Source organism: Mytilus trossulus, chromosome 13 (genome assembly GCF_036588685.1).
Source record: "Mytilus trossulus isolate FHL-02 chromosome 13, PNRI_Mtr1.1.1.hap1, whole genome shotgun sequence".
Lineage (NCBI taxonomy): Eukaryota > Metazoa > Mollusca > Bivalvia > Mytilida > Mytilidae > Mytilus > Mytilus trossulus.
The window spans coordinates 47721227-47793315 of NC_086385.1; the positions used below are offsets into that span (position 1 = coordinate 47721227).

General features: G+C 31.5%; 4 protein-coding genes across 8 annotated transcripts in view; 3 read left to right on the forward strand and 1 right to left on the reverse strand.

Annotated features, from left to right (window-relative positions):
- The window catches only part of LOC134695174 (cell division cycle protein 27 homolog), a 23937-nt gene extending 9700 nt beyond the window's left edge, over positions 1–14237 (forward strand). Inside the window, exons 7-20 of the mRNA XM_063556378.1 lie at positions 318–502; positions 1772–1889; positions 2758–2852; positions 3510–3582; positions 4418–4613; positions 6830–7002; positions 7616–7768; positions 8175–8255; positions 8568–8695; positions 9419–9536; positions 10571–10699; positions 11357–11431; positions 12002–12158; positions 13338–14237. Coding sequence (XP_063412448.1) covers positions 318–502; positions 1772–1889; positions 2758–2852; positions 3510–3582; positions 4418–4613; positions 6830–7002; positions 7616–7768; positions 8175–8255; positions 8568–8695; positions 9419–9536; positions 10571–10699; positions 11357–11431; positions 12002–12158; positions 13338–13426 — 1770 coding nt within the window. The 3' untranslated portion in view covers positions 13427–14237. The remainder of the gene's footprint in view (positions 1–317; positions 503–1771; positions 1890–2757; positions 2853–3509; positions 3583–4417; positions 4614–6829; positions 7003–7615; positions 7769–8174; positions 8256–8567; positions 8696–9418; positions 9537–10570; positions 10700–11356; positions 11432–12001; positions 12159–13337) is intronic.
- Positions 14238–21548: 7311 nt separating this feature from the next.
- LOC134695070 (uncharacterized) lies at positions 21549–31312 on the reverse strand. 2 transcript variants are annotated; one of them, XM_063556241.1, is made up of 8 exons: positions 31197–31312; positions 28975–29102; positions 28328–28492; positions 26459–26578; positions 26140–26278; positions 25143–25351; positions 24741–24839; positions 21549–22516 (listed from the first exon to the last, which is right to left on the reverse strand). In XM_063556241.1, the coding sequence occupies exons 2-8, from the start codon at positions 29086–29088 to the stop codon at positions 22346–22348; spliced, it is 1017 nt and encodes a 338-aa protein (XP_063412311.1). In that variant the 5' UTR covers positions 29089–29102; positions 31197–31312; the 3' UTR covers positions 21549–22345. The 2 variants fall into 2 exon arrangements, with proteins under 2 accessions (XP_063412311.1, XP_063412312.1); XM_063556242.1 differs by having other exon boundaries at positions 28975–29110; positions 31197–31301.
- Positions 31313–39360: 8048 nt separating this feature from the next.
- LOC134695069 (2',5'-phosphodiesterase 12-like) lies at positions 39361–56612 on the forward strand. Its single transcript, XM_063556240.1, has 8 exons — positions 39361–39889; positions 42444–43045; positions 44509–44648; positions 45224–45386; positions 51096–51228; positions 52809–52964; positions 55445–55559; positions 56295–56612. The coding sequence occupies exons 1-8, from the start codon at positions 39686–39688 to the stop codon at positions 56561–56563; spliced, it is 1782 nt and encodes a 593-aa protein (XP_063412310.1). The 5' UTR covers positions 39361–39685; the 3' UTR covers positions 56564–56612.
- Positions 56613–69003: 12391 nt separating this feature from the next.
- The window catches only part of LOC134694749 (uncharacterized), an 8877-nt gene continuing 5791 nt past the window's right edge, over positions 69004–72089 (forward strand). Inside the window, exons 1-2 of one of the 4 annotated variants that reach the window (XM_063555799.1) lie at positions 69004–69104; positions 72053–72089. The exon at positions 72053–72089 is cut by the window's right edge and continues 608 nt beyond it. In XM_063555799.1, the coding sequence (XP_063411869.1) occupies positions 72086–72089 (4 nt within the window). In that variant the 5' untranslated portion in view covers positions 69004–69104; positions 72053–72085. Of the gene's footprint in view, positions 69105–71002; positions 71080–71183; positions 71301–72052 lie in introns of those variants that run through there. The other 3 variants (XM_063555801.1, XM_063555800.1, XM_063555798.1) reach the window with 3 other exon arrangements.

Genomic DNA, 72089 nt, shown 5'->3' on the forward strand with positions numbered 1-72089 from the left:
TACATAAAAAAAAAACAAGAAACAAGAAACACTTATGAACCACATCAACAAAAAAAACACTGAACATTAGATTCTTGACTTAGGAAATTTGGAAACAATTGTTTTCTTGACTTTTGTATAGAATTGTTGTATAAATACATGTATATATGTGGTCAGCAGCTTGACATTGAGAAGTTGTAAATTCAAATCACTATTCAGAACTGTCAAACAATTAGTAGTATTTGATAATCTTTTGAATATTTTAGTATTTTGGATGAATTTTAAAAACAAATTGAATTACCAGGATAAAATAATTCATGCTTTGTTCTTTTTTTCAGACACCACAACCTTTGATACAGAATAGTACCATGTCACATACACCAGAAAACTTCCCAGAAGCTACACAAATTAATGAAAAGTGTCCACGTGTAAGACGTGGATCTCGCTTGAAAGATATTCCAGAACGATCAGACATTACCAAAAATATAATCAAACCATTGTTTCTTAGTCCTTTAACACCAAGGTAAATACATTTGTTGTCTCCCCTGTCAGACATCCAGGCAAAGGTGATTTTAGCAGGGGCCCACTCGCTAATTAATGGTCCCTAAATTGGTGGGGGTATACTTTAATTTCTGCTTTTTTTATTATAGAACTTTTTATATTGGCTAAAAAAATTAAGCAGTGGGTTACAATCCTTGACTATTCTAATTCAACGCGCTAAGCATTATGATTATAAATAATAAATCTTAAGGAGGAGGAAGGTTTGCAGATTGACTATTTATTTTCATGCCTATATATTTTGCTGAGTGAAATATTTATTCACTTTTGTGCACAATTATTTCCTGCATTTTGTGTTGCACTTATTTATTGTATTTTGAACGAATGTACTGTTCCTCAATAGGTAGCTCAGTATAATTTTGTTTAAACTCTCCAATCCTTCAGAGAATCGACAAGATGAATAGTATAACTGAAGTTTATAAATATTTGCTGTAGTCTTCATACCCGTAGCCAGGGGGGTTCGGACAAACCCCCCCCTTGAAAACGGATAAGCACCGTTAAAGTCAATGTTCTGTTGGAATTGTGACTGTTAAAGTCGAGTTTGTGAGTCCATCGAACCCCCCTTTGGAAATTCCTGGCTACAAGCCTGTTCTTCATATATAGAAATTAGAACAAAAGCCCAAACTTAACTATAAAACTGTAAAATAATGAGATATATGCATTTTTTTGTTGATCAATACCAGAATGATATGCTATGTAAAACAATACATAAGGCTTACATTATTTTTAAACACAAAAAAAGAATAATGGGAACAATATATGACAATATTTTACATTATAATAGATAAAAAAAATATAAAACGTACTAAAAAAACAAAATATGAGTTATTTTTGCAGCATCATTACTGATTTTTGGAAAATACATTTACTGATTGTCATGAATTCAGTGGTTAACTTTATTTACGATCCGAAGATTATATTAGGAACTATTGTTAATAACAAAAAAAGAACAGGTTGGTTTAGGGGTTACATATTTGTTTAAAATAAATAAGGCTGTTATTTTTCTCATTTGAATTGTTTTATATTGTCATTTCGGGGCCTTTTACAGCTGACTATGCGGTATTGGCTTTGATCATTGTTGAAGGCCGTATGGTGACCTATAAATGTTAATTTCTGTGTCATTTTGGTCTCTTGTGGAGAGTTGTCTCATTGGCAATCATACCACAGCTTCTTTTTTATATGAACATCAGACGCCAATTATTATATTTACATGCTAAATGTTCCTACATTTCAGTTTTGGGTTTTTACCTCTGGACACACCCAGTCCAGGTGGACCTGGGAACATTCCATATGATACACCTTCACCAATGATGGAGAACACACTCAGAGCTCCAGGAGCACCAAGAAGAACAGTAAGTACTAGTCCAGGAGAAATACAGATCTGTAGCACATAGACAACTAGGCTGAGAGTTGTAAATATTGGCACCTCAAAATTTTCTTATACTGTGGATTCATTAATATTTGTTGGATACCAATTTTCGTGGATTTCGTGGGTACTGGAGAACCACGTATTCAAATGTTCAACGAATAACAAATTTTCTAAAGGAATGAGTGTAGATTTTGTTAAAACCACGAAATTAAATATCCAGGAATATGTAAGTTTTCCTAAAACCACGAAAATTGGTACCCTCGAAAATAAATGAATCCACAGTAATAGCAAAAGAGATACTGTAAACCAACTAATGTTTGCAAGTGTTTAATTCTGTGACTTTTGCAAGTAAAACATTGTAACTGTCAGGCACATGTAGAACATGTATCTTTCCTTATATAAATACAGAAAGTTAAAAAAATGTCTGCAAAATTCTCAAGAGAGGGATTAACGTGAAAAATGTTTGGGTACAGTATTTTGTCTTTACAGAGACCTTTCTTGTTTTAATAGTACAACAAACTTTAGGTTTCTGTATTTGAGATCTCATCTGAATAGTAGACAATGTTGGCCTTTACCACCAGCTTAATTAAAAGTTATATGGACACTTTACAAATGGAATAAATTCCAAACAATCATGACAATAGAAGCACCTTGTCAAACATTTAGGTATAGCAAGAGTGTGTTAGTTCACCTTTTCATAATCTAAAACATTCTTGGAAATACTTTCAAAAGCAGATACAAGTGAGTCATAACTTATGGCCAATAAGAAACAAATATGTTTTGTTTAATTTAATCCATGTTTATAGCTGCTTTCATGCAAATTTTATGTATGACAATATTTCTATTTTTAGGTTTCTGTGAGAGGATCCCAGAATCACCCTGTTCCTCCACCAGTGTTAAATTTTTCGGGAAATAATACAAATACCAGAGAAAATCAACCAGCTGGGTAACAATTTAAACTCTGTTAATTATTTCGAAAAGATACATTCAGAATGTGACTATAATGGATATCTTATTTCATTGTCTATGAATCGTATATATTAAAATTTTAACAAATATTGGTTTTTTCTTCAAAATCCATGATGCTAGTTAAAGGTATAATGATATACTAGATAATTTTTTTTGGTGAATATTGCCCTTATTTCAGGAAAGATTCAAGTCATATGTGGATATATAGTATTGTATTGTGAAGAAATATAATGCCATTTAGATGTGTAAAGTATTTACTTATAAATGTTAAAGAGTCCTGTTCATCACAAGTGCACATAACATGCATGAAGGAGGAAAATAAAAAGCCTGATCTTATATGATTTTGAACTAGTATTATTTGTATTCTAAAACAAATATATATATATATTTCTAGAATTATTTTTTAAAATCAAAATCACTAGAATCTGTTCTGGATTAAATGCGTTGGAGAAATTTTCTTTAGACCTCGACCAGCCATGTTATGAAATAGAATAAAGAACATTAGTACTTCAGATTAAAAAAAAAATATATATGATAAATGTCTTATTTCGTGAAAAAAAAATGAAATTCACAGTTTAGAGAATTGTACATGTATTAAAAAAAAATATAAAAATGACCTTCTTTTGTTTTTTAGCATTCAGAACAACCCCCCTCCAGTTAGGAGAAGTTCACGTTTGTTTGGTAGTAATAACTCAAGTTCTGTGAAGGTTTGTATAGTTTATTTTATATATACTGAATTGCTTTAGTGACAGTATTCTGATCTTAAATAGATTTAAAATTTCTATCACACAATAGCCCTTTCAGGGTTCTCGCTAAGGATTTTTGAAGGTGAGTCCAGGAACTCGTCACTTTTGGCGGTGGTGAGTCCAACAGCAAGAAGAATATCTTTTATGGCAATATAATGATATATTTTAGTCTCCATGGCCTAACAGAGCAATGAAATAACATTAAATTCAGATTACTTTTAAACTTTTGCTATAAAATGATGATATTTGTGTTTAACTGTGTTCAGTTTATACAAAATATTTCAATCTTGATGCATCTGTGGACTCACCAGTTTTGAAAATGGTGAGTCCAGACAGATTTTGATGAGTCCAGGACTCATGGACTCGCCTTAGCAAGAACCCTGCCTTTCTTATGTACATGATGGTAAATGAGTCATCATAAAAATCCGGAAAAAGTGCATTTGTTCATTCTTTATTTATTTTTTTCTCAAATTATACAATCTTTGACAAAATTGACAAGAAATTAATTCATTCAATTGTTGTTTTTTTTAGAAAGACAGCTCAGGCTATGAACCTTGTTTTCTCCTTCTAGCCTATTTCAAATATATGTACAACATGTACAAACACAAAGTTTGTGTATTGCTGTTTTTGTCAATAAAATGTGTATTGTTTCTATATTTTACAATGCGGTTGTTAGAAATCATACATATTTGTATTTAACTTTTTCAATATTTTCAACATATTTTTTTTAATACTTGCTCCATGAGAAAATAATCATTATTGTTTTATCATTTTTTGTAATTTTCTCAATTTTTAGGAAAATAACAAAAGTCATGGAACCAAGACACGTCTCCAGAGTCCAAAGGCTTTAGGCAGGAAGTCCAAAACCAGAAGCAGTAAATCTCAACAGGAACTCAATAAAATAAATAAGTCAGAACCTTCCTTAGATTCTAAACCTGTTCCCCAGGTGCCAACACAAACTCAGATCTTACAAATGCAACAACAGTCTCTCAGTAAGTACATTATCTTTTTGTAAAAAATAGAAAAATAAGGTGATGTGGTAGAATTGACCATTATATTGATTTTTAATGAACTATGCACCAAATTATGTGGATTTAAGTATTTATAGGTCACCATTTCGCCTTAAAAAAGAGAATAACCCATTCAATATAGATAACTGTAAAAGACCTAGACGTAAACAAATTGAATTAATTCAAAGGAGAAAACAAATGCCAGATTCATACCAATACAATTTACAAAATAACAAATGTGCCAGACATTAACCAATAGAAACCACTATCTTACAGTTTCCTGACTCAGGACAGGCACATACAGAATGTATGTACACTATAGCTGAATGATGTTTTATCATTTTCCACTGCTCATATTGGAAGTGAACTCAGAATGGACAAAAATTTTATATTGTCCCCTGCAAACTTGAAATGTTTTGCATAATTTTAACATATTGCCTATCTGATGTGCACTATCATGATTATACTATCAAAATTGCATAAGATGAGATATATTCCTGCGTAAATATTTTATTTTAATTCAATATTATCTCTAAATTTAATGTTTAATTGAAGTGGATTATAAAGGACAGATGGAAACAGAAAAGAAAAACTGTTAAAAATGTTTTCAGGATGATTAAAAGGAATATTACATTGGTGTAGTTGATGGATGATTAAAAGGAATATAACATTGGTGTAGTTGATGGATGATTAAAAGGAATATTACATTGGTGTAGTTGATGGATGATTAAAAGGAATATTACATTGGTGTAGTTGATGGATGATTAAAAGGAATATTACATTGGTGTAGTTGATGGATGATTAAAAGGAATATTACATTGGTGTAGTTGATGGATGATTAAAAGGAATATTACATTGGTGTAGTTGATGGATGATTAAAAGGAATATTACATTGGTGTAGTTGATGGATGATTAAAAGGAATATTACATTGGTGTAGTTGATGGATGATTAAAAGGAATATTACATTGGTGTAGTTGATGGATGATTAAAAGGAATATTACATTGGTGTAGTTGATGGATGATTAAAAGGAATATTACATTGGTGTAGTTGATGGGTGATTAAAAGGAATATTACATTGGTGTAGTTGATGGATGATTAAAAGGAATATTACATTGGTGTAGTTGATGGATGATTAAAAGGAATATTACATTGGTGTAGTTGATGGATGATTAAAAGGAATATTACATTGGTGTAGTTGATGGATGATTAAAAGGAATATTACATAGGTGTAGTTGATGGATGATTAAAAGGAATATTACATAGGTGTAGTTGATGGATGATTAAAAGGAATATTACATTGGTGTAGTTGATGGATGATTAAAAGGAATATTACATTGGTGTAGTTGATGGATGATTAAAAGGAATATTACATTGGTGTAGTTGATGGATGATTAAAAGGAATATTACATTGGTGTAGTTGATGGATGATTAAAAGGAATATTACATAGGTGTAGTTGATGGATGATTAAAAGGAATATTACATAGGTGTAGTTGATGGATGATTAAAAGGAATATTACATTGGTGTAGTTTATGGATGATTAAAAGGAATATTACATTGGTGTAGTTGATGGATGATTAAAAGGAATATTACATTGGTGTAGTTGATGGATGATTAAAAGGAATATTACATTGGTGTAGTTGATGGATGATTAAAAGGAATATTACATTGGTGTAGTTGATGGATGATTAAAAGGAATATTACATTGGTGTAGTTGATGGATGATTAAAAGGAATATTACATAGGTGTAGTTGATGGATGATTAAAAGGAATATTACATAGGTGTAGTTGATGGATGATTAAAAGGAATATTACATTGGTGTAGTTTATGGATGATTAAAAGGAATATTACATTGGTGTAGTTGATGGATGATTAAAAGGAATATTACATTGGTGTAGTTGATGGATGATTAAAAGGAATATTACATTGGTGTAGTTGATGGATGATTAAAAGGAATATTACATTGGTGTAGTTGATGGATGATTAAAAGGAATATTACATTGGTGTAGTTAAGATTTGTAGTCTACTCAAAGTCAAATGACACAAAATTAATTGTTTAAATAATGTTTTGAAATAACTATAAAATATTTCAGTTTTTGTGGTGAAACTAAGAGTTGGTCAGGAGAAAGAAAACAATCATACATTTTTAGCGGCCTTAAACACAGTTATTAATTTAATGTGTATATTTATTTTTAGCTGGTATTTTACATCTCCTACAATGTATTGGTAAAGCTTACCAAGCCCTGTCACAATATGATTGTAAAAAGGCTATAGAAATGTATGAAGATCTTCCCATACACCAGTATAATACGGCATATGTCCTTTGTCAGCTAGGCAGGGCATACTTTGAATTATCGGAATATCAAAATGTAAGTACAAGTCTAATAACAAAACCTATTTACTCTAATGTGCAAAATTACAAGATACATAATAGACTTGAGAAGATTTTGTTTAAGTGCCAACATTTGCCAATGAGATAAATATCCCTCCAAATTAACATATATTATAATCTATTGATTTTGTGTGATTTCATTGTACACCAAGATGATAATAACATTAAACCATTGGTTGGAAATCCATTGTGAAGAAAAAATTTAACCAACTGCATGAATTTTTGTTTACCTTTGAAAATGTTATTTATAATGCATAATAGATTCTGTCATGGTGAATTAGACAAGCTAAATTTACTGCTTAATTTTGATGTATACTGTAAATTCAGAAAAGTATTGCTTACATTACTTTCGTCATTTTCGTAGATTTTGTCACGTTTGTAGAATGAATAAAATATGAGATTAACTTTTTCTATTCAAGGAAATATATATATATTGATCACAAAACTCATGAAAAAACAGGCAATTATTTCTGAATTTTCATTATTTAGAAAACTATTGCAGAATTGCTGAAACTTATGAATAGCAAATAATATAACTGTTAAACGTATCATTTAAGTTTATTTCATGAAGAAATATTTTTATTTTTAAGGCTGAAAGGTTATTTGGTGAGGCCAGAAGTTTAGAACCTTATCATTTAGAAGGCATGGAAATATTCAGTACAACTTTGTGGCATTTACAACGGGAAGTAGAGTTATCTGCTCTTGCTCAAGAATTAACAGATATGGAAAAAAATTCCCCTGAGGTGAGATATAATCGTTGAAGTGAGAACAAATCAAAATTGAGAAATCTAGTTCATGTCTAGGATAAATTTGAATTATTACTAAAGAAGATCCCTTATCCCTTTTTAGCCAACTTAACAGAAACTTATTTTCATAATTTTCTAATAATCCTTGTACAATGTATGGTTTTACATATTTGAAAAACCTAAATTTACATGTTCAATGCAAATTTTCTTCTCAGGGAAAAACCAAATGTATCGGCGTTATAAATTAACTGGTTCACAGTGCTGAAAAATCTTTTGAAACATCCTTGTACATATTGTATGGGAATAATCTATGAGAAGCTAGTGAAAAAAAGAGTTTTTTTTGCATCTTATTGAAGGTATTATTTCATCTTTTATTTCTACATTTCTTTATGATTATCCATAGGCATGGTGTGCTACAGGGAACTGTTTTAGTTTACAAAAAGAACATGATACTGCCATTAAATTCTTCCAAAGAGCTATTCAGGTATAGTAACATACAAAAAAATAATTGATTTTATATTTATTAGTGTACAGTATTTGTTTCATTACTCATGTTACTGTTAACCTTGGTTAGAAACCAGGATTTAATACTAATCACTCTATGTTTTGTATGAAACTTCTATATACATAAAATTGTAATCACTAAAAAAAATATTGAAGAATTTTGCCTCTTAAAATAAAATCAGATATTTACTTACTACATGCAAATCAGTTAGTTCCTAGTATTATTGGGTTTTTTTTCTTCAGCAATTTTATTAATATATATATTAAAATTGTTTTGTGTTTTTTTTGTCAGGTTGATCCTAATTTTGCATATGCTTTTACATTACTTGGGCATGAGTATGTGTTCACTGAGGAATTAGATAAAGCTATGTCGTGTTTTAGAAATGCTATACGGGTGGACCCACGTCATTTTAATGCATGGTGAGTAAATGATCATTAATGAAGATAAAAGAGTATACCTATAGTTATGTTTTTGTTGTGTTTGTTTGACCATCTGTTATTTTTGTTCCCTAGCACGTGTATACAGAAATAAAGAAATTTGGAATGATTTTAAATTAGACAACTATTCAACTTTTCACCTATTACCAAAGAAAAAGGACTTAAACAACTACATGTCACTCAACAAGATCCTTAATCTCTTTGGAAGTTTTACTGCATTGGTAATCTTCTGATTGCGTGTTCACCTCCAGTTGGGGAGGTCATGAGTTCAAACCCTTGTCAAACAATAGATTTTAAAGATGGTATTTGCTTCTCTGCTAAACATGCAGCATTTAGGAGTAAAAGCCAAGGCTGGTCAGAATAATGTGTCTGGGTAGAGTGATGTGTCTGTATATTTCAAAGCAGGATAAATATTCATATTACATTAATATGTTCTCGTCCTGAATATGCATATTATTTTGCTGCTGGAACTTAAGGAGACATCCATCATCATCTTAAGACATTTCTGATAACCATAGCTCATATGTCCATTAAAACTACTTTTTTTTATAGGAACTTGAATTGTTAAACAAACAGAAATTGATTATATGTAGTGTAATTTAAAGTGTTAAAAAAAGAAGAGAAATTAATTGTTCTCCCCACTATATATCTGATGTCATATTTTATGTACAGCAATAAAAATTTGCCAAACATTGTTTATTTCAGGTATGGTGTAGGAATGATTTATTACAAGCAGGAGAAATTTGATTTTGCCGAAGTCCATTTTAGAAAAGCTTTACATATAAATCCTCACAGCGCTGCACTTCTTTGTCACATAGGGGTGGTAAGTTTCATTTAGTTGATTTAATTTCTGAAATCTTTGGAAATAATTAATCTCAAATTTTTGTCTATTGTTCAAAATTTGAAACAATAAAGAGGGGGGATAATACCTTTATCTGGACTCCAGGATCAGGTGTTTTTAATTGAGCTCGCAATTTCGAGATTTACCCCTTTGGGATCCAGGAATTTTTTTTTTTCGAATTTCGGGACCCAGGATTTTTATTTATTTAAATTTCAGGACCTCTGGATTTCTAGTTTTTAAGCCCGGAATTGTTTGTTGAAATGTCTAAATTAATAGTATTAAAATAATATAGGCATTGGAAGATACCTATTTTAAAAGAAATAATCAATTGAATTTTGACTAATGATATAAAGAGATTAAATAAACAACACATTCAATAGCAGAGAAAAAAACTACTCTGTTAGCAAAATATATATCGGTTAAAATAAATAGTTGTAGAAACATAGATTCTACCATTGCATCGGTTTTGATACAATTTCCTCCACTTGAGAAGTTTAGAAAATATTCTTATTTAAAATGTGAAGCTTGCTGAGCTTTTTAAATATTTAAAATCTTAACTATCAAGCATGTCAAGAGGAGAGAAAAATCGTACTGTTAGTGGACTTTGTTTCTAAAAAGAATTTAAAAAATATTTCTTCTTTTCCAATGCTCCTTCATCAGCTATTTTATAGTGACATAACAGAGGAAAGTAGGAAATTTGGTTGAAGACCTAAATTTGAACAAACCACATGTTAAATAAGAATAATCAACAGACCAGGAGAATGATAATTTGGTGTTTGGCAAATCTTTTATGAATTTTGGTCCTCAATGCTCTTCAACTTCATACTTTATTTGGCCTTTTAAACTTTTTTGGATTCGAGCGTCACTGATGAGTCTTTGTAGACGAAACGCGCGTCTGGCGTATGTACTAAATTTAGTTCTGGTATCTATGATGAGTTTATTTGGCTAAGGATTAGAGGAATGTATTTTACCAATACACAAGATAGCGTCACTTCATATTTATTGATACATTTCAGGTACAACACGCCCAACAGAAGTCAGAGAGCGCTTTATCAACCTTAAATAAAGCCATAGCAACAGATCCTAGAAACCCACTTTGTAAATTTCACAGGGCATCTATATTGTTTGCTAGTGATAAACATAATGTAAGTATTTACTTTAATGCTGATTTGTACTCTTAATATGCAAATTTCACTGGGCCTTATATTATTTGTTAGTGGACATCACATAAATGTTGACTGCCGTTGCGTTTGAAAAGAAATGCTATGGTTTATCAATTCATCTTACAAAATCACTTCAAACATGTGAAAATACAAAATCAAAGGAACAGTGCTTTTATTGATGATCTTCACAGTAAAACCTTCAACATATGTTTAAAATTTTAAGCTCAAGAATTTGAATTTTGTATTGGATCCTCAGACAAATTAGAGTGAAGGCTGTATGGTGACCTATTGTTGTTAATGTCTGTGTCATTTTGGTATTTTGTTTATAGTTGTCTCATTGGCAATCATACCACATCTCCTTTTAATAGATATATAAATATATATATTTATATTAAATCACTAAGTAATAGTTTGCAGGGAGATAAGTCTTTCCTATAAAGATGTGTTATTTTTGCTCTGAGCCAATTTGTTTCGTTAGGATATTTTCTGGTAATTGGAAATAGGTAAAGCATATTGATGATGTTACACAACAGTTATGTTTTATGAATGAATTTATGAATGCTTTCTATGCTACTTTATAAAGAACTATTTAAAACATACATTTGATAAATATTATGTCTTTGGTTTGTTTTTTTACAGGAAGCTCTTAAAGAATTAGAAGAATTAAAACAAATAGTTCCTAAAGAATCTCTAGTCTACTTTTTAATTGGAAAGGTGAGGAAGTTAACCAACATTTTTGCTATCTTGGAATTTGAGCAAATTCTGTATTGGCTTCTTAAAATAAAGCTATTCTTTTGAATGGACATAAAAAGGCAGGAAGGGAAATTTTATTTTCGGACAGGGTTCATTGCAAACTTACACCATGAAAGAATGTTGATTGTAAAGAGATTTTTTAAATCAATTTCAACCCTTATGGAAGAACCATAAGCAGTTGTGTGGCTATGGTATCAAACAACATCATTTAATACATTAAAGGAATGAGATATTTTGGGAATAAGATGTATTTACAAAGATTTGGATAAGGCTAGAATGTATATGAAATCAGTAACAGAACTCAAATCTGAAAATGGGAGATAACTCTTTAAAAATGGGAGATAACTGTTGACTCTTCAGATGTAACATCTCCAGGAGTGTGATATCAGGACAAGAACAAAAAGACATGGAATATTATTTCAACAAATTTAAATTTTAAGTTTTAAATTTTCGGATAGGGGAGAGGGCTTTAGTATTATTATGGATTCATTACAAGTGGTTATTTGTAATTACTTGACTCTTCTTTTACAGGTGCATAAAAAATTGGGTAATACACATTTTGCATTGATGAATTTCTCGTGGGCAATGGACTTGGATCCTAAAGGAATTAACAACCAGATTAAAGAAGCTATTGATAAACGTTATGTTACTGAGGATGATGAATCTTTAGCGAGATTAAATGATACAGGTAAGTAGTTGAATATTAATGAAATTGCTATTCCAATGTCTGTACTGTTGTAAGTTTTATAATATGAATGATGGATCAAAAACAAATAACAAATGTAAAAGAACACATTCGAAATAACACAATGGAAAATATGTAAAATTTTGGATATTTAATTTCAGAAATACTGCTAAACTGGTTTAAATGGGTTTACATTAAACTAACTTGACAACCTTAAAACTTTCATTTTGTATTTGTATTATGAAGTTTAAAAAGCCTTAAAGTTCAATCCAGGTCCATTCCCATAATTCTACTTATTCAATAGGTTAAAAGTTAAAATTTTAAAAGATTAATGTCTGGTAGAGAAAAAAATGATTTGTATTTGTGTTTTTTGTTTGTGATGTTTTTTGGTATTTTTGTTGAAGAACTGTGTATCAAAGATCTGAACTGGAACAAGCCAGTTATTAACTAAGAGGCAATATCAATTGTAGTATCTATGTTGTTCAAGCACTTTCTAATCTGGAAATTTTGAATGACTTGAAAACTTATAAAGTAAAGCACATATTGTTTTTGTGCACATGGATGCAGAGATTTAAATAATACTAATAATTTATATTTGGTGCATCAGATTATGCAGTAACCCTCCAATACTATTAAAAGATGGATATGTTCGTCAAAGTTCATATAATTACTCGCCAAAACGTAATACTAAAAATAAATTAAGGACTGAAAGTATATATATCATGTATATACATAATTTTTATGTTATATGAATTTAAGGCGCAATTACTTATACTATATAAGTAAGCCGCCTACCAAAACCAATAACAACAACAACATGCATATCAAAAGACAATATACACAAGAGAGAAAATAATATTAGCAAGATAAAATCTACAAATCAGTCAGCATAGATGAAATTGTCAGTTGTCTTCTCTTAGGAGTTATTGCTCTTAAATGAAAACTTAAAACCATTTTAAAGTCTTTAGTTAAGATTAATAGAAACTGTAAAAGAACACATGATCAGCAATACACAATCAACAAAAGATGAAATTTAAATTTTGTATTTTATTCTAGTCTACAATTTATGACAGCGGATATTGTTGAAGATGTAAATAGACCTAGGTGAGCGACACAGGATTTTTAGAGATTCTACTTTGAAGTTTCTGTTATTCACATGTACAAATATATTCCTATTTTTAGGTCTGGATGATGACATAGGACTAGAAGATGTTGTAGATGGGAATGAAGACTTACAATTACAGGCCATTGAAAGTGATGAAAGCTTGTGATAAAAGTCATGTGATTTTAGATTGTCTGAGTCGGATAAACTCTTTATTCTGTATCAGAAAGATGATTTTATGGAATGAAACTGCAGATGTGATAATGAACTTGTTATATTGAGAAATTATTAGTACATAGATAAATTAATTATGTAGAAGAATTATTTTTTAAAGCTCAATGCATTTTTAATTCTAAATTCTGAAATTACTCAAAAGTCAAATGTGGGGAAAATATCAGCCACAAGGCTTTCTTTTGAATATATTGTAGTATATCTTTTTCTAAAGCTATAAATATATTGTCTAATCAGGAGAAGAAGCATAATTTACTCTTAAAGCATTTTGTCTTTTATATTTTGATATGTGGAATCAGTGTTTGAATATTTCAAGTTATATTTAAATTTCCTACATGAAAGCATATGTTTTTTGAAGAAAAAAAAAACTTTTTGACTTGATGAATTTTAGAATTTCATTTTAAGCTAAAAATATTCAAAAATACTTTCAGAATCTAAAGTACTATTGGTAATTTGATTATTTGTACCTTAGAATGAAAATAATATTGCCATATTGGTTGAATTTCTATTGATTATGGTGTACTTATCCAATCATATCATTTTGGTTTAGGCTTTTGAAAAAATTACCCAGAATGCATTATATTTCTTAAATGGTGAATGTTGAACTAACAAACACATATTCAAGTGCTGATATTAACTTATTGGGTTGTCTCCCATTACAATGTGCAGGAAAACAGACAACATTTGTCTGTTAGGTGTTATCACATTTTATATTTTATTGCTTTTGTTTCATATAAAGTTATTTATTATTTGTTGTGATATAGTATGTGTGAGAAGAGGACCATTTTAAATATTTTCATTGACGGTGCAAGTGTGAGAGAATTTCTGAAGTTTTACAATTCCAGTCAAACAGGCCAGAGAAATTGTGTTGTAATGTTGGCGGCATTTGAAATATTAGCTCTTTTTTCTATATGGTTCTTTATTAAGCTATATGCCAGAGAAATTGTGTTGTAATGTTGGCGGCAATACAAATCTTAGCTCTTTTTTCTATATGGTTCTTTATTAAGCTGCATCCAGATTTATTTTCTCTGTTTTCCTCAGTCATGTCAATTTTGTTTTTAAAATCTATTATTAGAACTATTTTAATGATACTATATGGTACACGAAGTGATAAAAAGTTGTATTTTTATCTAATAACTTTGCTACACACTTCAAAAACGATGCTTCAACCTCATTTCATAAGATAATTAATTGTTTATGTCTAAATTTCTTTCATTAATAATAAAAAGTTGATGTTTCATCAACTTGGTAAAAATTGAAAATGTCCGATGACGGAAGCGACTGAAAGCGAGTATCATAAACAACAGGGCGACTCGTCTTAATTCGCTTTTGGGGGTCGGGATAAGCGAAGTGACGTTCGGGAACGCGACTTCTTCGCCCAAGTCGCCTGGTAGCGTGAGCCCTGATGGTAAATTGTCAATCTTTTCGTTGTTTTTTTTGTGTTTTTTTTTTTGTTTGGCAATCCACAAAAAGTTGTGTGACAGTCATTATCACTTTTTGATCTTAAAGGAAATCAGTCTAGGTCAAGATGTGTCACAAACATTATCAACCAATGAAATGTTTTGAAAGTGTCACAAACATTATCAACCAATGAAATGATTTGAAAACAAGAGAAACATTAGAAAAAATGCGACTAACTATGAAACAGAAAAAAAACTTGGAGCCTTTTGTTTTAATTTCACACATTCTCCCCTTTCTTTCAGTATTTTACACTTAAATCTATCTATACTAACTTATTCATTTGAAATGGAAGATGGAGGGTAGGGGAAAATCCTCCCACAGCCAACGTAATTTCCTTGTGTAATTTGTACATATCAGATGGACATACAACCATTATATGACCCTAAAGCCAATTCCAAAAATTAACTCTATTTTTCCTACCCTCTGACATTTATTTTAATGGAATGGTTTTAATCCTCCTTAATAAATATAAAGGTGCACATGGAATACAATGGACATGTGTACTTTTTAAATTTTATTATCTTGTCAAATCAGAAGAGATTGTGTGATGTGTGTATGTGAACCAAAATGGATTATCAAATGTTTTTGTTATAAGACTAGCTAGGTATGATCAAATTTCTACAAAATAAAAGTGGAAATTTTAACTCTTGTGTTGTTCTTTATACATATTGGAATGTCACTTTTTGTTGTATTCAAAAGGCAGAAGTCTAAGTTAAAGGATTTTAATGAGGAAACATGTTTAACCTTGCGGCAATCCTTGTGCGTGTTTCTCATATTTATTTATTGTTAAGTATAGTTTTGCTTATTTTTTTTGGGTGATTTATGCCGTTGCACTACTATCCAAGGTTATTGGGGAGGTTTTGTGCCAGCAAACATGTGTAACACTGCCACATTCTATATGGGCCTGTCCCAAATCAGGAGCCTGTAATTCCGTGGTTTTTGTTGGTACATGTCTCTTATTTGTTTTTCATAAATTGTTTTTGTTTTAAATTATACCTTTAGATTTCTCAATTGGATGTTTCATATTTTTCAAGTCAGGGCCTTTTATAGCCTATATGGTATGAGTTTCTCATTGTTCATGACTGTTGTATAGTTAAAATTGAGAATGGAAATCGGGAATGTGTCAAAGAGACAACAACCCGACCAAATAAAAAAACAACAGCAGAAGGTCCCCAACAGGTCTTCAATGTAGCGAGAAATTCCCGCACCCGGAGGCGTCCCTCAGCTGGCCCCTAAACAAATATATACTAGTTCAGTGATAATGAACGCCATACTAATTTCCCAATTGTACAGTTGCCTGCAATTGCTTACTGCATATTTTATATTTGTTTTCCCATGATACAATACATTTGTGTCCCCAATGTATCAACCATCTGGAAAGGTTTGACTTGTTACACTGGAGAAAAATAGAGTTGTTTGCTCTATGGTCGGGTGGTTGTCGCTTTGACATATTCACCATTTCCTTTCTCAATTTTATACACACCTTCAATAGGCTACTTGCCAATTCCTGTAATTGACCCTGTAATAAGAGATCCCTCTTTGAGTTGTCTCCCTTATGAGGGACATTAATTTTCATTTATAATAGCGAGCTAGCAGAACGAGCAAATTTACCTGTGCGTAATGTGAGTAATATTTAAGGCTTTCAAAGCTTTTAATTTCATTAATTTGTTGTTAATCAAAATACTTTTGACATTAGAAATTTTTTTTTAAGTAAAATTAGTTAAACTGCTGATACATCACTTTCAATTCATACTTTGCATTGGCAAAAGCCAATTTTGTCCGGTATGGAACCAGTCTACGATTGACAAAGGGAAGTAATTTGTTTAAAAAGTGTGTAATAACTGAATCAAATCGGTAATTGGCAAATGGACTATTCCACATCACATATGATTGAAGACTCACAACAAATACCTTCTAAATATTAGTCCCCTACTGACTAGGTCAAAGGGGACTTTAGGTTTGCACTCCGTCAGTTTGGCAAATCAGTTTTCTACCCTTTTTTTCATGCTTGAAGATATTGGTATCAATATTTGGTGTATTGTTTTATGACCAGTTACAAATCAAGTGGGAAAGTTGTTCCAGTCTGATGACTTTGTGTGCAGAGTTATGGACCTTGAACTTAGATAATTCACTCAAATAATCAGTTTTCCACAATATATTGTCATGATCAAAGATATTGATTGGTACAGTATATAGTTTTATCATGACAAGTTACAGATCAAGTTTATAAAATTCTGTTCTACAATTTTCAACCATAGGGAGACTATGTATTGCCATCAATACTCACAGAATGCTTGCTCTTTTTGATGTTGTTAGATTGGAAAATTAAGACACCACTGATTTCTTTATTTTTGTGGATGGATTGAGGAAAAATTGCATTTGAGTGGTACTGAGTTTTGTGGATGGATTGAGGAAAAATTGAATTTGAGTGTTACTATGTTTTGTGGATTGATAAAGGAAAAATTGCATTTGAGTGTTACTATGTTTTGTGGATTGATAAAGGAAAAATTGCATTTGAGTGTTACTATGTTTTGTGGATTGATAAAGGAAAAATTGCATTTGAGTGGTACTATGTTTTGTGGATTGTTAAAGGAAAAATTGCATTTGAGTGTTACTATGTTTTGTGGATTGATAAAGGAAAAATTGCATTTGAGTGGTACTATGTTTTGTGGATTGATAAAGGAAAAATTGCATTTGAGTGTTACTATGTTTTGTGGATGGATTGTTGAAAAATTGCATTTGAGTGGTATTATGTTTTGTGGATTGATAAAGGGGAAAATTGCATTTGAGTGGTACAATGTTTTGTGGATTGATAAAAATAGTATTTTTGTGGATTTTCTAATGTTCATTCAAGCCTGTAGAAAATTTATACTTCAATGACCTTTTCATTTGTTGTAAATATATACCTATCAAATCTGCAAAAGTTGGTACCCAATCAAATCAACATGGCATGACATAGTTGTCACACAGGTCAAATAAATTTCAGAAAGGTTAAATTTTGTGACAAATAATTCCATTGTTCTATTTTGGCAGGTGTTTTTTTAAAGCAAAAAGAATAAATCTTATATAACAGAAATGGAAAATTTTAATTATATACATTATACAAATCAATATAAAATTGGCTACAAGATTCAAAAAATAAATACACATGTAAACACATGTTAATAGTTACTACTATGTAGAACAATACTACAAGAAACAAAACAGATAAAATACATGTAATAAGTTACTACTGTGTAGAATAAAAATAAAAGAGGATCATAATGCATGTATAAAACTATCATCAAAACAATCTTACAACATTGTCTGGTAAAACTAACAGCCTACAGAGGTTCACAACAAATACATATAGTTTATTTACACACAAATATACACATCATCGATGTAGCATGGTATTGGCCAATTTTAACAAATATTCATAATGTGTACATAATAAATAATGACCATGTATTTTTAAATGTTTAACCAAATGATGAGGATAGAGACAATAATTTGTTAACTTTGTTGCGAAGGATTTATACAATTATTATAACTTATAATTAAGAAAATAACAAGCATTATTTGTTTGAATATTATAGTGTATTACCCGTAAGTACACAAACTAACATCTACATTGCACACTTACTCTAAATCATCTCTACTTTAATTCTGATTAGATAAAACCCTGATAATTTTGAATACCTTATTCTTTATATTATAACATTTCTTAGTGCAAACAGATACAGGTGCCCCTTTTAAAATTGAGGCCATTAATGTTATTTCAATAATGAAAACACATTTGCATTCTATCTGTTTTTACCATAACCAAAAATACTGTTGAGTTCAAAACTTGTATCATGTCCTAAAAATTTCTGTATAAATAAGTTTAAACTAATTACACAGCTAACACTAGATTTAAAAAAAGGTCATTTGTCATAAAATTAATACTTAAATATTTTGGCATTATATAGCAGGATTCTGGACATTGTATAAAACTGCTTCAATATTGCACATTTCTGATATATAGGAAAGTCAATTTTGAAATCAAAATGATTCCTGGGCCTACGGTCCTAAATTTTACTTAATTCTCAGTGTACAAAATTTCTGCCTGAATTGTTAAATCCAGCATTTTGATTGGAGGAATTTTGAGTCTGGTTATGATAATCATACTCTTTTATGACCGCAAGATTTGCTGTTTAAGTGTCATACATTAATAAGACAACATTTAATTGATCTTTACAGTTTAAACATATAGGATCTATTAAATACATACATGTATGTAACCTTTATATAAAAAGAACAAAAAAGTAGAAAATAAAATATAAAATTGACAACAGTAAAAAACTTTTGTATAACAGTATATAGGTATATTAAAAACACAGATGTCATCTTAGCAAACCTCAATTTTAGAGAAAGATCTCAACTTGAGGGAAAATATCTTGGTGGAAAATTTTACCATGACCCTATTTCACATTTTCCACTGGAGAGTTGACATCTTTAATATACTGGTTTATCTAAACAAGTCTATGATTGTATTCAAATATTGCCAGTATCAAATTATTGGTATTCCTTATCTAATACTGTGAAAACTGTTTGATATGGAAAATAAAGTAACTAAACCCTTTCACTAGTAAATAAATCTACTGTTTCGTCAGATGTCTAATTATAAAGCTATACTTTACTCATGATTAATCAGAAGTCCAAAATTAAAGCTATACTTAACTCATCATAAATGTTTATCTTTTAATAAGATTTGATTTGTCTTACATTTCTGAAATAAAAAAATTAAAAGAATTTTGATTGTTTTGCGGTTCCATTAAGCATACATAATACTATGAATACCCATGGATGGTAATTTAAAATTTGGGTAACCAACTGTTGTCAATTTATTGATTAATTGTTAATGTTTAATTGACACTTTCAGATTTATTGGCTATATAACTCCAACCTTAGATGAGGTTAAGAAGTGTCCTCTGGGGGTCCAATGTATGCTTTTATGGTACAGTCTATAGTATATCATTATAACATATTATGGTAAAATGGTCACATTTCTTTATCTTAATTAATTTTGTTTCCTTATCAACAACCAAAATAATAAAATGTACAGTGGTTTAAAAATGTTATGTTCAATACAAATTTTAAAATTATAAAATGTGCAACAGCAGTACAATTTAAATTCACCAGTAAATGTTCTTACAACCAAAACAAATCTTACATCATTTATGGGTATTTTCTTAAAATGGCTTTGGCAGTGGTATTCCATTTAAAAGTATGTTAAAGATTATCTACAACAGAGTTTAGGGCTTTTCTGCAGTGTATTCAATAATAATAAGCTTGCAAGAAATTTTCGTGATATAGCGTTAAATATGGTAAAAAGCTTTGTGCTAAACTAACAAAGGTGGAGAATTGTCGATATATATGTAGGACTCTAAAGTGCGATGGTACTCTAAAGTGCGATGGTCTCGCTAAAGTACTATCTTCTACTCTAAAGTGCGATGGCGTATCACGCTAAAGTTCGATGGTTGTTTGTTTGCTAAAGTACGATGGTATATCACGCTAAAGTGCGATGGACCAATATGATAAGGTTCGACGGCTTAAAATTTACATGGATAAAAAAGGAAATTCTTTTTGCAAAAGCTATTATGCTAAAAGAGGACAGAAAGATACCAGAGGGACAGTCAAAACTCATAAATCGAAAATAAACTGACAACGCCATGGCTAAAAATGCAAAAAAAATGTACACATGACATAACATAGAAAACTAATTTAAAGAATAAGCAACACGAACCCCATCAAAAACTGGTGGGATCTCAGATGCTCCGGAAGGTTGAGCAGAACCTGATCCACATGTGGCACCCGTCGTGTTGCTCATGTTGTAACAAATCCGGTATGTTAAGGTAAAACATATGCGATGACTTTATGATTTACCGGTAGACTTAAGTTATAGTTTCTAAATTTAGAAGATCGATCACATTGTCGGAATAAGTAACATTTTTATAAGCCGTTAAGCTTTAATTTAAAATGCGAAAAAAAGGCGATATTTGTCGAGCTTTCTCATGTAATATTTTCCTACGCTTTATAAACTATGTTTTTAGCCGACAATTTATAATTTACGCTAAAAAACATGAACCTTTATTTTACTGACGTTTCTTTTTAAAAAAAATCGATATAATTTTAACGGGGACCGCAAAGTAAACTGCAACTTATACATTTAAATGCATCCGTTTTCTTCAAGTAGAAGCGGGATACACGATACCTATGCGTAATTCTATTTTGTATCTACATAGTAAAATGGTCGACTGCAGAACACACGTTCTTCCAGCATCCGAAATAAATAAACACAGTTGCTTCAGCCAGTGAAGCACGGTTAGGTCTGAAATTAAGTCATGGACATATGGTTTAATTAACAGTTGTCAATCAAATATTCTTTATTTGTCTTCCGGTGTATTCATTTTTGGTTTGTTTTGTAAACGTCATAATCAAACTACAATTAATACGTCTATACTTTCGCGGAACAATTGGACTTTAGCGTATGGAGGCATCGCACTTTAGGGTAGACCATCGCACTTTAGCGTGACCATCGTACTTTAGCGTCCCCATCGCACTTAAGAGTCCTACATATATAATATCAAATATATGTCAATTATATAAGTATTAATAAAAGGAATCATCAGAATGCAACAGAAATGAGGTTTGTAAGTTAAGAGGTTTATGTTGAACAAAATAAACTACAACCATTTTTTATCAGCTGGTCAGCTTTATATAAAAAGTTACAAAAAACACTGAAATGGTTTGAATACATTATGACCTTGAAATAGCTATGAAAGTCACAAGAAACACTGAATTGTTTTGAATACATAATGACCTTCAGGAAGCTTTGAAAGTCACATGAAACACTGAATAGTTTGAATACATGACCTTGAATTAGCTATAAAAGTCACACACATTGAAAAAGTTCTGCTAATGTTATTCCATGAAAGTGTATAAAAACATAAATATTTTTTCAGTAGCACCTTTTGTAAAATGAAAGCACTGTTAGTATTAAGTTAACCATTTTTTGATTCATCAGAAATACTGAATTTACCTCCTACATGGATTATTAAAGGAGAATATAAGTAAAAAAATATGTTTTAGATTGAAAATTATGTTTTGCATGGACCTTAATAATTCCATTGAAAAGTGATTATAAAAAATAGAACAAATTTCTACCAAATGTTTATTAATTAATCGACTTTATTTTCTAAGAAAAATATGTTGATATCTGAAATCAGATACTATATCTTTTCGTATTAAACATATTTAAAAAAAAATGACAAACAAACCACAAATTAAAAATTCAAGTTTTCTGTGTCAGTAAAGAAGGTAGACCAGCTGTTAAAATATTCATAACAATCTAAAAAAAAATATTCTCAGTAACTTATCTAGAACCTAAATTTCCCATAATTTTTTGTTGATAGTCAACAGTCAGCCATATATTGTCCATTCCTCGTAGGGTACGTAAATAGTCGAAGCTATTCTTATGTTCTTGTTTGGTTATACCTAGATTGTTGTACAGCTTGGTAAGACCAATACTTCTAGCTCCTTCAACCTGGAAATATATCATATGTTTTAAAGATCAACTATTGAAGAATAAGCTTGGTGAATAAAAATGTAAGTTTGCTTATTTTTTAGGTAAACTTTGATCTTTTTTATTCAATTAAGGTGGTACCCAACACCTTCACTAAAATTAATTCGGCTCATTTAATTTTCATAAAATTTTAACAAAGTATTTACTTTGACAAAAATATAAAAATTTCAAAACATTTTAAACAATGGTTTTATCAGGAAAACTACACTGGTTATATAGCAGTTTGACACACACTTATTTTGACCATTGAGAAGCTTAATATTCCCTTAACATCACAAAGTAATTAAAACGTTTAGCTGATTACATACCTGCCAACTTTTGAAAATGCACATGGGGGTTTTAGAGCGCGACAACAATTTCAAAGGTTACAGTTCTTTGCGACGACTATTTTGTGTGTGTTTTTTTGTGGGTTAGAAAAAGTGTCATATTTGTAAGATGAGCTTACATGCCTTTTTCTTAAGTTTGTTTGCATGACTCTAGTTATAATATCAGCAGAAAATATGAACATGTGGCTGTAAGACCAGGAATTATTTTCATGTGTAAGGATACTAAATAGTTGTTGACTTTTCCAATTTAAAATTATACACAAAGAAAGACCTTTATCAGGTTGGGAACAACACCTAGGGATACCCCCTCAATGATAGGACATTAAAAACCACTTTTTAAATACAAATGAGCACACATTCATATTATTTGAAGAAACTTTTCCCAAAGAACTATACATCTTATGATCTATCTGGTATTATATGGTCAACACATGTCCAAGAATTTTAATATGTTCTTGGCCTTACATCTTCTTTATTATTCAAAATAATTGGACCCTTCATTAAGAAAAGCTGTTCCAAATATAATGTCAGAATTTCTCATTTTTAAATGATTAAATCTACATTTTTCTTTTTTTCTTACAAGATTAAAATGACCCCTTGACCAAGGGAAGTCCCTCATTTAAGGGATTCCTCATGTCGATGTTTGGGGGGGTTCATGTGAAAAATAATGAATAGTACATTATACTTTAAATGATTTGGTAATTAAATTGAATACATCAATAAGATTATGTTACAGTAAGTGTAATGTCAATAAATTAGTGAATAAACTACTATTTATTATCTTCATGGTAGTACTGCATCATTGAAGTTTGTCAATCAGTCATGCTTTTATTCTTATTCTGTGTAAGAACCTGCTTGCAGTTGAAAAATCATTTGCCATGTTCACGATTTTACAATTCTGACCAACAACATTGAACAAGCAGAGGAATACAACACAAGTTCAATATCTAGCATGTTAAAATAATCTTGAGAGAAAACGTTTTTGATTGGCTGATTAATTTGATCAAGAGAAACATACAATTTGATTGGCTGATCACGATTGTCCTCCATGGGACACAGTTCAAAATCAGGAACAACAATATTTTTCGTGTAGATTTTCACCAAATCGTGTTTTAGAGGGGTTTTCAGGAACACGATCGTGCAATCGTGACAAAGATCGTGCCTAAATCGTGAAAGTTGGCAGGTATGTGATTAACAGCATTATCTCCCTGTAGTGTTAGGTACCACATTAATTGTATTGTGAATATAGTGCATGCTTTACCAATCAGATCAAGGTATACATGTCCGATTATTGTCCTACAGACCAGGGGTTAACATAACTATAACACAACTTCACTTTCATTGGTAAATATTTTTTGAATGTTTTCTTTACAATTCCAGCAACATAACCATGATTCTAATGAAACAGCGTTTGTAACATTCATTTTAATTGGATAACGTCACTTTCTTACATGGCATCAATTGACAGCTGATGTTATGGGACGTACGCGCAAGCGCAGACAGCATAGGACAGATTATAATACATGTTTTAACATTGTTTTCTGTCAGTTTTATTAGAATGAAGATAAAAATATTGTATTTTAAGCTCCGACGGCATCAATTGGGGATTTGATGGTCGCAAATACCTGTTTACTGTCTCCGCTTACGCATTGCCAGTAAACTTAATTTGCGACCATCAAATCCCCAATTCATGCCGTCACAGTTATCTCCTAATTCTACCCATTGAAATGACTAAAACAATCTGCCCTGATCCTGACCATAGCCTCAAGATCTTGGGTTGATTTTTTTCTATGGATCACATTTCACTAAAAATATAGAATGAATCCACAAGATCTATTATATATTGTATATCAACATACCTCAGATGTATAGTTAGCAGCAGCTGTAACATGTAAAAGTCTAGACGTAGATTCTGCTTCCTCACTCAGCTCTAAGGCTTTATTCTTTATTACCCTAACCTGTAAAACATGCATATGAAGTATGGTAAAACTCCAAGGATGACAAAAACTACTCTTCTTATTTCCATTTACCATTAATTGCACATTATTTAAATATCCTTGGCTTTCTTTTTGTAGGTTTTAGGGTTCTTGATGAAAGTTAATCAAGAATTGCACTTTGAAGCAGCATTTATATACATACTTAATCAGGATTTTATATTATGATGGGAAATTCAAAAGTTTGGATGATTCCAACTTCTCCTAAGTATGATGGGGTTAATGAATTGCATAATTTCTGAATTATAGTTTTTTAAGGTTCCATACCTCAAAGTCAGTTTGCTTCCTTACAATCTGAGCTCCCTGTAATAACTTCTCCCTATCTGTTTCTTCCTGTAGAACAAGCTGACGGAGAAATCTTTCCTCTACAGTATGAGGAATTCTGATGCTACCAAGCTGGAAATACTTCACGTCTACGTAGACACCTTTATCGTCATCGTTGCAGATGTCTCTACTCTTACAGTTTAAGGGACAAGCTGTAATTTAATAATCGTAAAAACCGTCAAACTTGTATATCAAATGACAATATATATGTATATATTCGAGTCTAAATTGAAAACTACGTTCAAACCTATTATTGCGTTGGATAAAAACCGCAATTTTTATACGTGTGCTTGTAAAACAAATATTTATATATAAAAGAAGATGTTGTATGATTGCCAATTAGACAACTCTTCAAAAGAGATCAAATGATACAGAAATTAACAACTAGACTTCAAAAAGTTGACGAAGAAATCATTCTTCCACAGTATGAGGGATTCAGATGCTAACGAGTTGGAAATACTTCATGTCTATGTAGACACAGATGTCCCTACCAAGAGACCAAATGACACAGAAATTAACAACTATAGGTCACCGTCTGGCCTTATTAATTAAACAATGAGCAAAGCCCATTCCGCATAGTCAGCATATTGCAAACCTGTACATCAAGGCCACTCTAATGACCAGAGAATACTGACCTTTATAGATAGGTTATATATCACATCTATCAAATAAAACAATAATGTTATCCATATAATATTGTATACTAAGAAGTGTAGCAGTGCTCTTACAAAGTGGTGATAAAAAGATTTTAACCTGGCACCTAAGTCTTGTAAAGTACAATTGTCTGCTCTGTTGTTGTCTCTTTGACACATTCCCCATTTCTATTCTCAATATTTTTGGTGTATGTCAATCGAAATCATAGTGAGAACAAGCGGATGTTCATCAATGAGCACCACAGAAAAAAGATTTTGAGAGTCTGGTATAAACATAATAACCATACCAAATTTCCAGGATTTACAATATTCTTGTGGTGCACAACAAATTCCTCCAAGTCTTTCTCTTATAGCCTTGTAGATAACTTCTTCTATTTCTTTTCTCTTCTTGACAACCTCTCTGGTATTGTACACAGGAATAGCACCCTGTAAATCATAGCAGTTCTTTATCAAAAGTAAGTTTGTAAAGATATAGCAATAATTTTAGCCTTAATTTATACGTGTAAACAGCATTTATGCAATGTTTTTTCCAGCACTTGTTATTTTCATAAAATTTTGAAATGACAAAAACAAGCCAAATAACAAATATTGAATGAAGTTACAAACCTTTAATGCATCTATAGCTTTGGATCTCATCACATCTTCATAATCCATGTTGAATTTGTTGTGGAGATCTGCCAATTCATAGGAACGCAAGAAATACTGAAATGATACTGAAACCTTGACCTGAAATGTACAATGGCAATTATTAATGGAGATCTGCCAATTCATAGGAACGCAAGAAATACTGAAATGATACTGAAACCTTGACCTGAAATGTACAATATAAGATTAAACACATTTTTTCTAGAGGTTATTGATGTGTAAACCGGGGCGATTAACTCACAAACTGAAGTTTGTGAGTTAGAGACCCGGTTTACACATCAATAACCTCTAGAAAAAATGTGTTTAATCCTTATAATTCTTCAGCAAAACATTCGCGATTATTAATTTACATTATTACTTTGATGGCTACTATATGCTTTATTGCATTTTTTTTTATTATTATTATATATGCATCAGAATACAAACAACTGTTATGCAATTGTTTTATAATCTCAACTAGCTGAAAATCCCAATATCCCTGCAAGAATGTGTATCGTGCATGAATAGATTAAGAAAGTAGTTTCGGAAATATGGTTTATCGAAGTGTAAACCAAGAAAAAAATTCTAATTGGACCAATCCAATTCAAGTATTTATAGATATGCAAATGATATAAGAATTATTGGCAAATATTAATGGAAATCTGACAATTCATAGGAACGCAAGAAATACTGAAATGATACTGAAACCTTAACCTGAAATGTACAATAGCATATATTAAGCAAGCCACAAAAAAACATCATGAACAGTATATTGTAATTTTGGAAGCTATTGCATGCATTATTGAACAATTGGCAAACTTTTGAGGTTAAATATAATGATTTGAGGAAATATGGCATAGAAATAATGAATTGGAAAGTCAATAGTTATCAAAGGTACCAGGATTATAATTTAGTACGCCAGACGACGCACGTTTCGTCTACATAAGACTCAGTGACGCTCATATCAAAATATTTATAAAGCCAAACAAGTATGAAGTTGAAGAGCATTGAGGGTCAAGATGCAAGATTTTAATTTAATCATACCCTGTAGGGTTTTTTTTAATCAAAACAGCGTAAAAGTTTCAGGATAACAGTAAACAAAACAAAAAGTAGAAATGATTTGCTGCTGAAATTCATAACTTTTCCATACAGACAATACATATTATTGATTTTTTAGAAATTATTGCAAGGTTGTTAGTAATGCCAATGATGGGACCGGTTGAGTATCCCAATCATAAGAACAAACATTCTGATATAAGATACATGTACGACATTTATATTTGTATCAAGGTTTTCTGAAATTTGCTGTGGCTATTCTTAAATTTTGGTTGGTCATGTCAACATTGCAATGTTATAATACATGTATTATGATCTTGAATTAATTTCTAAATTGACAGTAAATCAATTTTTATTGTGTAGAGGACAGATTACCAGGAGAGAACCACCATTTTAGGTTAGGAAAACTTGCAATCCTAGTCCTTGAAGAAAGGAGTTAAAGCCACCTGTCATTGAAGCTTAATAATGCTTTAATCATGTTAATAGAAATAAGAAGATGTGGTTTGTGTGCCAATGAGACAACTCTCCATCCAAGTTACAATATTGGTTAAATATAGTTAAATATGCTTTACATTTAGGAATTAACACTGTTAACATATATTTGCTTGAGTGTGGTCATAAGTAGCATGCATGTTCCACTATATTGTATTATTTTAAATACAGTTGTTAATATTTGATTTATACATTTTGTACCTTGTATATGTAATATAGAGAGATTTCATAGACAATGATAGACTTTGACAGTTGCCTAATCCTTTTCATATCTTAATGAATAAAATATGTTTAAATACAAACCTCTAGTTTATCGGAAGTAAAGGCTTTAATATTATACAAGTTAACATCATGGCTATCTGCAGGGAAAACTTTAAACTCAAAATCAGGTCCTATCAAGTGCAGTCCACTCTCGTAAGTTTTGTCCAGTTTAACAGTACCTGTACTTTTCTGTCTCTTAAATCCCATCTGTGAAAATAAAGGATATTGCAAGCTATATTTAGAGTTTCTCACTGCTTTTTTCCCTATCGGAATTTTAAAACAAGGAGTAAAATTTAATTTCAGTAGGAGTTATCTTCCTTTGTTCATGATTACACATTTGTAATTTGTTTGAACTTTCAAAGCTCATAAAGGTAGTGATATGGGTTTTGCTCATTGTTGAAGGATACAGCAATCTATATCCAATAGTTGCTTACATCCAGATAATTTTGAATCTTTATTTTTGGATCTGGTTTTCTGCAAGAATTGGCAAATTTCGGACCATGAAAATATGTCAGTTAAAGCGGGATGTTGGAATACTCAGCCCAGGTGTTGGATTATGCAGGTTACAATATAAATACTATTACACATCTTCAAGCAAACATGACTTGTATAAGTATTACCCCTGATTAACTGATACCTTAAACAAGGAACATGTACTACAATCAGATTAAGCAACAATAACCACTTACCTCATAATAATTTATTCCATGGAAACTCATTGGTAGTAAAATAACTAATAAGCCGATACCAACGACAGCTGCACCAGCTACCACTTTAAACAGACAGGCAGAATCGTCAGACATTTTGTTTCACTGTTCTGAAATTCTGAAATTAGAAAAACATACAATTTTTTTTTATCTCCAGATCATCATGTTCATCTTGATTGATTTTAACTAAGGAAAAATTATAGGAGACAAAAGGTTCAGTGGTGGATCTGGGGAAGGGTTCTGGGGATTAGACCCCTTCTTTATTTTGGATAATCAATGCATTTGAATGGGGACATATGGTTAGCAGTTAGAACCCCCCCCCCCCTTTTCATCCTGGGTTAGGAACCCCCCTTTTTGAAAATGACTGGATCCGCCCTTGAAGATATTTTTGAGAATGTTGAGATATCGGGTGTTTGTAATTGTAGGAATTTACGATTGTTTCTTTAAAATGTTTATTGTCAGAATCCAGGAATGATTTTTTCTTTCTCAGGATATCGGGATGACACCCCCTATTCCATCCCTCTTGTCTAATACATGTACCAATCTGCTCAAAAATGAAGTTGATAAAAAAAAAATTAACAAATGGTTGATGGAGAATCTGTTATATCTTTCATTCTTTTTAAACTGTCTACAGTGAAATCTTCCTCCATGGCAGATTCAGGAAAGAGGGGTTCTAGGGCTTGGAACCTCCTGTTACCTCTTAGTCAATCTATGTATTTGAATGGGGACATAAGATTGGAAACCCTCCCCCTTTTTTGTCCTGGTTTTGAAAACCCCTTTTAAAAATGGCTAGATCTGCCCCTTTTCCTCTTGTTCTGTCAGAATTTTCTGTTTAACTGAGTAAAAAATTATTACAGACAAAACTTTTCAAATGCATTCTGGATGATTTACATTCTTGCAGGTAATTTTAGCTTGCTATGGGCAATAATAGTACTTTACAAGTGTGTATCCTTTGCAGTGCATTTTCTGAAATGTCTGAAGACAAGACTATGAACATGTACATGTAGCTGGAGAGCAGAAACTTTGTTACAAAATTGTTTGTCTCCATCAGGACTTGAACCCAGGACCTCTGTGTTGCAAGGCAGCACATTAACAAAATGATTAACCCACTGAAGTAATTTTTTTCTAATTTTTTTAACCGGACCCTCAATGCTCAAGTATATTAATCAAATGGTGTATTTTCCATAAATCTGTTTACATGGTTTAGTAGTAAATGAACTTTCTTGTAGCTTTTTTTTTTTCTTGTCACCATGGTCACTTATATTTTTCTTCTTGTTGCTTTTTGACTCTTCTTGTTGCAAATTAGCGAGCCCATTTGAAAATCCTATTTAGGCTTTAAACAAGGTCTTAGAATAAATAAATAACAAATCCCACCGTAAATTAAAAATATATTTATTGTTATATAGCTGGCAATAATGCATCAAGCAAAATGATTCCATGTGAATTTAAAATCAAATTGGTGTACCTGTATCTTAAAGAATACGGCTACAAAATAAACACAAAATGGAAACTTTTGTCTTGATCATATAAAAAGAACATAGTTGAAAAAACTGTCAAAATAGTAGTCCAAATATTTATGACGTCTTGAAAGGCTATCATTTGGCTATTATAATTTTTTTCTTTGACACCTTACTTCATGTACATGATCACAGGCACTAGACGTTCTGTCAATAGCATGAAAATATTGGCAATGGGAAGAAAATAGTGTCCATATATATTCCCATTGCCAATATTTTCATGCTATTGACAGAACGTCTAGTGCCTGTGACATGATGTACTTCGACAGGCGTCAAAGAAAAAATTATAATAGTCTTTCAAGACGTCATAATTATGACGTCTTGTAAGGCTATTATAATTTTTTTCTTTGACGCAAACAATTATAAAAGCCTTTCAAGACGTCATAATTATTTGGACTATCAAAATAGGTGCAATTTGGGTACGTCACATTAAGCTCTTGTATCCTTTAAAAGTATTTTTATAATAATTATAATAATTATATAGGGGCCAAACCGACATGTGGCTAAAATATTTTGAAATCACTAAGAATTCTAAACATGTAAACCAGAGGCAGAGCTAATTATAAACTTAAGATTCCAAAATATGAGTCTCAGAGACCTCACCCCACTTTCCGTCAGTGTCATGCAAAACGAGTGCTTCACTCTTTACTAAATATTTGGTTAATGTTCTACGGTGTATGCTCTTACCGATTATCCTACGCCAAAACGATAATTTAAGCTGGAAAGTGTTTAGCTGGCATTTGGCAATACTGTTGAGAAGGCAGTGACCGGAAGACAGTTACCTACCCTTTTACGGCATGGCATACGTTAAAATAAAGGCATGCGTCAAAATTTCGCTGTGGACACAATTTGCACATGTAATTATACGTGTAGCACGCCACCTAACAAGGCTTTACTAACGTTAGCAATGTACAATGATGTACAAGCGCAAGTATTTGACCCAAATCCCATCACTAGTCCTCATACCATCAGATACTAGAACAAGAAAGAAGAAGAAGAAGAATTTTGTTATTGAGAAAAACTATACTGGATTTGGAAAAAATAAGGATATAATTTAGTATGAATAATAGCAAATTAATGAATGAAATATCCACATAAGACCACATGAAGAGGTACAGTTTAACATTTAACAAAGAGCAAAACCCATATGCAGCATGATATTATCACAAGTGAATATTATAAAGATGACACAGTTCAAAAGAAATCAAAGTACTGACGGACTGTTCACTCGGATGTACCGCGCGTGCCAGTCGTGAAATAATTATGATGACTCAATGACGAATAAATGCCTGGTAAATTCATGTCCTTATCACATGAGACTGCAAAGAGTTATTTGCATTTGTTTTCTTATGTCTGTAGTGTCAAATGTTTCAACCACATTAAGGACGAATACAAGTTGATACAGGGACTTTCTATATACTAGTTGTATAGAAAGTCCCTGGTTGACGGTAAAACAATTTTATGGGTAAAGCGGACAGACACGGAATGTTGACAGGGACAACTGAAAAGAGAAAGATGCAGGGCAATACTAGTGTATCAAATTCATTGAAATGTTTGCAGTCAGATCGGAAGTGCTTGTGTATATGGGATCGAACTTTATTTCATGATATTTTTTACTCAATTTCGCAACTCTTTGAAGACGTTGTGACTTGCCTATCCAAAACTCTTTTACGTTTTTTTCCCCTTACTTTTAAGTTTTAACACATTGTGTATGTTTTATTTATTTTGAAAGAATAAATAGTCATCAAGTTTGTTACTAAGTTTTTGATAGTTTACTACAGTCTAGTATGGATATGGATATAAAATTGAGTATGGAAACTTGATAATGTAAATTGCGGGGAATATATAATGAAGGTAAAATATTTAAAGAAAGAAATTTTAATATTTCATATAAAACTAAGGAATCTTCTAGGTAATTGTAGAAAATAAGTAATTCTTGTATAAAGCTTTTTGTATAAAAAGATATAATTAGAAAGTCTTTAATATTATGTAACTTTTAATATATAAGTATTAGATGTGAAATTCTTCTTATTTGACACTTAGCGATATAAATAAGGTTTGACAGCTTAAACTCTTAGAAGTATTTCCTTTAGCAAATATAACTAATTCTTTTCTATTGTTCACTTAGAATTCAATCTAACCAAAATAACCCCTAATAGCCGTAAAAACAAAGTATTAAGTAATTAAAAATAGTAACCCCAAATTATGCAAAAATATGAATAATGTAAAAGAGATATAACCAATAGAAACTGTCCTTATAAAAATAAGTTTTCTAAAAGTCATTTTGATTGGTGAATAAAACAAGTCCAACCAACACGTGTTCTTAGGGTTTAAAAAAGGAAACCTTAAGGAATCAAACTCGTATGGTTGGACTAGAAATAAACATATATTGACATCTTTGTTTTATTCACCAGGTTCGATCGTAAACTTAATATAATTTTTGTTAAATGGAAAACTAAAAGAAACCTTAGCAATGTTTTAATGTAAAAATTTTATAACGGAAATCTTTCTTTATTAAAGTTACCGTAAATATCATGATCAACTATTTTTAGTTAATTGATAAATTATTTCGATAATTGTTAATTCAAATTCATTTTAGAATCAAACTCTTTTATTTCATATTATTGTATTTGATTAATTTACTCGTATGGTTGGACTAGAAATAAACATATATTGACATCTTTCTTTTATTCACCAGGAGCCTCGAAAGAACGCAAACGATAGCCCCCCCCCCCCCCCCCCCCCCCCAAATTATCGTAGTTAAATAGAGAATACAAACATGTAAACCAGAGAACAACAACACATTTAACCCTTCAACGGGAAAGGGGAGGCAACTGCCTTACTCTGTGCTTTCCCCCTCTTTCCCGCACAACAGAAATGTCAAAGAGACAACAATCCGACCAAAGAGCAGACAACAACACAGTTACACAGATTGATCGATAAAAGATTAAGAATATAGTACTGAGTATAACAGACAGCGGGTTAACAACCTAGCTAAAAGAATACATTAAAAAGCATAATTTATAGACATGATATTTTGGCAATTCAGAGTTCGAAGTTCGTATATGGTGTTTTACATAGTGATAAAGACAGAGTGTACGAAAAAATAAACAATAAGCAAAATGAAAAAAAGAAATTGAAGAACGCCCTAAATCCCCACCCTCGTATATCATGTAGTAATCTGATTATTGCCAGAGATTTTTTGAAGCTCTCTTTAACAGTCCACGTGGACTATCTATTATACAAAATAAGGTATGGTATGTTTCAATGAGACAACTCTTCACAATGGACCGAATGACACAGAAATTAACAAATATAGGTCACTGTATAGGCTTTAAACAATGAACAAACACAATCTGTATGGCAGTTTACATATAGCCTGCATGACGAAGACGATTTCAGGATTGTGGACACTGCTATGGTGTAACAATTAGACCATACTAAAACAATAATGATAATATGTAAGATGATTATAATTCCTGCATCTCTTAAAATTTATCAATAACTAATAGACATTGCATTTGACCACTGTGTTTTCTAAAAACAGACAGTTTTACGTACAAGATTGCGGTTCGATGATGATGTCATAAAACTTGGTTTATATCATTGTACATTGTCCTCCTCTTATTTAGTTTTTGGAAAGTTTGCTATAGCTTGCTATTGCTACTTTCCATAGCCATCGGCCTCAAACTTATGGTGACAGATTCTCGCCATTAATTCTGATCCGAGATAATTTAGTACTAGTGTTTGAATTCTGATTCTTGGAAGGTTCTTTTAAAATTTTGAGTAACTTCTCATTTGACTGAAAATTTTACAGCATTAATAAAAAAGAATTGAATGTTCACCGACGATTCAGATGAATTTAACTTCATTTTGAAAATGAGTATCTCAAACACTACTTCACGGATCTGCCATACGCTGAAAAGAAAATCACAAGAAATCTACGCCAGATTGCGTCAGTTTCATTCATGAAAATTTCATGAATGAACATTTTCGGCTCTACTTTTACCTGTTTACTATGTACGTACGTAAACGTGGTCAGTAAAAGCCCGAGAGTATCGAAAAAATCGGGAATGAGGTGCAAGCCGTCGGATAATGGTTTTTATAACAAAACACAGGGGATAGAATATAGAATACTCGATAATTTATTGTATGTCTAATGTCTCAGTAGTGGACGAGTACAGGTAAATACGGTACCGGCTTTCATAAAAAAGAATAATTTTAAAATGCATTGTTTTTGTCTAAACATCGATCGAAACTTCAAAGGTTTTGATGCCAAAAATCTTCTAAAACTTTTTGTAATACATCCCAATGTGGATGTAAGGGCCTTCACTCGTTCAGCATTCTCAAGTGGATTAAACTGAGAGCAGACAAACATTGACCAACGTCAATTCTTCTTCAGTCTTCTTCCAATAATTTACATCATACCACCTCTGCCTCTGGTGTATTATCGCAAATGCGTATCATATTGCATCCATATTAAAAGCAACCAGGTTTACCGTTAGCATCTACTTCTTGAATAACATAGCTCAGGGTATGAAGACAAGTGCTGTAGAATTGATTAACGTTCTTGAAATTATGATGATGTTTACCCTTTGGCTTAAATGGCTGCATTTCACCTCAAAAATTTATATAGATTACAGACAAATATGTGCATAGCTTGCCCTATTTAATTACTCGAAATTCAATTGCTTTGTCATCCAAACACAGAGGCAATGATTACCATAATATATCAAACGAATGGCTTAGTAGGCTTACAACAAAAATCTAGCGTATATATAAACCTTTTATTCATGTGGTCATACTGCTGTTGTTATGCTCCCTCCGTATTGACTTTTATCCTTGTTCTTCTGTAAGTATGTACATTCTTCCCTTACTTATAAGTACCTCCGTATATATCCCAAAATTCGTTTCTGTTTTCTTACTTTAGTTTTCCTGAACCAAATTGTATGATTGAAACTGATACGCAATGCTTATAACCACAATTCACAAGTCAAGTTTGAAATTTTGTTGCGTAACTTGTACCATTCTAGCGTTTAATGCGACTTTACAAAAAGAAAAGTGGCTGGAAATTTAAGTTTCTGTTCTCTAATTAGTATAGTTTGTCCTAACCAAATGTTATGAAACTTATACACAATTCTCATTACCACACACACTGATCAAGTTTGAATTTGTGGATTTAGTTTTACTGCTCTAAAGTTATGCTTTGTTACAAATGAAATCAGATGCTCTGCAGGGCACAGCTTTATACGACTGCAGAAGTCGAACCCTGCCTGTTGAACAGTTGGGACAAGTATGGACACAACATTCAGGCTTGATACAGCTCTGAATTTGGATTGCGATCAAATTGTGACGTAACATTGGTTTCTGACACAAAACAAATGTCAAGATCTTACAATTCTATTGCACAATACTGTATAATTAGAATGAATAAACAATGTTTATTAACCAATAATTCAGATCAAGTAAAAATGTTGGTAGTGTCACATTTACAGTTCATGAGTTTATAACGTTAATGCTAGCGAGGGCATCATTTGAGTCCCATGGACATGTTCCCTATTTTTGATAAAAGCCTTTAATATAAATTCACTTTCTTAACAGTTGTATTGATTTAAGTTACTGTAACTGTCTTATTTATAAGTAAGGATGCAGTATTTTTGCAAAGAACCAATGCTATCCAAAAGATTTCAAAGAATGAAAATGTATTAATAACTAGAGGCCACTTTAAAGGTCGTCAATAATGAGAAATATTTGTACCATATACATGTTGAAAGCTTTTAACAGGCCCCGATATGAAACATGTGGAACAATTAATTTACTAAAAACAAATATGAAGGCATTAAACCAATAGAAAAATACTTATTCACAGGCCCTTGAAGTTGAGCATGACATGGGTAATTAAAGAAATTAACAGAGCTTCCTGCAGGTATATTTCATTATTCTAGATCTACAGGCATGGCAGTTTAAGGTTGCAATCATGAGAAAATATCAAAACTTTTTATGATAAACATAAAAAAGAGATTTTTGATAATTACTGACGAGACAATGGTTTAGTTTGAAACATCAAAGCTGTAATGAAATACATATTCGAAATAATACACGTCTATAACCTTTTTTGAATAATACACAGCTAAAGTTGCAAACTTTCCAGATGTGCTATCCAGCACTTTGATTATACATTGCTTTAATTTTGGCCTGGTCAAAATTATGATATAGACTTATATGTGCACTGTGTATCTTGTTCTAACACTGCTTTTGACATGCATATGATACAATTGTATTATATATAATTGTCTTCTATATTTGGTTAATAAATTAACACATGAAACTGTGACAAGAAACTGCACCAATACCTGAACCTATTTTGACACAGTTGTGTATACCTTATTTATTTGAGAAACAAACAAAAGTTTCAATTATGTATTCGAATCAAATATAAAGTTCCACCAATATTTTGTATTACTATACAAATCCTTGGTTCCACAAATTTAATTTTGAACCTGTTTTACTAAACCGATCTCTAAACGACGCAAGATTCTTTCTATTGATATCAAAATTGCACCCATTCATAACTTCATTTCGACAAAAATTGAGCACAAAATCTTTTTAAATTGTTTGTTTTCTAAACATTTTATAATGCATGATTTTACAATGGTCCATGAGTATTGGAAGGGGAACCAATTGTTCAAGATGAAGATGAAGAACATGTGGTAAGTTTTGAAATAACTCTACAAAAACGTTATTTTTATTGAACAAAAAGTTGCCATATTTTTAAATGATTAAATTAATTAACAAATTGATTGGTTTATTCCCATGATTACGATACGCGCGGTGCATTTCGTTTGCGCGCATAACCATTACATTTGCGCGCAAAAATCATTACGTTTGCGCGCAGCTTTTGACTACAATTGCGCGCATTTTTTGGACAGGAAAAACTGAGGTAACATACAGGTAATAATACTGATTTATTTATAATTTGTTGAATTATTTACAAGTATAAGTACTCATTCCATTAGTCTTAATTCCCTTCTCACCAACGATGAGGTGGAAGTGGGATTTCGAGCAAGATAAGTCCGTTTTATTATGCTAGCACTAAATCCTAAAAATATATACAGATGAAAATTTTAAATGTTAAAACATATAGCTATTGTGTTTAATAAAAGAAAAAGTATTGATAAATTCATCACATTACATGTCGGTACGTGCCGAAACTCCATGTTTGTACCTTGGTGTAACTTCACAAACTAATTTAAATTAAAAGTGGAAAGAGTTAATAATAATCAGAACAAAAACAATTAGTCTTTCCACAGAAAAGCGGAAAGACTTAATTAAGAAATGTTTTCAAAATTAATAATATTATTGATAGTCATATTTATTATATGAACATAAAAATAATATGTAGTCAATAACAATTTGATTTAATCTTTATTTATATTTTTACCTGAGTTTACCTGTAAAATTAATGCGCGCAAATGTAAAACATTTTAATCCCCAAATGCGCGCAAACGTAATGCACCCGATACGCGCTACCTATAAACACTTAATTGATCACTTATTTAATCCAATTGAATATACATGTACTAAACGTAAGTGATTCGGTTATCAATAATTATTCAATTATTATTTATCCACTTCAATTGCATTACTACACATGTATATTTTAAGTTCTATTATGTGTATATACTGCAACTTTTAACATTTCTTTTCTTATCTTGCAGGATGGAATAGGCGCTTCACTGGCAAAGCTGGACGGACCCATCTTCACTTGTAAAGGAAAGTGCCCGCCTTCCGTTAAGATTTCAAGACCGTAAAACAAACCCACAGACTCGTTAGTAATATAAGTAGCAAGTTTAGTTTAAACATATTTCATTTGCTGAATTAATTAAAGCAAAATGGATTAGACACAAGTAAATCATACTTATGAAGTCTTTTCCAGCACTGAAGTGCCCGGTACCAACAAGAGAGACCAAGAGACCAATCGCCAAATGCAGGGCCGGTAAACTGGTTGACTTATGGGACCGGCTAGACGCCAACACACTGAAAACCTCAGCGTTCCAAACAGATTGGGTATATGTACGCACCATCTGTTCTTGGTCCAGCACACATACCCGACTCCGACTCCGAGTGAATGATAACTTATCCTGTGTTTATGTACTTTGTGTTTGCCAATCAACATACTATGTCAAATGACTCGAATTTATTGGTTTGTTTGTGTATTCTGTATTGTGTGCTACTGTTGTATATCTTTCTGTTTGTTGCAGTGCTTGATATTGCCAATCATGTAATCATGGTAATCTTATTCTAGTACTTTATCTGATTTGAATGCTCTTGTTATGTATTAGCAGAGACATATAATACAATTATATGTTTCTGGTATTAGTAATTGATGATCATGGAGTGACCAATAAAGATATGAAATATTTGTGTCGTCTTCATCCATGAAATTTGATTTCTTGAACTACTACTGTAATGCAATACCACACGTCTACAGGATACATAAAAGAAAAGAAAAAACGAACAAACAAACAAAACATATTTTCCTTATACTGCATTTTCACTTTCAATTTATACCTTTATTACGAAAGTCAAATAGTATAAATATATATAATAAATGGCTACTTCCCACTTAATTCTTTTTATGAAAAGAAAATAGTGTATAATGGACCGAAACAACCAAGGCCGAACAAGTGTACTACTGTATGGAGGAAACGACATACGACCGAACGAGTTCATGGCCGAAACGTCTCCAAGCAAATTAAACTGGTCCACCGTTCTATCTTAGCTTCGCACCGAAGGCAGTGTAGCGATAAGTGAACACAACAGGGGTCCAGTTTATAAGCCAATGTCACTCTTTTCACGTGTCCACATTTTCCATATGAGAAAAAATACAACAAATAACCTGGGTTAATTATGAAATTACACCAGTCTAAAATTATCTCTTATGTTTTGATAATATCATTTATGAACAACGGAAAAATAAATGAGTCACATAAGTCACAAAAATCTAGTTATATAGATCTAAGAATAAACATTTCTTGTAAACATCTAAATAAAGGATTTTTAATTTTGAAGATACGAAAGAACTATTGGACTTGTTCCTACCTTTTTAACCAGTATGCTCTACATGTCCAATTTCCAGTACAGGGACCAGATTGACATGTTGCAATTTTGTGGCAATGCTATTAAGAAAAACTTGTGCAATAAACATCTTAAGTAAATTTGTTCGAAACAAATCAATAGCATTAGTTGGAATGTCAGACATGGAGGGAGTTTTTGTGCGATGTGTTCCAGAAGAGGAACGAATGCAGATCACTGTAAATTATAAGCATGAAGGGGGACCCTGTAAAACTGTCAACCTGGAAAGAATCCAAGTTGAAGAGGTACATGTAGTTTTATTTAAAAACCTGTAAATTTGATATAAAACGTTGTTTTGAGGACAGTATGTCCTTTATCGTCAGACGTTAACTAGTCATAATAAATTTTTAGGCTGATATTAGCGTCAAATTGGTTATAATTTTATTTTTACCTTGATTCGTCAAAATATTCTTATCAATGTTCGTCAGAGGTCGCAAATAATTATTGTTAACATAATTTTTGATGTGTTGAAATCAGTCGATTTTTTTATCGTCTATAAAAGTGTACATTTTATTGTCATGGTTAAAAAATTACTGTTAATAGATGTAGGAAGAATTACTTAGATGTGGTGTGAGTGCCAATGAGACAACTCTCCATCCAAATAACAATTTAAAAAGTAAACCATTATAGGTTAAAGTACGGCCTTCAACACGGAGCCTTGGCTCACACCGAACAACAAGCTATAAACATGATAAAGGGCCCCAAAATTACTAGTGTAAAACCATTCAAACGGGAAAACAAACAGTCTAATCTATATAAACAAAACGAGAACACGTATTTTGACAAGAATGTCATGAAGGTACCCCCATTACTACCCTCTGTTTTACCACAGAAGATCTCTGAACATCCAAAATATAAACATGATAGAACATTATCAATATTAACTATATAAAAAATATATGAGATGGACATGTACACAGAACATCAGCAATTACACTTGATAAGATGTAGAACAGAGGAACTGTTGAGAAAAAAAAACCACAATTGGAACATCAACATGATCAAGGGGTTTTCACCTGAGGTCTTTCCACATGTTCCTCAAGGATGTTGCTCTGGATTTGCTGGGCTCTCTGGTTCATAAAACATAATTAACAGAAAGTATCAATTTTGTTAAATTTTATCAACAATTAGTTGTTTTTTTAATGCAGTTGTCAAATCAGTTGTTGATCATCACATGTGAGGAATATATATTTTAACGGGACTTGACACTGCCTAATTACAGTCAATTTTATCGTCAGGTCATAGTTTATAATTGACCTATACAGAAACGGACATGTGTAAAATATGTACTCATGCATCACTGACTATAATCATCATGATAATTATAATAATTTCTTATAATATCTATTTATCAAATTGTCATTCAAAGTAAGTTACTAGTGATTCCTGTGTATCCAACTTGTAATCTGTCACTTCAAATTTGCCACAATAAGCCCCTTCAAGGTTAGTTCGGCCATTTTGGATAGGGGCAAATTTTCATAATGGAGGTAAAGATGTTATAAAAAATATGGAAAACATCATTAACAGAGTAGTTGCATGGGAATGTGCATAGGATTTCCCATACTTTCATACTTTTTCTACCTCCTTAAAAAAATCTGTCACCTATTCTACATGACTGAACTAACTGTGAAGTGGCCTATTGCATTCAATTCATCACAGAAGGGTGCAGGAGGCAAACAGGTCAATAAAAAAGGTGCTGATGGCATTTATGATTTCACAAACCATTTTAAACCAGTACACATCAAATAAATCACTCTTATACATTTGTATCATGTATATTGGTCATTTTATATGACAAAATATATCTTCTGTATGACATGTATGATAAAACTTGTATTTTTTTGGATGCTTGGTAATACATGTATGTGATTAATTTATTGGGCAGTTCTGATAGTCAGACTTTACCAAAATCTTGTACATGTAAAGTTTGAGATTTTATTAACTTTACACTGAAAAGCCTGTCAGATCAGGTTCAATAAATAAGTATCTGCAGCTTGTATTAATTTACCAAAATTTTACAATAAAAATAGTAAACAACATCCAACATGTTCAACATGTTCAAAGTGATGTTCTAGGTGAAAAAATACCACAAAACATTGAACATGTTATATATAATTAAAATGAACAGAACATCTAATAAAAAATCTGATCCCAGCAAGTCGAGGACTACACACATATATATGTTACTGTAAAACATGAACAGGATAAAAAAAATCATTGCATGTCGATATGTTTGTATAAAACATAAACATGATAAACAGGAAACAAATTTAAACATAAACACACACTTCAAACATTTTCCCCGTAACATTCATTTGTATACATGTATGCATATTGTAAAATGTATTAAGACCCCTGTAGTGTTGTGTCCTTGGCTCAGTTTTCCCTCCTTTTCATTGATAGACTTAGATGATTGATGTACAGTTACCTGTACCAATTTAGGTAAATGGCCATTGTTAAATTATAGTTTGTTTCTGTGTGTGATACATTTTAATGTTGTGTTTCTGTTGTGTCGTAGTTATCTCGTATTTGATGCATTTCCCTCAGTTTTAGATTGTAACCCAGGTTTGTTTTTTCTCAATTGATTTATGAATTTCGAACAGCAGTATACTGCTGTTGCCTTTATTTAGGGATAAACATATGTAGGTAAATGCCAGTGGCTAATATAGTATGCAGAAGAATGCAGGGCATATATTCACCACTAGCATGACTAGATGAGTATTTCAAACTGTTTCATTTTGATTAACCAATCTGCTTAAAAAATACCATATAGCTATTGTTTTTTTAATTTTTGTTTAGGTGGGTAAAACAATAGAAAGACTAAAGGCAAGCATGTTAAAAAAAATGTCAAAGAAGAAAAAAAGGAAGAAACAAGAGACAACAGATTCTATGGAAGAACCTGACTTAAAAATATGGCTTACTGTGAAAGAAAAACTAATTGAAAATGAGGCTACACCTATAAACCAGACTTTTGTGGAAGGAGCAGTGCTACACATTGAAGATCAATTGTTACCAGTAGAAATTAATGTACCTGTTATCACTGCTCTTGTCTTACCAACAAACATTATGGTTGGATTTCCAATTTATCCTAAAATACACGCTGAATTCTGTGACTTACTAAAATCAAGTTTTATTTGGTATCGGTATAAATCTATGGAAGATGAATCACAAAAGAAAAAAAAGACTAAAGAAGTTTGGGATAAAGTTTCTGAGGGATTTTCTTATACACCTACGGTTTCTGATTTAGGAAATAAATTAAAATTGACTTGCATGCCAAAACTTGGGCACCGCTCTGGAGAAGAGTTTAATAGTTTGTCTAAGTGTGATGTGGAGGCTGGGCCAGGTGTCTGTCCGTTTGAAAACAGACATTTGTACACACAGAATACACTGGAGGATGATGGGTAACTATTAACATTCATTTCAACTTATATAACTAACTATGGGCTATGGGGTTTGTTCATGGTTGAAGTCCATACGGTGACACATACCAAAATCATGATAGCTATCAACCTCTATCCATTTGTTCTCTTGGGGAGAGTTGTCTCATCACCACATCTTCTAATTTTTATATACAAAGTGACATAAACTAAAAAAATCAGAATTAGCATGATTAGGTGACTCGTGAAAGTCAGAAAAGTTGGTGTCATTCATTGAGTTACATGTGTGTACCTTGTTGAAGAATTTGAAAAATGACCCAATCAAAATATTTCTGCTGATAATTATGTCTTCAAATAATTATGTTTTATGCATTCAAAAAGAAAATCAAGTCAAACAGTCAGAGCTCAGACATGAATAAGTCTGAATCTGCTTTTGACTCATAGAGGTCTAAATTTGTAAGTTTTAGGATTTGTCTCCCTTTAATGCAAGACAAAATACGACTTTAATAAGTTAAATATTGTTAAGCAAGAAATAATTGACCAGAATCAAAAAGTTGCAAATATCGACTCCTACAAGTCTATAAGTTACCAAAATTTGTAAATTTCAAGACCCACACATATTTATAAAAAGGTCACGCATCTAAATCAAATAACAACCACATTGAAAAACAATGCTTTGTCTTCTAAAGGAAAATATGAATAAGAGTCTAAAAAATCGGAGATCATGTTAATTAACCTTACAATGCACTTACCACCTGGAGCCACACTTAATGAGGTAAAACATCTGTGTTTAGTGAGGATGTTCAATTGAATAATTAAATATACCGGTAGATAGATCAAGTCCTTGTGAACTCTCAGACAGTTTTTTTTCTGTCATAGGTGGTGTACTTTGGCCACCAAGTCAAATTAAGTTTTTTCATCAACATAAATAGACCTAAACAAGTCTGTCATTTTCTGACTTAGACAAGTCTAAAATTGAAAACACATTTTTATAATAAATACATGTTTTGACTTCTGTAAGTCAAAAACAAAAATCGACTTGTTTATGTCTGAGCTCTGACTGTCAAACTTCATATTTCCAAATATCATTGTACTAACATGACTCAGTTATGTTCAAAATGGTCAACAGGTTACACAAAACATGATATAATTAAATCTACAGGAGACTAGAAAGTCAGGATCATTTATATTTTAAATTTTGAAGTGCTGTTCCTATACATGTTTCATGTACAAATGAGGTATATCATGTTTATTTATATCATGTATATAAATAAAATTGAGAATGGAAGTAGGGAATGTGTCAAAGAGACAACAACCCGACCATAGAACAGACAACACCAGAAGGTCACCAACACATTTGCAACAGGTGATGACAGCTCTTAAATGCAGCGAGAAATTTCTGCACCCGGAGGCGTACTTCAGCTGGCCCCTAAACAAATATATAAAGCATTTTATGGAAAATTTATTGATGTTTTCTTTTATTTCAGAATAAGAGTAGTTAGTTATAATATACTAGCTGATATTTATGCCGACTCAGACTTCAGTAGAAATGAATTGTTTCCGTACTGTCCTCCTTATGCATTGGCAATAGATTATAGAAAACAGCTGTTTATAAAAGAAATCACAGGTAATTGGTGTAACAAATCATTATCTCCTTTCAAATAATTTGCTACAGACAAAATTGCATACAAAATATTGTCCTTCAGACTAAATTTTTATTCAAGGGCTGATGGGGATTTTTTCAATAAAAAAAAATCCCCATCAGCCCTTGAATAAATCTCTTTGTCCTTACTGTTATTGATCATGGTTATATCTATCATGTCTATTGCAAATATCCCAAATTTTGTAAGTCCTTTGCCTAAATGTTGGTGGTCAGGAACTTCAAGCAGCCTTAGCACTTGCATGAATTGTCATGATTTTAAGAGGAAAACAAATTAATGTAACACCAGAAACACTGAACTGCAAAAAAAAAAAAAAAAAAAAATCCACCGGAGATAGAAACAGACTATTTGATTACAACTGCCTTTTTCCTGACTTAGTAAAGGACATATTAAAGAAAAAGTGGTGGGTTGAACCAGTCAACCTGGTTTTATCATGTTTTTAAGCCTGGTACCACTACCTTTGATTATTATTATGACTAGACAATTCCATAGGAATATAAAGAGAGAAAATGTCAACCTTTGTAGTATTGTTCTTTTATAGGATACAACAGTGATTTGATTTGTCTACAAGAAGTTGACAGGAAAGTGTTTATCAATGATCTCTTACCAGCTTTTGAGTCTCTGGGATATAGTGGAGTGCTCCAAGAGAAAGGAGGTACAACACCAGAAGGAGAAGCTACATTCTACAGAAATACTAAGTTTAGGTTTGTAGTTTGATAGATTATAAGTGATTCAAAATTATTCGTGGTCATTGGTAATATTTTTTTGCTGGATTTGTATTTTGGGGTTGTAATTATAATGATTATTTTTATACGACCGCAAATTTTGAAAAAATTTTCGTCGTATATTGCTATCACGTTGGCGTCGTCGTCGTCGTCGTCGTCGTCGTCGTCGTCGTCCGAATACTTTTAGTTTTCGCACTCTAACTTTAGTAAAAGTGAATAGAAATCTATGAAATTTTAACACAAGGTTTATGACCATAAAAGGAAGGCTGGTATTGATTTCGGGAGTTTTGGTCCCAACATTTTAGGAATTAGGGGCCAAAAAAGGCCCAAATAAGCATTTTCTTGGTTTTCGCACTATAACTTTAGTTTAAGATAATAGAAATCTATGAAATTTTGACACAAGGTTTATGACCACAAAAGAAAGGTTGGGATTGATTTTGGGAGTTTTGGTTTCAACAGTTTAGGAATTAGGGGCCAAAAAAGGGCCCAAATAAGCATTATTCTTGGTTTTCGCACAATAACTTTAGTTAAAGTGAATAGAAATCAATGAAATTTAAACACAATGTTTATGACCACAAAAGGAAGGTTGGTATTGATTTTGGGAGTTTCGGTCCCAACAGTTTAGGAATTAGGGGCCAAAAAGGGACCCAAATAAGCATTTTTCTTGGTTTTCGCACCATAGCGTTAGTATAAGTAAATAGAAATCTATGAAATTTAAACATAAGGTTTATGACTATAAAAGGAAGGTTGATATTGATTTTGGGAGTTTTGGTCCCAACAGTTAAAGGAGATGTGACATGATTTTTTTATATTTTTTTTTTGGTAAATAAATATTTATTTATACATAATTACCCCTTAAAAAACATCGAAAGCAATATAATTATCGTTTAAATGGATAAATAATGAATCTAAATGTATCGATCTGTCGACCTACTAATTATGCATATTTCAATCCCGGAAGTCACTCAGAACGAGGCTGTGACGTCAGTGGTTACATCAATCATATTTGACTGACGGGTGTATAGGCATAATTAGCGAAATTTCATTTTCGAATATCTTTAAAAAAAAGCATGACAGTGATTAAAAATGGTTCTGTGTGCTGCCAGTGGATGCAACAGAAGGCATAAGACAGTTTGATTTTTTTATTTTTTTTTCGTTTTCCGAGTAGATCATCATCTAACCCAGGAAGAGATAGGACTTCCTACCAAGCACTAGTCATAGACTTTGTTCCGCCCACTTTACAAATGTTTGTTACGATCGTGACCCAGAAGTTATGTAGAATCTCGAGGGATGTCCTGCCAAAACTCCAAATGCAGTACCTGATATTCCATTGAAACAACCAACACTGAACAGCTGAGCCGAGTCCACCTATACCTATACGCTGGGAGCTTATAAAAAGCAGAGAAAGGCTGAAGAAATTTTGTTTTTTCTTCGCAAATATTTTTTGGTTCACTTTATAATTTTTTTTTATATATTTTAGTCATATTTGTGTATAATTGTATAGCCAAATATATCTCAATATTAAAAATTGGTATTTTGTACCTCCTGTGTGTACCTTACTACCTGTTCACGTGTGCAGGTGTGTACACTGAAATTGGACATAATAAATTAAAAGTCATCAACATTGATCAGAAGTTACAGGTATCGGCACACGTTCTCTACAACGCTTGATTTACCTTTGAAGTTGAAAGCTACAGGTGTCATGCCCCCGGGTGGTGATATGTAAGACATCGGCAATACGCGCTATTGCGTAACATGCGCCGAATCTGTGTACATCCATGGGCTCACCTACTGGGTTCACAGGTGAGGTTGGCAATTGTTACGGATATAAGTTACGTAATGCATATCTGTTTAACCTGTTTGAATAAACAATAGCCAATACCTAACTGTCGGATATGGGGTATTACAGAATAGAGAAAAAAGGACTGGACAGTGCAGCTTTTTAAAGGGGGCGGATCGAAAATATTGGGTTTGTGAATTTACTTTGTAAACAATGGAGTACGATAACAATAATTAAATAAGCAAAATAAATAGAGAATTAAGAAGTAATGCTTCTAAAGTAAAAAAATAATTTAAAAAAAAAGCCTGTCAGTCCCCATAACTAATACATAACCTGTAGTTGGTACATAAATTTCTATGAGTTTTCTAATAGAAATAAGACAGGTATGAAAGGTGTATTGCAATAAGTTATTAGTACTTACCCTTATTATTTTATTCTTTAATTAATAATCATTTTATTTCTTAATGAAAAAATAATTGTGAAGAGATGCCAAGTGATGCTTTTAAAATGACAGACCATTGATGCAAGGTTATTGCGATGAAAAACTATACGCAAAAGGTGATTTGAATGTGCAACTAATATTTTGGCTAGTGAATGTATGCAAGTCTTTATATTGCATAAGACAAAGCTGTATTACATAGTTTTAACTTAAATAATGCAAATACATCCAATTGATACAGACCTGGGAGAAGTAGATTATGTATAAGTATAGACTGAGTTAGTTGAAACATTATTTTATTTGCCGAATTAAAGCAAATTGGATTAGACACAAGTAAATACTACAACATGGACAATATAAAATTACAATTATACTAGTATGATATAATGGACATACATATAAGGCAAACAGTTTATAGAATAATAATAGCTTTCATTCGTAAAAAAGAGAAAAGGAAAGTTTTAAAAGTCATATGATAATGTGACAATGACGTGTGTACTTATGGTGACGATCATGATGTTCCGTGCCAGTAACAGTAACGCTCTATCATAGACTATCAAGGCTTAACAAAAGCTGTTTGACCATTGTATGAAATTTTGAACATGTTTGAAAATTTGAATATTTTGTTCATTCGAAAGTTCAATGTGTTCGCAAATTAATAGTTTTGTATCTAAAACAATGCTTTCAGATAGCCAGTTAAGATTATTGAATAAGGTTTTTCTGCATGATGTGTATTTTGGACAAACAAAGAAGTAATGGTAGACATCCTCAATATCTGACCCACAATGACAAGAAGGATCATTTATAATATTAGCTCTACATAGATCATTGTTATAAATGAATGGGAACATCTCAATTGCGTTATTGGGCCGTACAAATGAAACGTTTCAATTTTATATAATCGTTTATCGTGTTTGTTTCAAATTTCTGTTATGCATTACTGCTCTCTGTTTTCTGTCATGAAGATAGTCCTGAAACCAATTCAATAAGTTTCCGTCAATACTGTAAGCTTTCATTTTACATATTATACGGCCCCTATGCCAAACTTTGTCGAAGTTAGATAGAAGTCACAAAATACAAAACAATTTAAAGACTGAAGATATACCACACAGAAAAAATATTAAAAAAAATTAAGACAGTACTCATAGAACATTTTCAATCGGATTATTATAGAGGAGAAGAGACATATGGATTTTTTTTCTGTTTTACAACTTCTTAAAATATTTCTTTTTCTGACGCCAAAATGAAGCCATTTATAGATATCAAGCCACTTTGACATGGTATTTTTATCACAGTTATTTGATTTTTGATATCTATTGAATAATTTTAAGTAACAAAGTTACTTAATATATAATAAATCAAAAATTTTGTATTTCCTAAATTATTTTTTTCTTGTTATTAGAAAAATAATTTCGAAAATAAATTGAGACTTTTTGTACTGTGACGATTTGTCCGTGACTTTTTGTCCTGTGACTTTCTGTCCTACATTCTTTATGACCTATCCTTTTCTCTTATTAAATGTAATTAAATTTCACTCAAACATTTTTAGGAAATGTATCTTTATTTTTGGTGAAATTAATTATTGATATAGTATTTTTATATTATATCGACATTGCTTGAAAGATCGTCAATCTCGGATGACGAATTTATAAATATCTTCTACTTGATTTTTTTCTACAAGTAACGGCTCAAAATGATACGGTCGAATATCTAAAGTTAGAGAGTTGCCTTGAAAACTGATGTTAACACTATCCATTGTTTAATTATGCAGAAATATGATCGACTTCGTCCTCATTGAGACATTTTCTCGGCTTGTATCCACTGACGTCATCACGATCACGTGACCGGTATCTCATTAAAAATCAAAGATTACGACAAGCGCTGGATTCTTTGACCATTTAAAGGCCGTTAAATGATGTTTTGACAAGAAAAATTTATTACAATATATTTTTTTACCAATATTTATTAATAAATCCAAAAAAAAATATAAAAAAAAAAATTGTGTCACGTCTCCTTTAAGGAAAAAGGGGCCCAAAGGGTCCAAAATTAAACTTTGTTTGATTTCATCAAAATTGAATAATTGGGGTTCTTTAATATGCCGAATCTAACTGTGTATGTAGATTCTTAATTTTTGGTCCCGTTTTCAAATTGGTCTACATTAAGGTCCAAAGGGTCCAAAATTAAACTTAGTTTGATTTTAACAAAAATTGAAACCTTGGGGTTCTTTGATATGCTGAATCTAAAAATGTACTTAGATTTTTGATTATTGGCCCAGTTTTCAAGTTGGCATAAATCGAGGTCCAAAATTAAACATTGTTTGATTTCATCAAAAATTGAATAATTGGGGTTCTTTGATATGCCAAATCTAACTGTGTATGTAGATTCTTAATTTTTGGCCCAGTTTTAAAACTGGTCTAAATTAAAGTGCAAAGGGTCCAAAATTAAACTAAGTTTGATTTTAACAAAAATTAAATTCTTGGGCCTCTTTGATATGCTGAATCTAAACATGTACTTAGATTTTTGATTATGGGCCCAGTTTTCAAGTTGGTCCAAATCAGGATCTAAAATTATTATATTAAGTATTGTGCAATAGCAAGTCTTTTCAATCAACAGTATTGTGCAATGGCAAGAAATATCTAATTTCACAATATTGTGAAATAGCAAATTTTTTTTTAAGTAAGAGTTATCTTTCTTTGTCCAGTATAGTAAGCAAGAAATATCTGCAAGAATTTTTTTTAATTGGAGTTATCTTTCTTTGTCCAGAATCAACTTAAATCTTTGTTATATACAATATACAATGTATATTCACTTTTTACTACCAACTGATAAATTTAAATAATCTTTACCATTCAGTGATAACAAGCAGTTTTTTTACATCTTAATATTTTATGATGTATTTAAATGAGTAGTAATTGTTGCAAACTCCATTAGAATATTTTAATTGAAATTAGTTTTGGAATAAGGGAAAGGGGGATGTGAATAAAAAATTGGGTTCAATTTTTCTCATTTGAAATTTCATAAATAAAAAGAAAATTTCTTCAAACATTTTTTTGAGAGGATTAATATTCAACAGCATAGTGAATTGCTTTAAGAGAAAACAAAAATTTTAAGTTCATTTGAATACATTCATTCTGTGTCAGAAACCTATGCTGTGTCAACTATTTAATCACAATCCAAATTTAGAGCGGAATCCAGCTTGAATGTTGTGTCCATACTTGCCCCAACCGTTCAGGGTTCAACCTCTGCGGTCGTATAAAGCTACGCCCTGCGGAGCATCTGGTTCCAGTTGTCAAAATGATTTGTTGAGATCAAAAAGATTTTATTTTCATTTATAAAGCAAATACCATTTATGAATTGTCCATTGTCCAATGGTGCTTGCTGTGTGTTAGGAGTTTGAGAATACATTTCTGTCAGATTATTATCTGTCGTTTCTGCATTTATGGTTTACCAAAACTTATTTTCTTTTCAGACAAGTAGAAGACTGTAGCATAGAAATCAGGAAAGCTGTTAATGAGGATGATAAACAAAGTGATATAAAAAACATTGTTTCTACAAATGAAACATTAAAACAAGAAATGGATACAAGAGGAAGCGTTGTCCAAGTAGGTAGCAGAGCTCCAGATAAGCTGCATATTTGCATGATCACGCAATACAAATAATAGAAAACCCAATGCAGTTGTCCATTGAAGGGTTCAACAACCCAATTAATTCAGCGGAAAACCCAATTATATGCCAAAACCATGAGTTCTCAACCCTTTTATTGGCTACCATTTGTGTTATTTACCCTTATCTGTTTACAGTCGTAGCGTAAACTATTTTTATAATATTTATAATTGGAAATTTCCTGTCGTTCTAAAAATAGATCCCTGCATCAAGTAGCTGAAATGGGTCCCTGTTTGAGTTTTCTGTTGCTCAATAGGTACACATGTTTTTGTAAACATTTCGATCTTCTCGGTGTTTATCCAATTAGCCTGTGTCATGTAGTCATATTTTTTAAATTGCTCGGGACTTTTCATAACATACATTGAATTAAAACGAAAGTGAGTGTCCGGTTAAAATATTGAATAGAAGCATGTTTTCGGCTTCTTTTGGAATACTGAGGGAAAGTTTAAATGATAACAAGACTCAGCCAGTGTTTAAAGGAAGCGTCCATCGAACGCACGGTCGTGTGTGCGTACCATAACGAGAACATTGCGAATTCCTTTTGAAAAAGTGAAAGCCCAAATCAATTATGAAATGATAAATAATTAGAAACCAAAAGTTCTAATAAAAGACAACTAAACCCAGATTTATGTAAATTGAATAAAAGAAAATCATTCAAGTATGATTAGAGTTTACATACTATTTTTTATTCATTTTACTGTTAATTAATGAATACACACACCATGCAGACAGCCACTGATCAGGCACTGGTCTCAGAATTTATTATATAAAGGTATAAGACGAGTGCCTGTGAATACACATATCCTTTTTTGTGAGAAAATACAAAACTGGCAAACGGTTTGAAACGGGACACAAATTAAACCTACAATTGCTCCTCAGTGAATAAACCAAACAAAACAGCTAGCAAATAACCCTAACAATAACCCTAAACCAAATAAAAGAGCTAAACAAAGACAGAAACATATTTATTTAAGATGGAAAAAAATTGGGGTTGATATTGCCTAAATATTCAATATTGTGTCAATGAAAAAACCCAATACATTAAGGAGCTTGGTGGTGAAAATCCCAATTTGATATTAACCTGAGGGGTGAATTGGAATTGATAATGCAATTAAAAAACTTTATCACCCAATTATATAAGATAATGGTGGGTAAAAACCACAATTTATGAATTCTTATCTGGAGCTCGGAGGTAGATACATGTAGTAGGGAAGAAAAATTATATGATAATGTACCTGAAAAAATGTGAAACAACCATACAATTTTCTACAAGTTAAGGAATTAATGACCTTGATTACCAATCAAAATCTTGCTCAGTCTGTAAAATTTTCTGAAAAATTAAATTCCTTAATCATGTTAATGGTTGTAAGTAAGAAAATGATGGTGCGAGTGGGGCATTCGTGTACTGGGGTCACATTCTTGTTTCGACTTGAAATAAATTAACAGATGCATTGATAATGTCAGATATTTATTTGCAGAAAGTCGATATTCCAGTTCATATGTTGTATTCTTCTTATAGGTACTAGTTTTAGAATCTGTGATAAACCCAGGATGTAGATTATGTGTAGCCAATACACATCTGTACTTCCACCCTAAGGCATGTTGTATCAGATCATTGCAGACTGTGGCAATCATCAGACATTTACAAGATGTAGTACAGAAACAGAAGGCAGAGGTAGATATTATACTGGGGATTCATTATTATCCATTTGATACCGTAAAATCAGAAATTATTGGGTGCATTTATTATTCTGATTTTGTCATAAAAGACTATCTAGAATGCAATTTAATTATTTGCAATACAAAGGTATTTAGAAAATCATGTATATTCATATAAAAAATTTCAAAATGCGAGTTTAAATTATTACAATTATAACCCTATTGCATTTTTTCGCAATTATCAAAACATAGCAATGATTTCTGAATTTATAATATTATTAGTTGGAGACCAAATGTCTTTGATTTCTTTTGTACTCTTGAGCCAAAAATTTAAATGGTCAACAAAGGAAAAAAAAATATGCCTTGTAGGGGCCTTAGTGGCCTAGTGGTCTGAGTAGTCAAACTACTGTATCACTAGCCAGTCAACACTGAGGTTGTGATATCAAATCCTGCACAGGGAAGTTGCACTTGACTTCAATCTTAATCAGTCAGTGGACTTATTGAAATAAGTCGTGTAAGTGATTTTTAAATCAATTATTTAAGTAGCAAATTCAAATTTTGTCATAAATTGTAATTTTGTAGTTTTACTAAAATTTTAAACACAGAGGTCTAGATAATATCTTTTCATTAGTAAAATTGAAAAAAAATGAAATTTTTGCTTCTTTTTAGTAGCCGTAGCATGGTTTATGTCTTTGATGCAATCATTTAGCTGTAAATTCTATTTTATTGAAAAAAATGCTATAATAATGGCTTAACTTAATGAACTGATACTTTCTTAACAGATTTTTTCCAGCAGTGGGAGTATTTTTCCTGTAAAGTTCAAGGTTTCATCTTTCAGATTATGTAATAAAATTCTACTGTTTGCGATAAAAATTTCACTGTTCGGGGGGTGTTGAAATTAGTGGGGGTTATTAGAATAATGATACTTAAAGAAGTGATTTTTTAAAAGGAAATTGAGGTATGATACTTAAACAAGTGATTTTTATGTCATTATCCCAGATTCAGTACAAGGTCATCACCTGACATGACCTGGTCATCCTAGACAACACAGATGTTTGTTCTGATAATTTGAGCATCATAATTAGTTCCTGAATCATTAGTATTCTATATTTAAAACTACAATAAAATTGAATCACTTAGTCTAGTGATAAATTTGTACTACTTAAAAAGGTGATTATAAAAGAAAGATAAATGTTACTTGAATCAATTATTTAGAAAATCACTCATTTAAGTAAGTCCCCTGACTGTTAATTGACATTTTCAGTTTTCCTGCATAAGGTTGATGATTCTCACCTGGCACTAGGGCTTCCTCCAAGAATAAAAACTGACAGCTACCTGAAAGTGGCATTAAACACCTGCTAATAAATCAGTCAATCTCAGACTTGTACTCCAGCCAATCAAACACCACAAAATTAATTATACACAAAAAAACAATTTTTCCTTAAACCGCAAATATATATTTGTAACCATGAAAATATGTGAATCCAAAGAAGTAATTAAGAGTAGAAAGATACCAAAGTGATGTTCAAACTAATAAATTGAAAACAAAATGACAACGCCATGGGAAAAAACAGAAAAAAGACAAAAAGACAAACAACAGTATACAAAACACTACATAGAAAAAGACTGAGCAACAAGAACCCAACCAAATACCAGGGTTGATGTCAGGTGCTTCAGAAGTATAGGCAGAACCCAACCAAATACCAGGGTTGATGTCAGGTGCTTCAGAAGTATAGGCAGAACCCAACCAAATACCAGGGTTGATGTCAGGTGCTTCAGAAGTATAGGCAGAACCCAACCAAATACCAGGGTTGATGTCAGGTGCTTCAGAAGTATAGGCAGAACCCAACCAAATACCAGGGTTGATGTCAGGTGCTTCAGAAGTATACACAGATCCTTCTCAATACCATTAAAGTTACTAATTTTTCTGCACCAGATGCGCATTTCAACAATACATGTCTCTTCAGTGATGCTTGTGGCCAAAATATGTAAAATCCAAAGCTTATATAAAAGATAAAGAGCTATAATCCAAAAGTTCCAAAAAGTATAACCAAATCCGTGAAAGAAATCAGAGCCTGTAACAGCAAGTTGAATAACCCAAAAAATCCGTATTTTCATTCAAGTACAGGAGTAACTGGGCTGGTGATACCCTCGGGGACTAACAGTCCACCAGCAGAGGCATCAACCCAGTGACTCAACTTGAGTCACCAGTCATTTTGTGTTTTTTTCTTCAGTCCTCATCAAATCAGTATTATTTTTATACAAGAAATAAGAGATACTTCCAAAATGTAGCACTCAAGGGTAACCAAATAACTAAAAGATTTAATTTTGTTCTTGCTAAGAAAATGTTTAGAATAAGCACACTAGAGAGAAAGCATTTCCTTCTATTTCAGAGGTAATATAATTTTAAAATTATCTACCATGTATATTTTCCATCAATTGCAGGGGCATATACTCTAGTCTCATTTCTATAACCCATTAATACTTTTTTTTCAGGGATTTAAAGTATCATCTGTTTTCTGTGGAGATTTCAACTGTACTCCTAAAGGTGGAGCTTATGAGTTCATTACAAAGAAACATTTAGGACCAGATAACTACAGCTGGAGTACCAGTAAGTCAGATATTGATAACTAACTTATATTTGGAAGCCATTATTTTAACATGGAAAAAATGTCAATATGAATAGTATGAAAATGGCCTTTTTGGATCTCCTCAGATGTTGATAACTAATATTTGGGAGCCATTATTTTTTGCAATTTTAACATGGAAAAAATGTGGATATGAATAGTATGAAAATGCCCTTTTTGGCTCTCCTCAGATGTTGATAACTAATATTTGGGAGCCATTATTTTTGCAATTTTAACATGGAAAAAATGTGGATATGAATAGTATGAAAATGTCTTTCTTGGATCTCCTCCAGTATGGATACATAAGTAAAGTAAAAAAATAGTAAAATTAAATTTTGGAGAATGGGCTTACCATGAACAAAATATCTGCGAAAAACAAGTGGTTTACAGTAATAGAAAAACAAAGGTTATGGGGTATCTATCCATGACAAAAATCAGTACTTGCACAATAGAAAAAAAAAAAGCAAAGGAACAGTGTTTATGTTATTCATTGTATTGCTGTGTAGAGTAACATAGACATATTCAAAAGAACAAATGATTCCTAGCTTAAGTATTACTTTTGGTTGGTAATCATTCTATTACTCTCCCAATTTCTAGTGCTCTAGAGACAGAATAAGTTAACTGGCTACACCCAGTTAGCAAAAGCTTATATGACATCAATTTTAAAAGGAGCATCTACATTTTTCACATCAATTTGATATAATTTTATTTTCTTATAGATCCAAACTTTGCCCTTAAAGGAGCCTCATTTTCTCACGAATTGGACCTTACAAATAGTTGTGGAATTTTGGATTATACAAACTATGCTAGAAGTTTCCATGAACAGTTGGACTATATATTTATAGATTCCACGATGGACGTGATACGTGTTATACCGATGCCTGAACATAGCGAGGTAGAACAACATATAGCACTTCCAAGTGTAGTTTTTCCATCAGACCATATAGCACAAATCTGTGATCTTAAATGGAAAAGTTTATATGATTAATATATGTATGCTTTTATTTAAAATATCAATTTTATGATAGACTTTGGTGTTAGTATAATTTGTTCTTAATGAAACCTCAAACCCATGGTGGTCTTTTAGAAATGTTACTTTCAATGCCTGAAATGTTGTAATTTCATTTTTTATACAGGGTAGATCTTTTACTCTAAAGAAATTAAACTAATCAGATGATGATTTGCTTTAGAAGATATTTATGGTTATAGATTTGTTGTATTCTATAGAATCTTTTTAAAACTTGAAAATGAAAAAGAAATTCTTAACAACTTAAATATTGGTTTATCTGATTTCGTGTAAACCCATCTTTACAGATCATTTCCAGGAGCCTCTGAGACTTGGTGGTCTAAGTAATCCTCTACACCAATCAAAAGCTAGGTTGTGGATTAGAATCCCCCAGGGATTATGCATTCAACTTTTATCTGACTTGAGTAGGATTGCTACTTTTCCTGCCAAAAATTGGTTATTTTCTATGGACACAACAGCTGCAAGATAACCAACAATGCTGAAACAGGTGTTAAACACTATGAACACTAACAATCAATCAATAATTCCTATCATTTTCTTTGAGATAAATGGATAGAGAAAAAACAAATCCAGGTTACAAACTAAAACGGAGGGAAACGTATCAAATGTAAGAGAACTACGACACAACAGAAACATAACATTAAAAATGCATCACACACAGAAACAAACTTTAATATAACAATGGCCATTTTCCTGACTTGGTGCACGGCATTTTAAGAAAAAAAAATGGCAGATTAAACCTGGTTTTGTGGCAAGCCAAACCTCCCACTTTAATGGCAATGTTAATTAAAACATTAAAATGACAACATTACATGACAGGAGTACAATACAAATAAATGAGAGAAAATATAGGATATAGAAACAAAAGAATAGTAGCCAATAAAAGGTACCAGGTTTAAAAATAAATATGCCAGAAGCGTTCCACGTCCACAAAAAGACTAACCAGCGACTCACAGATGTAAAAAGTTTGAAAGCCAAAACAAGTACAAAGTTGAAGATTATCAGGGACCAAAAGTTCCAAAAAAGTGTGACCAATAAGCAAACGGCAAAATCAAATTCTTTAACTCAAACGAATGGATAATAGTTATCAAAGGTACCAGGATTATAATTTAGTACGTCAGGCGCGCGTTTCGTCTACATAAGACTCATCAGTGACGCTCATGTCAAAATATTTATAAAGCCAAACAAGTTCAAAATTGAAGAGATTCATGTCCAAAATTTCCAAAAAGTTGTGCCAAATACGTCTAACGTAATATATACCTTGGATAAGAAATTCATTATTTTTTTCGAAAAATTCAAAGTGTAAAAAGGAAATTTGTAAAAATGACCACATTATTGATATTAATATCATCACCAAAATGTTGACTACTTGGCTGGTTATACCCTTCGGGAACAAAACGTCCACGAGCAGTTGCATCGACCCAGTGGTGTTAATAGTTATCAAAGGTACCAGGATTATAATTTAGAACGCCAGACGCGCGTTTCATCTGCATAAGATTCACCAGTGACGCTCATATCAAAATATTTAGAAAGTCAAACAAGTTCAAAGTTCAAGAGCATTGAGGTCCAAAATTTTCAAACAGTTATGCCAAATACGTCTAAGTTAATCTATGCCTTCGATTAGAAAATCCTTATTTTTCGAAAAAAATCAAATGTTTTGTCAACAGGAAATTAGTAAAAATTACCATATTATTGATTTTCATGTCAACACTGAACTGTCATATTCCTGAATTTGTACAGGCATGTTCTTATGTTGGAAGTGGTGGATTAAACTTATAGTTTTATAGCTTGCTTAATATCTCATCTCTGTTAAATTGTTCCTTTTTAAATTTACATGATGATGACTGTTGTACCCATATTTTGACTATTTATTTATTGTGTCTGTTTAGTTAACGCATCATACAGTATAACAGTAAATTTAACGGAATTTGATGAAACCAGGTTTGATCCACCATTTTCTACATTTAAAAATTCCTGTACCAAGTTTGGAATATGACAGTTCTTGTCCATTCGTTTTTTATGTGTTTTGTTATTTGATTTTACCCTGTGATTATGGACTTTCGAATTGATTTTCCTCTAAGTTTAGTATTTTTGTGATTTTACTTTTTGAATGATAGTCGGATAAGATTACATTATATTGGCAACACTGTGTGAGCAAATCAAACCGACAAAATTGAAAAATGTGTCTGAAATAGGAGTACAGCAGATAACATCATTTTATGATTTAATCACTATAACACAAACAAATATGGCAACTAAGAAAAACAAAAAAGCATAAAGCACATTAGCAAAAATGAGATATAAGGAAACAAAAGTTGACCATAGCACAATGACAGGATGTGTAAGTACAAAGCCACGTCAATTGGATATTAGAACAGTAAAGATAATAATACAAATAAAATAATACTAAAACACACTGTGAAGATGATAAATAACGCCAATTTCAAGACCAATGTGTAAAACTTAAAATTTTGATTATAACATGCTTGTTCATCAGTCACTTATAATGTGTGAAGTTAGTTCCACAAGAATAGCTTTAAATTGCATTCTATACAGAACTGTTATAAGGATAATTTTCATAAGACGTTGACATATATTTTGAAGGGTTATATTCCACTTTCTATGAACCAGAAACTGAGAAAGCAACAATTTTAGATTCCAAAATGTTTTGGTATGCAATTTCAAAAAAATAAACAAGAAATTGCATTTTGTGACATTTCTCATTCAATAATAAACCATGTGTAATACTTAAATTGCAGTGCTATTTCATGTTCAAACGTGAAAAAGCATTGAAAAAATTTGATTAAAATGATCAACTGGTAAATGGGTAATGTAGTTTAGGTCATTGCTAATAAAAAGTTTAAAGAGTAATAAAACATAAAAGAGGGACGAAAGATAACGAAGGGACAGTCAAACTCATAAATCTAAAACAAACTGACAATGCCATGGCTAAAAATGAAAGAGACAAGCAAACAAACAGACAAATAAAGGCAACAGTAGTATACCGCTGTTCAAAACTCATAAATCCATGGACAAAACAACAAAATCGGGGTAGCAAACTAAAACCGAGGGAAACGCATTAAATATAAGAGGAGAACAACGACACAACACTGAAATGTAACACACAGAGAAACGGACCAACAATAGCACACATGACAAAACATAGAAAACTAAAGAACAAACAACACGAACCCTACCAAAAACTAGGGGTGATCTCAGGTACTCCGGAAGGGTAAGCAGATCCTGCTCCACATGTTGCATAACCTTGCCTGTGAATTACAGTCTGTTTCTGTATTGTATCAACTTCGAACAAATTTATTCAGTAAACTTGGTTTATACAAAGCTTGACCAGGATATGGGAAATTTCTGACAGAGACAAAAAAAGGGATGAAAGATACCGGAGGGACAGTCAAACTCATAGATTGAGTCAGCACTAGATACTGTGTTAAACACTTTTGTCATGATAATAAATGAACTGTTAACAAAACTTTGAATGTTAGAAACCTCAGAAATAGATTATTTTAGTTGTATCTTTTGACATAACATTTAGGAATTTCTGTTCCTCAATGCACTTTAACTTCGTACTTTGTTTGGGTTGATCGTCATTCATGAGTCTTTTGTAGTCGACACGCGCATCAGGCTATCCTGGTAGCTATGATGAGTTTAAGTATAAAGGTCAAAACTTGGTTTGTTGATTGGTATACTTATGTTTAGTTTGTATGCTGAATATTTTTTCAAGCTCAAACATCCTGTTACTGCTATAAAAGGGACATAATCGGTTGAAAGAGATGATTTTAATTTGCTGTTTGGTGAAACATTACAGAAAAATAGGTTACCGATGTTGAAATCGCATTTATCGATTCGGAAATCGAACAAAAAATGAGGAAATACAATAATTTAAAAGGAGAGAAACCATCATGTCTCCTGCTAAACTTGGATCATCTGCCATGCTTTAAAGTTACACCCAGTACAAACGTGAAACTACGAATTTATTATAACCATGTATAATGTTTGTTTTTGTTCAACATTATACCGTCAGGGAAAATAACATTTGGTTTGATATTATTTTTTCTACAGATTGACACTAAACCCCTGGTAATCCACTTAAATAATCCGTCATCCCTTCTTCCTAACTGAATTATAACAATATTCATGTTCAAACTAGCATAGATAAAACATGGAATTGTTAGTTCCGACTTATGAGTGTGAATATCCTTTTAATGCATTCTGCAGTTAAGACTATGGTTATACCATTTCTGACGTGTATGAAGACTTTAAAAGAAAAGTGTCTACCTGTAGAACAATCAATCCAGTACTTGAATTTATGGTCGTACAATAGAGTGGAACATACCTATTTGTTGCGATCAATTGCATATTTGTGCCTCAACTTGCTTTAGTAATACCGAATTATAATCAGACCTTTTTTCATCTTATAAAAACAATGCTTGACTCGTTGACCTGGTTCACATATTTGGTAGATAACGTGCATTTAAAAAAAATTACAATTATCATTAATAAGCAATTCCTATTTCCTTGTAGTTGAATCAATGACTTCGATTTTGATTTGAATTTCCATTTTCATAACATATTTATTAACTGTTCACTTCTAAATTTCGTTTTCAATTTAAAAGATTATCATTCGTATCTAAAATTTAAATATATTGATGATAAATAACCTTTTCGTTTTGCTAGGTGCAAACTATACTAACGTTGTACAGTTCTGATTTTGTCATTAGCTTTCCCACTGATACAGGTCGAGATGCAATAGAACAAATCCAACCATTTAACTCATTAAAAATGCTCGATAATCCACATTGTTTGCTTATTTCCATGGAGAGAAAAAAAAACATTACTAAAATTGGTATTGATCACTTATTGATTGATCTATTTAATAACATGTTTAAATATCTTTTTATTTCTCTTGCACTCGACAATAACAATATCTATCATTGGTTTTGGTTTAAAATAGAACGTTAATGACATTATCAATAGATTTAGGTAACGTTAATTGGCATCGACAAGAAACTTTGAAAATGTCGTTATGTTTTTTGGAAAAAAAACCCAATCGTTTAATGAATTACCATAAGTTATAGAGATTTTTAAAACATTGAAGTTTTCAGGGTAAGTTTAAGTTTTGTATCTTGTTCGCTTACCAAAGAGTTTTTCCTTTTGTTTGAAGTGAATTCATACTTTGTCTGATTTTTTTTTTATTAATCCACGAATGTGGTTCTCTTAATGCATGGTTTTTATGGACCCTCAATAAAGTTGTTAGGGCCATATACTTTTACCCTTGTCCGTCATTCTGTCAATCCCTCATTATGTCATCCCGTTATTCCATCATTCCATCATCCTGTTATTACGTCATTCCGTAGTATCGTCATTACACAACAAACCATTACACATTTTTTTGTTAAACGCTTTAAGAATTTGGTCTGATTCTTGGTGTGTTAACCATGATGAGTTACAGAGCAAGTTTAAGTATCGTTTCGCTCTGATAAATTTTGTCGAAATTAATGGCTTTGGACTTTGATAAATTGATGAAAATCACAGTTCTATGTACATTTTTAGTAAACGTCTTCATATGGGTGATATTTGGTAAACATGTGAGTTAACCATCAAGTATTAGTTTCGTTCCGCTTTACTAATTTTTGTCGAAATTTCGGGCTTTGGGCTTTTTAAATGGTTGAAAATCACAGTTATACGGACTCTTTTTTTAAACGCCTTCAGGTATTGGGCACTTTTTTAAATTGTGAGTGAACCACGATAAGTTACAGATCAAGTTTAAGTTTCGTTCCGCTCTTCTTATTTTTGCAAAAAATGTGGATTTTGTACTTTGATAAATTGTTGAAAATCTCCTTTTTCTATACGCTTTAAGATTTCAGCAGTTTTAAAAAAAGAACCAAAGTGATATAAAATAGTCTTCCATGATACGTTACAGATCTCGTTCGGCTATTCTGATCTTTATGTCGTTTCATCACAATTTTTTTATTTGCAGTACATCCACTTTATGTTCAAGGTAATTTTTTCATCAAACTTAGGTTGATCTTGAGAGCTGGATATATAACCATGCATGTTTGTGATCGCCTGTGTTGTTGAAATTGCAGATTGCATTTCAACACATCTATTATTTTTATATAGACAAGCATCTCAGATAAATAAATCATCATATTTTTCTAGAGATAGGGCATTTCACTACCAAAAATGCAGTTTTAGTAATTTTCCCCTTTAGTTTTAATTGAAATAGACAATGAAGACCGTTAATTTGTTAACTGTGTAATATCCGCTTTTCTTAACTGGTACGAATTGCCTAAATCTAGTTCAAAACAAACACACAGTTTAAATATAGTACTACTAACAATTATCAACAGCAAAACTACCCTCAAAATAGTGTAGATAAAACACTATAAACGATCTTTATCTGAACATCAGTAGATGAATTACCTGTTTAAATCCAATGGGAATGTAAAGGTATAACAGCATAGTTCTGACAAAATCTATGAGTGCAGATCTTTGGTTTTATAGTTGTATTGGGATATAAACCATTTCAAATAGCTATCAAATAAATAATAATCTCCATTTTTTCTTCTTCAAAAGTTGAAATATAAAACTACAATATTCCCACATGTCCCACGATAATGTGTTAGTTGAGTAATAGTGTCACCTTATCCCGGCCCCGTTTAAGCATAAGTAGTGTACAATTTGATAGAATTTGTTGGAACTTGTTGGTTTACTTAATTCTGAAATAAACATTACTTTAATTAAATCATTTATCAACAAAATATAATTCAGCACAGAAAGATATATCTAACAGTGAAGACGGCGAAGAGAGAAAAAGAGAAAATAATTGCAATAAGAGAAGCATTAAAACAAATAATAATTTGATATTTTCCTAGCTAATAAAACAGGTTTAATCCACGATGTTATACATAAGGAAATGTACCAAGTCAAAAGTATGACAATTATTTTCCATTCGTTTTGTATGTTGTAATTTGCTAAATCTTTTGTATAATTTGATTGTTATGTGCATATTCGAAACACAACAGATCAACTATCATTTTTAAGTAATAGAAACTATGTAATAATAATTTCTAAGGTAAATAATATTGTAACATGTGTAACAATACGAACGTTATCATTCTCACGACTATGACATGTATGATTATATATATTCAGTCATATGATCTAGACATCAATGTAATATTTTCCTTATTTACACTTTCGGATTGAGTTTTTATTTCCGTGATTGGTGAAAGATGTACAACAGGAGGCGTCAATCACGTCGGCACATTAAGTCATTGTTTACATTGAATACATGCAATACCCTTTCCCCCCACTAAATGCGGTTTTCACATAGCAATACTATTATTGCAACAAAAATGTGAAATAACTTTTAAGACATAATTAAATTAAATATTTTTCTTCGATACAACACGCATGGAAATAAACAGTTTCAATCTATTTATAAAACGCAGTTTTCGGAAATATTATCAGTCATTTAGTACGGTCTAGTTTAGCAGACAATCTTTGTAGATACTACATATCACTCTAAGTGCAGTTTGCATAATACATAACATATGACCATACGAGTAGATTATATATCAAAATGTCAAACAAGATAATTTACACAAGGTATTTTGCATTTCAAAAACCTTTCAAATGGTAATTTCATTCTAAATTCAAGGTAAGCAAGCATATAATTATCACGAAGTGCCTTACATTTTTCAACAAAAAGGAAAGGATTTTTTTTTTTCTAAATCATTAAAATTATATATTCATATAAGAAACAACCAATGAGACAACTCAGTAGGTATCGGTTTATTAGTTCCTATACTTACCAGAATAAATAATATAAGTATGAAAAAGGGAAAAGTAGAACGAAAAGCATAAATTGATTAAGAGAAAACAAATCGGAGATATTATTAAAACCGAGGGAAACATATCAACTATAATGCTTCCCAATTGTTAATACGGAGTATATATCTCCAAATTGAAACGTTAATCCCACGCTTGTATTTCCTATCATGATTTCATTGATAGAGGATTGCTGTTCGCAAGAAAGCTTTTAAACTAAGAGTTTCAAATGCTGACGTTGAAGTCATCCCTTCATAAATTTTACGGACGCCATCACAAGTTGGTAGACCGTTATGGAGTAACCGTTTCACAGATGATTTCCGATATGTTTCTTACGTCGTATCTACAATCCCGTTCTCTTTTCATGAATGTGACCTTCCGAATTATACTATTTACATGATTTGTAATAACATGAGCAACACGACGGGTGCCATTTGTGGATCAGGATCTGCTTACCCATCCGGAGCACCTTTTTAATGGGGTTGTGTTGATCAGTCTTTAGTTTTCAATGTTGTTTCTTGAGCACTATCATTTGTCTGTTATGTCTTTTTTGTTTATAACAATGACGTTGTCAGTTTATTTTCGATTGATGAGTTTGACTGTTCCTCTGGTATCTTTCGACCATCTTCTCTCAGAGAAAACAACGAAACAACAGAATTAAACACTGAAAAGCTACAAAAAACAAACTACAAAACAACACACACAGAAACGAACTATAAGATAACAATGTCCATTTTCCTGACATGGAACAGGACATTTTAAGAAACAAAATGTTGAATTGAACCTGATTTTGTGGCTAGCCAAATGATGATAGGAATGCAGTACAAATGCAGAACTGAGAAAAACACAAATAAACAATACCACAAATTCGTTACCACAAACTACTTAAAGCCATTACCAAATTTTTACATATATATAAAAATTTAGTTTTTAAGTTTGGTCTGCACCAGTCCGATAAGAATTTTAATAGACTGCGGCTTCGGACTACCGTTAACGTCAAAGACTGTTTTTTTGTACAACGAATATAAAAAAAACTATTTTCTACACTCGACATAAAAAAACCGCAATACTTTTATTTCACAAGAGTTGTTTAGAGGCTTCTTGGAGGGCTGAATTTAGTATGTATTTTTGTTTTAGTTTATAAGTCTGAAAAAGTAAGGACCTTAAAACAATATGTAAGAATTGTTACAAATATGATGATGGTGGTTCTTTATCCTTAAATATGTGTTACAAGGAATCATTGATTTATAATAATAATATTTTTTATTTAAATTAGTTTTCATTAGTCTTACTTGGACCTTCATTACAGTAAGTACAATAATGATACAGTATATACCAAAAACAATAAAAAAAACCCGAGTACGGTATATATGTTGTGTACAAGTTGTGATGTTGTACAAATTATAATTTTTACCGTTTTTTTGTACAAGTTATCAGTGTTTTATGAACTGGTTAACACGAATGGATGATGCAAGCTCAGTCCTTTGTTTCGCATATTTCTGTCATATTTTCAAAACTACATGATACAGTCTTATTCTGGACATTGATACAAAAAACTTTATAAGACTACAAAAATACTTTTTATGGAGATAAATATGGTATAACATGTATAAGGAGGAAAATAAAATTACAATTTAAACCTTTCAGGTGTCCTTATTTCCAGTTAGAGGACAAGGAAAATAATACTAAATGTATAGCTGAAGTATACAAATTTGAATTTAAGACATTTAACTGGTACATTTTAGAAGATAAATCTGTACCACCTGGTACAAGAAAGTATGTGTCCAAAAACTTATAATTTGTACTAAAACCTTGTACAAATTATAATATGTACAAACTTACATCTTGTACACAACATATACATACAATTTAATTCATTCATTGTGTTCAGGTTAATTAATATACTATCTGTGTTACTTGGTGGAGATATTTGAAACATTTGGACTTAAATAAAGACAAGGTTGTTGATGTTTTATGTTTGTTGATAGCCTGTTCCTAAGACTTGCAGAACTGTACAGAAAAAGACCTTTTCATAATAATTGTGAATAACTACCAAATTATTCATTCATGTCAAATTTATGTGATTGCATCTTGCATTACCTTGTAGGATCCTTTACAATAGATAACTCAGCTGAACAATTCCATCTTTATACCTCATAAATAATGTACTGTGTTAAAACGCTAGATTAAAACTGACGAGGAAAGGTAACATACGGCCAGCGAAAGCTCTATTTTTGTAGAGCCCAGGTGGTCATGTGGTCTAGCGGGACGGCTGCAGTGCAGGCGATTTGTTGTCACGATATCACAGTAGCATGGGTTCGAATCCCGGCGAGGGAAGAACCAAAAATTTGCAAAAGCAAATTTACAGATCTAACATTGTTGGGTTGATGTTTAGACGAGTTGTATATATATATTTCTAACATGACGTCCTTCAAACGCTTTGAGTACACATCCGTGGTAAAATATGAATATATTGCATTGGCTGTTCCGATCGTACTCCCACGTCATATGTTTTTTCATGAATGAAGTACACGACGTCATAGAATGATGACGTTATAATTTAAGCATTTTACGGGAAAATACTCGCTTTTGATACCGAATATCATCACAACAAGGAAACGTAAACAAACGATGCTAAAATGTGGTATAAGCCCATCTTTTATATACATAGAAGACATAAGTAAGTTATCATTAAAATTCATCCAAATCTATCTAAATAAGTTTTGTGAATAGTTTGAGCATGTCACTTATTCTGTTTGCTCCGTTCTTTTACGTCAATCTAAAAGTGCGTTAATTTATGGGAACGGCAAATAATGGCCTCCACCTAGAGCGCTTCGATCTACAAAAAATGCCGTATTTGTCCTATTAGAATCGAAATAATTCATGGGGGCTTGAATATATCTAGATTTTACCACGGGTTGTCCCTTTATGCCGATATTTTACCCCTCGCTATCGCTCAGGGTAAAATATTTGTCATAAAGGGCCAACCCGTGGTAAAATAACGATATATTCAAGCCCCCATGAATTATTTCTTAAATATATATACATGGAAGAAAGTATTGATACACCAAATTGAAATTCAATTTAAGAAAACACTCAATATTTTTTTGTGATATAATTTGTTGAAAACAAACTAGTTAAACATTCTTCAAATCTCAACTGACTTTTATCAATAAATGTCGACTTGATAAGTTTTAATCTGCACATGCAGCTACTGCACCCGATAACAATAAAAAGGATGATTTTATCCGCATTGTTTTCGAGACTTTAAATAACCAAGATTGTAAAGTTAAATGATTGACACCTTGAAATTGGTCCTCCACAACTCTCAGCAGCAGCAAGTTGGTAGATTATCAGCATGAGAGAATCAGTATGTCGCTGTGACAAATTGCACGCATGTTGGTCAACAACATTCCACAAAGTCGTTCTGTGAATCAAAATCGAAAACAAATGGCGTTAAAGACCTACCGAGAACTACAGAGACTAGGAATAATCCCTATAACATCAGCTACGGTAAACCAAGTCATATAAAGGTTTGTCAGAAGGAAACCTTTTGCAAACGGTACAGTACTAGCGGTTGTTTTTAAGGAAACTTTAAACACAAACTGTTCGAAAGTGACTCTAAGCTACTAGTTATCATGCGATAAAACCTTTCCATGAACCTTTGCTTACGAACAGACATAGATGGCCCATATCCAATGGTGCAAAGCTCGCTAATGTACGAAATTAGCACCTTGGAGGAAGACCCATTGGTCCAATGAAAGTCGGTTTATCTTCAGTGGCCTGAACGTAGCCCGGAGTCAAACCATATCGAACAAATATGGAACACTATTGGGCCAAAAGTGAGCGAAATTACATCCTTAGTTCAAACACTTCATGAAATAAACAATGAACTTCATCATAAATGGTTGTTCTTACCTCAGTTACAAATTTCATCGAATTGTGGCGCGCATGAGATGACGTTAAGAGACGGTTTTTCGTGTGACTAGAGGCTGCACCAAGTAATGACTCTTTGGTGCATGACTATCAAGCACGATGTGAACAAAAATCTTACGATTTAATTTTGAAATATCTGACATTGTAAAGTTCGATTACAAAAAAATTTTGTAAAATGCTTTTTTTGTACAAAAATTACTACATTTTACTACAAAGTTGTGGTTAATTAAAACATATTTTTATAATTTTTGTTATTTCATTTTAATACCAATGTTATCATTAACAATGTTTCAATACTATTATACGAATATCTTATTTCATACTGTATCCATAAAATGAGGCTGCTTTTCCAAAGTTTAGAAAATTAAGGTGTTGCAATACATTTTTTCCTTGTTTATATATGTATACGCATTGACTTTTCGTATACATTCGAGCGACGGATAATGCATTTTGTGTTTGCATATGAAACAGTCGAGTGCATGATTATGCATCAAAGCATATGATCTACTTCGTTAATACATACAAATGTATATTATGTATATTACTTTACGTCCTCGTTCAAAATGTTTAAGTACGAAATTTAAAGTTTATTCTACAATATAATGTTGGAATAAAGCCAAATGACCTCAAATGATGATTTCCGTATTTTGATAACTTTTCAAGTGTTTCACATGAAACAGCATATATGTTTATTTACGGGAAATACTATGTAAGGGTAAGATTTTATCAAAATATTTGTTATCATATTTTTGATATGTCTGTGCGATAAAAAAAAAGATTTTCTAAATTCTTGATAGTTTGTTACTTTGTATTTGTTTTTGTCTAATTGAATAAATAAGTTATCTGAAAAGATAAACTAATGTTTGAGTTTGTGAAAAGGTTTTGTATCATGAATTGATTAATAAGTCATATTTTTCAATCCTTTACAGAACACAGAAAAATATAAAAAAAAAACCAAAATCAATTGTATCCGATTTATTTTTAAAACAACCAAAAAACAATGAGATTTGTAGAAAAGACCGTAATTCGTAATAAAACCAAATACCCCATACTTCCCCATACTTTCCCATATCCCACACACATAGTAAAAAGTCTTCAAACATTTCATGGGCAGCATTCGAATAACCGTGTCAAAATTTATTAAATCGCATTATGACAAGATAAATTGTGAATCAATTTAAAAATATTTATCACAAAAGTCTAGAATAAACAATTCACAGGGTATTGACTTGATATTACATTGCTATGTGGCGTCTGTATTTTAGTCTTGACACCATTTAATTAATTATCGAATTGACCTCTAAAGACCTCCCATGGTCATATTGATTATATTGGCGATATAAACATGTATGTAGATATAAATAGAAAGCAAACTCGTTCAATCGGATTTCTAGGTCTGCATTATTTTATATTATAGAAGTTGATCATCGTGTTTACCTGTATAAAATGTTTTTTTTGTAAATCAAATCAGTCAATCAAATGTACCATTGTTTCACTTTCATTGTTAACAATCTAATTTTATATTAAACGAACACGCCCAGTCCATGCGTTATCCATCTCTAGGTAAGGGGGTAAATTAGATTTCACACGAATGCGGATTAAATTAGGCCGAATTATCCACTTGTAAGTCAATAATTCATCATCAATGTTTCTAAACTTAATTTGACATAAATGAACCATACTTTGAAATGATGTTTATATGTTTAAAATATCGTCTTGTTCAAATATTTTGCTAATATTTGTTTTGGTCAATGTATATATTGATATCATAGAGACGGCACAAGTGAGGATCTTTCCCAGCATTTTAAATAACCAAAATGATGTATCATATTATGTTTACAATTGCTTCTGTTCTTTGACGTTTGAAGACTCTGAAGGTTGATAAATTGTAATTAATTCAATAAAACTCACCTTTCAATGCAATACACCTACTGAAAAATTAAAATAAAAACTACTCATGCTTCATGTTTAATGAAGTCTACATTGGATTTCAAAACTCAAAATTCTAAAAAATAAAAGGGCGGACAAATATCCTTGTGTTCCTTTTTTCTTAAGTGTGCTACCAAAAGCGTATACCGGTTTGTAAAACATTTCTCTATAAATTGGAACTTACAAAGAATATATAAATGCAAACGACGTATGCTAATTGAATATTCTAGTTTCATTAACAACCAACACTACAGAGAGAAACGTTATTGGCATTGTTGTAGCATGCCTACTAAAAGGGTAGAAAAGAGCGTGTGATATCACCGCACTTTAAAATCAACACAAGAACCTAGATAAATTGTTGATCCATTTTAAAACCTAACCAGAGAAATAATAATAAGCAATATCATATATACACATACTTGAATCCAAAATAAGTACATACATCATGCACATAGTGTAATGAAATACTTGATAGGGAATGACTATGCAATATCATATATACCTGAATGCATACCAATTACATACAAAGTGTAATGAAATATTTGAAAGGAAGTGTAGATAAGAATATATTTTAAATTATTTGTATAACTAATTTTAAAATATTTATGTTGTTGACATAGAAATAAGATAAACAAACCCTTTTAAATGAAAACCTTCATATCAATTTTCTATTTTACCTAGTTAGGTGCATTTATAAAAATTAACGAGAATCATGTTACGGATCAAATGTTAGGAATTGTGTTTATATAATATATATACATGTAAGTAATCAGAAAAGGTTATTTAAACGGTATAATTTTCCATTATATTATTAAAAGAAAATACAATTATGTTTTTGTAAATATGTTTTGCAGAAATGAAAAATCCTTCTTTATATTATAAAATATCCCGTTAAACATTTTTGAAGATTTGCTTTAAAAAACGTACAGTGTCTCAGAGACAAGTCTAATTTATGAATATTATACAATATTATAGAGACAGGGTAAGTCATTTAGTTTTACTTTTGCTATTCCTTGTATATTTATAACTTTAGAACAGCGATTTTCTATACTGTTACCTTTGCTATATTCGTTTTGGTCATTGAAGCTCTTGAAGTATTTAAGTAATAATAACACAAATTGTTTCGATTTAATTTTGTTTGACTTTTCCGGGTGAAGGAAAGTTTAGAAAAGCATAACATTGCATCGTTGGTGTTTGTTTTGGTTAAAACCTATAGAATATCATACAATTTCTTGAAAATTTGTTTTCTTGGAAAAAAATATGAATGCTGAATTATATAGAACAATTCATTAAATATATTGTTTATGAACTTCCCTAAATCTAATTATATTGTTAACTCAATAGTTATATAATTAGTTTCCTGTATTATATATATAAGACACCAACTTGTTGAAACGATAGTGGAGTTGGATACATACATCATAAGCTATATACGACCTTACGCGTAGTTCGGTATGAAATCGATAAAAGCTAAATGCAATTTAAAAGACAATGAACAGGTACAGTAAATTGGTTTCGATCTAGTCACCAATTATAAACGATGTCGATCTTTTTAAGAAATGATATTTGAAATTTATGTATGCATACTTCATGTACTCATTATATAGATGCTGTACAATCGGAATAGATGATCACAATGCATGCAAGCGGTTTAGAATATGAAAAAGAAACGAATGTATAAAAGGTAATGTTAAAGACTTTGTACGCATGTTATCGTTTTATCATTGTTTTCAGTGAATAAAAGTGTTTGCACTGAAAAGCACGAAGATGA

Coding starts and splice junctions, on each gene's coding strand:
- LOC134695069 (XM_063556240.1), top strand. CDS start 39,686: ATGCTATTAAGAAAAACTTGTGCAATAAACATCTTAAGTAAATTTGTT. Junction 39,890..42,443: donor AAAGAATCCAAGTTGAAGAG/GTACATGTAGTT, acceptor ATTTTTGTTTAG/GTGGGTAAAACAATAGAAAG. Junction 45,387..51,095: donor TACAGAAATACTAAGTTTAG/GTTTGTAGTTTG, acceptor TTTTCTTTTCAG/ACAAGTAGAAGACTGTAGCA.
- LOC134695070 (XM_063556241.1), bottom strand. CDS start 29,088: ATGTCTGACGATTCTGCCTGTCTGTTTAAAGTGGTAGCTGGTGCAGCT. Junction 26,579..28,327: donor TTACTTCCGATAAACTAGAG/GTTTGTATTTAA, acceptor TGTACATTTCAG/GTCAAGGTTTCAGTATCATT. Junction 22,517..24,740: donor CTGCTAACTATACATCTGAG/GTATGTTGATAT, acceptor ATATATTTCCAG/GTTGAAGGAGCTAGAAGTAT.